Below are 72089 nucleotides of genomic sequence, written 5' to 3' on the forward strand. Positions count from 1 at the left end.
TGTGTTTGTGTGTGTGTGTGTTCAGGAAGAGTGCTGTATAATAATACTGTAATTAGATTTAGAGTGAGGATGCATGTTCATTGCCAAATTACAGTAAGTGAATAAATCATTTGCCATTCACTTATACATGCTGGAAGAAGATCTATGATGCACAGTTAGATAAGTGACGTAGTGTCCAATTACTCCTGTTACTCTGTCCAGCCCAGTGGAGGGGCTCTCGAGCTGTTGGATATTTGACCATTGTATCTTAGTTGACTTTTCGACTCCAGGCAATTATTTCCCTTCTGGCCCATTTAACTAATCTGGCTCGTTCTCCATAGCTTTCATGTTCAAGAAAGAGCAGGAAAGTAATCCTATGCACACAGTTGTCATTGTGTAGTTTTATGCAAATGGACTGTTTCTACATGTGTTCAGGTTTTCCTGTGTCCACATATTTGGGTTCCCCAGGTGAGTGTGTGTGCGTGTGTGTGTGTTATTCAGGGACTATTAATGTAAGTTTGTTATAATTTAGGGAGATTTAGGCTCTGTGACCACCTTCATTGAACACTGAGGCTCCATCCACATATAGGACATTGTTGAAAACATGGTTTTTACCTCTCGAAACATTTTCGAAAAATGTAGCTCCATTCACACGAAAATGCAAAACAGTTTGAAAATGCTAACTTGAGCACACCAGCCTAATGATGATAGTATATCATAAACTGTTATGTCAGATGCCTCAAGAAAAGAGTTAAGAGCATGTGTATTGAGTGAAAGAGAAGATGAAATGTGGATAAACACCAACATGGTAAAAAGGTCTAAAATGAAAAAAATGACAAACACTAGGATTCATATGTGTGGACTGCCAGTGAGGTGCTACTACTTTTTACACTTACACCTGAATACAAAGTGTTTGCTCAGGTTTTATTCAAAATCTCCAAAACCTTACTGGGCATGTGCAGGTCATGTCAGCATTTTCAAAATCACATGTTATTCCCATCCACATGAAAATAATGAATTTTCACAAATAAAAGTATGTGTGTAGTTTCTTACATGTTCACACATGTCCAAAAAAGACATACACATCACACACTTATACACATACTGTACACCTGGTTATATAGAGAACCCATCTGATTGGATGTGGCAACATATTTACATTAGAAATGGTATTATAAATGTCAAAGACAGGGACTGTTGCTTTGGTAGCCACTATTTTTTATCTTGGCATTGGAACTGGAAATATGTTACAGATTAAGTTGTGTCATTTCTCATTTAGAGCTCTAATTATATTACAGGACTATAAGCACAGCAAGTATATGGAATGAAGAGGTCATTTAGACAGCTCTGATAGAGATTTAATCCACTGAGATATCTCCACACTGGCCACATCTATATGATATCTCTATACACGGTGACAGCCTGGGACATTTACAATAGGTTTAATTTAATGAATAGATCATAATTACATTCATTTACTGTTTTGTGGTAATGTATATTCACATAATAATAATAATAATTTAATTTCTTTGCTCTCTTCTCCTATTGTTTGAGATTTGGCTTGCTTTCTACTGTGTTGAAGGGGTGTGATTTCTAGGCCAGAGTGTGATGGGAGGGTGTGTATGTGTGTGTGTGTATGTGTGTGAGTTACAGTGCCCTGGGTGCTCCGCTGCCTGTGGAAACATATGGCTAATCTTTCCCGGTCACCATCACCACTTTTATCTTCTCCCACCCTGGCTTGCCTCTGTTTGATGTCAAATTAGTCCAGGAATAACTAATTCTTTATTCTCCTGAATCTGGCACACTAAAAGAACTTTGTTGTAGTCCTAGGAGGCAAACAATGCTTCAAGGAGTTAAACCAAATGAAAGCCTTTGATCCTGAAAGATATTAGGGAGAAAGCGAGAGTGTGTGAGAGTGAGGGGAGAAAAATAGTCAACTTGCTAAAAATCCGATGCCAAATCAAAATGCAAATGATATTGAAATGTGCAGTGTTTTCCCCTATTTTGTTCCCTTGTTTTTAGTTAAAGATGCACATTTTATTTGTATTAGTCTTAACCTACTAAAGCATGAAAGATTTTCTCTTTAGCACATCATTTCATATTTATATCACTGAGAACGAAAGTGCCATTTATGAGTTGTTACAACAAATTAAAGTGTCAGCATGCTAAATGAGAAATAGGGACAGACAATCCTGAGAGGAGGCGAGAAAAAGGAGGGAGCAGAAATTGATTTGTGTAAGTACTTTTGCTTTTGGACGTTTTAGCATTGTTAATTTTTTTCTCCCTGCTTTTCTTTGGTTAGTATATAATCATAGCTCTCCTTAGAGCAAATAAAGTGAAATTGTCTAGTGCAAGACAGTGCTTAATGACTGCTTTGTTGGGATGTCAGTACAGCTGCTGAAGAGATGGAAGTGTAGCTGACCCGGGCTTTTATGAAGTGACAGTGAACATGTGTAATTGAAAAGAGCTGAAGGTGAAAGCCGGATTGTTAACCAAGCTCTCTCTTCTTTGGAGTCTCATGGGACACAGTGATGGCTCTTCACAGAGATCTGTCAAGTAAAACTGAACTTCTGTTGCACTTTATTGCTAGAATCATATTTTAACCTGCTATGCATATGTTCCAGATCCTCACTGATCAAAAAACAAAAATCTTTTTACTTATTAAGTCAAAAACTCTGCATCCTGAGACTCTTTTTTTGTTTCATAGTTCATAGTTTTAGTTCACAGAGAAATCCCAAAGACTCAGCTGCAGAAGTAGTGATATGTGCCCTTCATAAACCTTTTCAGGAACCTTTTCTTCAACCCTTGTTTATGTTACTGTGTCACACTCATCCTCTTTTTGCGTTTAGATAGACCCATGCTTTGACTTTGAGTGGTTGAGTCTTGGTGTGTGTGTTTGTGTGGGAGTGTATGCGTGAGCTCAGCTGCGACTGGTCAGGCCTGGCCCCAGGGCTTGGCTCACTAGACTGATGAACTGCAGGCTTGTTGCCCTGGGGGCAGTTGGGAATGGGCCACACAGGCCTCCCTTTTTCTCTTTTTTCTTCCTTTCTTACAATTTCTCCACTTCAGTCTCGGCAAAAGCAAATAAAGAGATCTTGAGGAAGTGGCGTAGTGGCAGGCCCCGAAATGTAAAGCGCGCACAATCACTCAGATACAAGTGGCACCGCTAAAAATTGCCTTCATATATCAGCTTATGGTTTACAGGCGCTGGCAGAAAGGACGCCGAAAGGTCAGAGGGAAAAACATATAGATGTGTCAAGCCTGGCGCTCAGGGCGGCAGGACTTCAGGATGAGGGGATGTGATATGGGCTCTAGAGGGACTGAAGAAGTGCTTGATGGAGCAGTATTCTGTCTCTCTCTCTCACTCTCCTTCTCTATATCTCTCTCTCACTCTCTCTTGTGTCTCCAATGAAGGTAAAGGCGTGCAGACGTCAGCACCGGAGACCAGGTACACCAGGATGTAACCTCTCCTGCCGACCCCCAGTGACAAGACAGATCGCTCCATTCATCTGCAGCTGAGCAGCAGCGTGGCGAGGCATTTTTCACCCTAAACTCAGGATGGATCTGCTCGCTGGGAAGAATGTCACTGGCCTGAATGCCCTGATCTGTCATATGCCTACCATCTTTGCCCATATCACACACTGCAGACACACACACACCTTCACTAGTCAGACAGAGAGAAGGAGGAGGTCATCTGCTATATTGAAAATTCAAATGAAAGTGAGAGGTTATGAGGATCCTGAATGGTTCAACAGTAAAAGCATTTTTTGCCATGAATCATCATGAATTCAAATCCAGATGATACAGAATCACATTCGTCCAGGGAAAGAAGTCCAGAACAGCATAATTGGCCCTGCTGTCTGGGTGGAAAACATGGAATTCTTGTCTCCCCTGTCAATCAGCCAGACACTAGCCAATCCTGGGTGTCTATTAGCTCATATACAGATATGTTCAGCAAAGGTTTGTTAAGAGACAGTGACTGGCTTCACTTGTGTCAAAGGAAGCGGGAAGTCAGAACTCGGAAATATGTTATTTTCAACGTCAGTGAGTTCTACCTTCAGTGTGGGGAAAAAAACATTTACGCCTTTTGTTAGCAACAATCTACCACCTAAATCTGATACTGCGATAGAAGAACAACTTTGTTTACTGTTCCTGCTGTGAGCAGCCGTGTTGATCTGACGTCATGTGCAGAGCTCTGGGTTGAGGTGACCCAGAGTTATTATCTCATTTAACTTGTTACTTGAATTGAATGGGTTTTAATCTAAACTTCACCAATTAAAAACAACTTCTGTTGGTGGAAAGTTCAGGATTAATTAAAAACAAACAAACAAACAAACAAACAAACAAAAAAAGCAACAACAACAACAACAATAATAATAATTAGTGCCCAAAAGGCAAATACAATAGTGTACAATAGTGAATAGTTGAATTATATTCATAAACTAAACCTGCATAGAGAGGGTCTGTGGACTTTATTTTTCAGTTGTACAAAAGTTTGAGAACCCCTAGACTAGTAATCTCGCATCGCAGTGTTCTTCAGCTCTGCAGCATGTGACGTTACAAAAAAAACTTTCAGCACCTCTAGTGTTGTGTTGTTCTATCGATGCTGCATGCTGAGAATATTTAGTTGTAAACTGCAGTCACGAGTTCACGAGGAGCATAAAATTTATGGAGGGTAGTTTTACCACCCCCCCAGCTTGCACAAGCGTAGGTGTATTGATCACTGTATACAGATATAATCACTTTCAAATTCATTCTCCATCACTATGGCCTCACGTATTGATTGAGTTTTACTTATGTTTTCTGTATCCATGCCTTGCTGCTGTGCCTGCTGCTGACAGTGTGTGTGTAAAATGTGTGTGGGACGTAAAGCGGGCAATAACGCCATGATGTTTTACGAGGTGTCATCCTTTGTTTCCTCTTCAGTGTTTTATCACTAGTGGTGGGAAAGAGCACTGGCTAAAAGCAGCAGGGAGCTGTGCAGTAGGAAGAGAAGGAGGAGGACAGGAGCAGGCCTCTCTGCCTGCCAGCACTCACCCAAGAATTAAATGATAAAAGCCAGTGGCAAATATTAGCACAAAAGTAATTCAAGATGGGAAATTCTATGCATGATATAAGAACACACAGATGCAGCACACACAGTAGAATGAATGCATTTTGCGGTGTGTATACTCAGTTTGTCTTGGACAGCAGGAACAGTCCATACCACCAGTGAGCTGACCTACATCTCCCAGTCTCTCCCACACTCCTCCACTCAAGTCATAGCCTGATTGGCTCCATCAGAGTTCTGAGCTCCTGTAGTGAACTACACAAGAGATAGATAGATAGATAGATAGATAGATAGATACAATAGTGTTATCTGAGTTATGAAATAACTCCTCCTACCTACTCAATAACTCTCTCTCTCTCTCTCTATCTCTCTATATATATATATATATGCACATATATACATATATATATATATATATATATATATATATATATATATATATATATATATATATATATATATGTGTGTGTGTGTGTGTGTGTGTGTGTGTGTATATGTTTGCTCCAAAAGTTTGCACACACCTCCTTCCCTTCTCCTCACCACTTATCTCAATCTTTCTTCAAAACATGTGACTGGAGTTCAGGAATGCTTCTGTTTGAGTAGAATAGAAGTTCTCAGAGCTCCATCCCCTTATACTTCCACAATCACACCTCCCACTAGACTAGGATCCTGCGGGACCCAACAAAAAAGCAGCAGGAGTGGGCGTTTTTTTTTTTTTTTTTAACGTTCTTGTGGGAAGGAGTGAAAGGTCAGATATTGAGCTCATGGGACAAAAAAAGGACAAAATTCCTTAACATAATAGTGTATATGGCGATCACATGCCGTGATGCATTCACTGATTTCATTTGTTCATTATCAGTAACTGGTTTATTTTGGTCAGGGTCAATGTGGTTTAAATGATAAATTTTTTTTTACATTTTTTTTTTCAGAAGTAGAACCAACTAAGTTTGTCAGAAAATATCACAGGAAGGTACAGGTGCAGGAGCCGGCAGGATTGGTCAGGATTGGAGCGGGTGGGAATGGGATTAAAAACATTCCTGTGCACACCTCTACCTCACATAATCTTATGCTAAAGGCATTGTCTACTACTTGAAAATAGTGAATTTGTGTGTGCAATGCAGTAAAGAGCTTTTACCATTGATTGATTGATTGATTGATTGATTGATTGATTAATGAAGGTTCCAGTCTCTTTATGTATGCGTATGCCTGATATTTTTTCACTTACACATTGTTTTGCTCCTTTTTAACTATTTCTATAACAGTAGTTTATGAAAATGTGCAACCTGCTAATTTATTGAAAATACTTTTTGAAATATAGATCAATGGAAACTTACCCTACTGAAAGTATCAAACCCAAGTCCTGTTGTTGTAATGGCGCCTGATTGAGCTGGGCCTGAATTTTTGTGTCTCAGTTGTCAGGGGTTCCTGCGTGCTTGGTTCCCGGTGGGTCTGCCTCTGTCATTAAACACACTTTGTGCTTGACCTGGTTTGCCATGTGATTGAGGTGGGTCAGCCTTGGGAGAGCAGGGTAGGAGGTTACATGTGTGTGTGGCTCTGAGCATTGTGTGAAGCTGAAATAATGATGATTTAAATCGGAATCCAAAGAGGCGCTCAGGCCACATCTGGTGTGAGGCACAGTGGAGGCGGCTGCAGTGCTCAGACACAGCCTCACTGAATCACTAGCAGATGCCAATTTTCTGCCCTGTTGAGGCCTCCTGGAGGAACACTGCCCTGCCTCACCGCCTTGTACCCTACTCTTAGTCCCAGAATTCCAGCAGAACACACACACACTCGTGACTGCTCCTGCCCATCCCATGGCCACTTCAGAGCACATCTCTGCCCTCAAGTTAGCACCCTGTAGACTTAGTGTGTGTGTGAGCGGCTGAATTTCCTATTCTGTTGATGTGTGTGAAAATATAACAGTGGCCTGATTCCATGTTAGCTAAGAAGCTGAAGTCACACATCAAGCTGTGGTGTGTAATACATGCTGATGTTGACCATACCTTCCTGTCAACAGGACAAGTACACACTCTTTAGTGCAGCAGTGCTAGCTGAAGGCTATTCATAGGCTTGTACTTCAACACTGCCTACTATCCTACATACACACACTGGGCATTTTTCCTCTGCACATTCAGGAGCTAATAGCACTTGCCATTATAGCAGTAGCACTTGGGATTTATTCTCCACCCTCTTGAGAGGCAACTGGAACAATCATAGTAAAGTTTGCAAAAATGAATGCATTGTCAGTACAACACATAACAATGTCACTGTTAAGTTTAATATGGAAGAAACAACTGGGTTAATAATACATATTCATCATCTTATATTGACCCCAACAAAATTACTGATGGAGTGGAGGGCTTGAAGATTTGATCAGCGATAATACCAAAATAAAAAATCCACCATGGGACCAAATTAAACTGATTTAAATTTCAACCCATGATGAAAAATTCAACCTATGCGAAAAAAGGCACTGTGCCATGCAGACACAGTGTTAGATCAACTCTACATGACTATATTAATCTCTCTGAGGTACTTGAGGCTGACTTCACATGCAGATAATACAGTTTCCTTCAGATTATCACATACACTGTAGTTACACAAACACACATGTATTCATAGCAGTCCAGCGGGACGCTGTGCTCTACAGATGTTAATAATTGCCTAATTGGTGGTAAAGCTGAAAATCCTTTGTATATCAGTGGTCTTATTACAACATCATCATCCAATAAACAAAGCTGCGTAATTCCCTTTCATCACCAAGATTAATAACTGTATATGCTGCGGATGATCTGGGAGTGAATGTTTGAAAAATAAACTTTGCAGTGACTTTTGGAACAAGTGTTTGCTATGATGGTGCGGTTAGAATGTGGCTCGGAGGGAGGAAGACAGCGGTTTATTTATTTGGCTTGATTTTCACTCCTAATCTTGCCCTGCTCATGCAAATGGAGCGAGTACGCAAGGTGATGGCGTTATCTTTCTTTACATCAATAAATAAAAGGCTCCAGTGGACCACAGAGCCCTGCTAATTTTCCAAACCAGTGAAGAGGCTTTTTATATGGGGAACACCTCTTCCATTCCACCTCTTCTCTCTCTCCTTCTCTCTCCCTGTGTCTCTATAAGCCCAGCCTCTATCATTTCCATTACTGTTTCATCTCATCTTTTTTGACCACTCAAACCACCCCCTCAGCATCTGGTGTGGGTGTTGACATGGCCATGTGTGTGTATGTGTTTTGGGTCTAGAAGTGGCACAGATTTGCATCGGATTTCTGTGAGGAAAGAGGCCGGAGCATTAAAGTCCAAGCTGTAATCTCCCTGTCTTCTAATCTCCTAGCATTAACATTTTCCTGGATGATAAGAGGCCCAGGTGGCCACCTTGATCAAATAGCTGACTTAAAGGTCAAGAGACAGTTCAGGCTAAGGAGGACACCCACACCCATCCACCCACACCCTTATAGAAGATTCATTGCTCCAAAATGAAGCTTGTCATTGGGATACGAGCTGTAGGGTCACTCTGACAGAGGATGATGAAGCATTGTGGTAGCTGTAGCCATAGCCCAGCTCCACCTCCAAGTCCTGCTCCAGCACCTCCTGTCAGGCACAGACTCTCTCAAACAGGACAGGCTGGACAGTACAGAGACAGAGGTCATTCCTGTAGGGGGACTGAGAGAAACAGAAGGAAAAGAGAAAAATGATTCCAAGACCAGTCCTAGTCTTTTTATAACCATCAAAACTGACATAGCCACAGAGAGAATCTCTCTGGACCTTTTCCCCTGCACAGAGGACCACAGCTTTTAGCATCAGAAATGTGAAAATGTACCTTTTCCTTTGGCCACTGGACTGCTGTATAGTTTTTGGCACCAAAAGAAACTCACAGCAATGTTAAATGCTGATGCATACATCGTCACACACAACATGCAACACCATACACACACAGAATAGTCTGGCTCAATGTTTATCTTTCAACCTCTACAAAAGGTGGCACTCACAGCTCCAGTGTCCCTGAGCTCGGGTTACTAGCCACACGGGTTTCTTTCAGGTTCCCTAGTTTCCTCCAATGTCCCAACAACATGCCAGTATGTGGACTGGCCACGCTAAATTGCCAATAGATGTGAATGAGTGTGTGAATGTATGTGTGCATGGTGCCCTGTGATGGGCTGGTGTTGAATCCAGGGTGTATTCCAACCTCATACTGAGGGCTCCCAGAATAGGGACCAGGATAAAGTGGTTACTGAAGATGAGTGAATGAGTTTCTATGAAAGTTTCTTTTAATTTCTTAACAACCAGCCCAAACAAGCAGAAATACTTTTGTTTTCTAAGCACATGGGGTATTTAGTGGATCTAGTACTCTCTCTCTTTCTCTCTGTCTCTTCTTTGGAGCTTGAGTCTCTTTTCACTTCCAGCTCTCATTTTTTTCGTCCATTTTCACAGAACTTTCCTCAACCTGCTCTAGTGCCAGGACCATCTGAGTGTGAGAGCCACAACAGAGTCGTGTTATCTTGCTGAGGAGCAATGAGGACATGTCAGTGTCCAAAAAAAGTGAGAGACTGAGAACAGACAAACTGCAAACAGCGAAATAACACTCTAACACACACATGCTTTATAGATATATGCCACGACATGAATGTTGTTTAATGCAGTGATGGTGTTACAGCTTTGAGTAACCTCTGTACTTGAACTGCCAGCCACTCCAATAAGGACTTCGGCGGCCCTCGCTTTTATGTGTTTTGCAACTGAAGGCCTACAGAGGCAACCCAAGAATGTGATGAAATGCGCAGATCTCAGGCCAGGCCACATGCATGCAGACATAAACAGAGTGCCTAATGGTGCTCAGGCCCCTGCGCCGGTCTGCTTTCAGCTCGGCCTTAACCACTCGCAGCTGAGCTGGGCTGGCACCAGTCATGTTTATTGGGGGGCTTTAGCCCATCAACTTATTGTCAACAGTTCAAGAGCCTGTCAGCGGACACTCCAGATGTGGCGTGAGAGGCAGAGAGAACAAGAGAAAGAAAGGGTAAAATAAAAAAAAGAAGTAAAAACATGTAAAGCAAAGATAACTCCAGTACAGGAATTTAATGATATGGCTTTATGATTAATTGTTATGCTATTCATCGTTGTTAGGCAAACTCTTAAACTCAGAGACGTTGTTATTTAACTTGGATATAATTGCCTTCCTACCACTGTTTAGTCTGCAGGAATCGTGTAGACACACAAGCTCTCTACTTTATAGTAAGCGTTCCTGTGGACCATTTTTTTGTTGTGGTGGGGGAATGGAGCTATAATGTTTACCAGAGTTTAGATAAGCTCATTTCCATATTAGATGAGATTAGCACAGTTCATTGTCTGGATTATGCTTATTGGGAAGCAGACGATGGATTGAGCTCCACTTTTATAGCGCAAAGACCTAATGCTAATGAGCATACCTATGCAAATGAGCTAAAGCTTCAGCGTGGGTAAAACAATCTTCTCTTTCTTTGTGCAGTGTTTCATGAGTGTGTGTTTTTCATAATGCTGTACACACACACATCCTCAGGACACTCTTAACCCACATCTTCTTCTATGCACAATGAAAGGGCATAAATAGAAAAAAGGAGACATGATGCAGATATAGAGAGGCTTTTTTTTCCACAGCAGCAGAGAATTATTCTCTGGGAGAGCCTTTATATAATCCAGTTGTGGTCCAAGTAAAACACAGCTTAATTTATGAGCTAACATTTTACGGGTTAATGTTTCGCACATATGTTGGTCTCTAAGCAGCGATGTTGCCTTCACTTATACTGTTATCTTTGCAACTGACCCATGGTCCACTAACAGACGAAAGCCAGGAGGGCAAGACCGGTCCACACAGAGAGTTCACACTACTGCTGAGCATGGACTTCCTGCCTTCTGTGTTTGAATCTGCACTCATTTGGCCTCCCCTTGTGAGGAAAAAAATGGAGAATGTGTGTGCATGTGCATGTGTGGTATTATCGCATACGTATATCGGTTGTGTGTCCTAGTGTAAGACAGGCTAAAATAGAGTATATGTGTATGTGAGCCTGTGTGTGGGGGACCACAGCTGTGGCCATTTCTCTGGTGACCCTAAGCCCTCTGTCCCCTAAGCTGGCTTTCGCCTTACAGCTGCTGCTCTGCACCTGAAGGAACACACACACCCACACACACAAACACACCCACACACACACGCACAAACATGCACACGCACACGCACTTGTCTTACTATCTTTATGAGGACCAATATTATTAATTATTTATTCAGATAAATAATGCTATGCCTACAATATATAAATCCAACCCTCATCTTAAACTCAGTAACCCAAAGGAACCCTTTTGTCTCTTTTCATTATTTAAATAAAATGTGGAATCCCTAAACCCCCCCCCCCCCCCCCCCCCCCCCCCCAAGTGAGCTCCCCAATTTGATCACCTGCCAATCAGCTACCAACCAGGGAGGATGGAGGCTAACATGTGTGAGACATGTGAAGCCAGCCAATCCCCCCCCTTTTTTTTTTTTTTTTGAAATGCTGCTCATGCTGAATCACAGGGCAGCATAACATACTCAGAGGAAAGGGCTATCTGCCCTCTTCCGCACAGATACCCACGATTGGCTTGTGTCACTGTGATTGACAGGGGAAAGATTGAATATGCCATCTCTCCCACCCAGAGAGCACAGGCAATTTTTGCTCCCCTGGCTTCTGGCCACGGATGTCTGCAGCATCTTCAGGATTCACTTCTTCTGATGATAGGGCAAACTCTTTTCTGATGAGCTAGTCAGGAGCCCCACAACCTGTGTTTTTTTTTTTCTTAAAAACACACACAAAAAACAAAAGGTTTTCTCTGGAAAAGTTTTTTTTTGTGGGAGATCAAAACTGTCATATATTCCTATGCTTGTTGGGACATTTGGTCCCCATCAGGATATAAACACACACAGCTTAGGATTCGTGTGTGTGTGTGTGTGTGTGTGTGTGTGTGTGTGTGTGTATATATACCATGCCTATGATCACATTCCTTAGCCTCCTTTATTGTATCAGAAATTCCACTGTCCAGAGACAAAAGCAAATGTTGCAACAATTTGAACCAATGCAGCAAATTGTGTCAAGATGAGAATTCTTAGTTCCCTGACAAAACATTCTAATATATATAAAAAAGCACACAAATATGTCTCCTGCCAGTCTGAACTCGACCATCTAATAAATTTAATATAACTTCATGTCACCCGATATAAACACTGAAACACTTTCATATCCATCATATGATTATGCTTTGTCTATGATAAGCTTTTTCTGCATGCTCTTTCACTTGATATTGCAATGTTTATTTGATTTCACAGCTTCCTACTCCAAACAACAGATATCAAGAGAACAAAGGTTATATGTGAGTTGCTAGCCCGATGGCATTTAATGAAACATAGCTTCAGTAAAATGTGTTTTCTGGAACATTCCAAGTTTGTGGTGAAGACCTAATGTGTGGCCTAGTAAGATTTGAAAAACAGTGTGCTCAGATGTAGCAGTATATTGGCCTGAGATTTGCTATTTATATCTCAGCTCTGGACAAAAAAATTCAGTAAAAGAACCAAATTGGCTCAAATGATTAGCTTAAGCTATAGAATAAAAAACTACTATCAAAGAATTTGCATTTCCATAACACACACACAAAAGATCACTTTTTATTTTTGTAATCCTGCATTTCAGTAAACACCATGTTTGGCTCGTAGAATTACAATTATAGTAAACTTATAATAAGCTGAATAAAAAAAGAAAGCAACCTACTTGACATAAAGCAGCAGCAATAAATGCTAGCAATATTAATAAGCAAATAAAAGCTTCTTTGTTAGCTAGAACTTGTCCCAAAGGCAATGTAGGACTACAGAGCCAAGTGCAATAATTAACCAGATAATAAAACACAGTACCACAGAATGAAATGAAAAGTGTACTGTTTCATAAGAAAATCATAGAAGGAAATAAATAGATAGCATAATGAAACCAGTGCCAGTGTGGTGTTTGAAGAAGTTCTGGTGCAATATTTAACCACACCTATATCGTCTCTGTGCACTCAGCTCTCTTTATTCCTTCCTAAACAAGTCAATAATATTAATACTGTACAATCTCTTTATTCATTTAGGGTCAAAAATAATGGAGTCAAAAAATAGTATATGGACAATTACAACATCAAACATCACAATATTGTAAAGGAACAAGGACAAGAGCTGTCTTAAAGTAGGGGTCAAAAGCCATTTGCTTTCATTCATTCATTCATTCATTCATCGTCAGTAACCACTTCATCCTGTTCAAGGTTGTGGTGAATTGGGAACCTGTCCTGGGAGAACACTGGGTGCAAGGCGGGAGGGTTCACCCTGGATGGGACAACATAGCAGGGCACCTTGCAAACACTTTCACACACTCATTCACTCCTATGGGTAATATAGCATCTGCCTACCTGCATGTTTTTAGACACACGATGGGAAGACAATGTGAAACACTGAACAGACAGTAACCCGAGCTCAGGATCGAACCAGGGACCCTCTGTTACCCACTGGGCTGCTCTCATTTGCATACTCATTTGCATAATTTTTTTTTTTTTTTTTTTTTTTTTTTAAGTGTCTTTGAAGCCCCAAAGCCAGTTTTACACTGTATGGTCTTTTAAAATTATTCCACACTATATGATATCCCAGTAAAATCTTGGCCGAAATTCTATAACAGACATGTGATAATGTGTTCTACCCTCTATCCTCTATCCTCGATAATGATAGACCTGCAGTTAAAGAAAATTACTATGTTCTGCTTACGTCATCAATCGGTGTGCACTGCAAAAAAGACATCTTAGCAAGTATTTCCTAAGATTACAATAAAGCAAATACAAGAAACCTATATTATTTCTATTTCTAGACATTTTTTTTTTACTAATTTCAAGCTTGAAATCATCTTATTCTATTGGCAGATAATATTTCTAATTTCTAGCATTTATTTCTAAAAAGAAGTGAAATTATCTGCCAAAGAAAAATTAAAGCTTCAAATGAGTAAGAACCTAAAAACAAGCTGAATAATCTTATACTTGATTGATAATAATCTCATAATAAGAAATATTAGATAAAGTAGTCCATATTCATATTGTTAGATATCATTTTTTGAGTGTGATTAGGGCTCATGAAGAAAATGGAGTTGCATAAACAGAAATATTCCTCAAAGTGAGCTTGAGGTAATAAGGAATAAAGAATTCTTTTAGCATGTGAGATGTTTGTCTGTGAGAGCAAAATGGGGCTGAAAATCATACAGTGTAAATCCAGCTTAATTCGAGTTGCAGGAACTACACCACAGCCAGGCATACGTGATTGTATGTTTTAGCTTGTGTGTTATTTTCATAGGTGTCTATTGTCTCAATACTGAAAAAGATTCCAATTCGTCACACCACTTACGTAAACTTTATTAAATGCTTCATTTTATTCAAAACAATGACCATCTCCACAACAAGCTGTAAAGCAAATTTGTAAAACAGCATCCCTAAGAAACTGCCTCCAAATAATGACACTCAACTGGGTCAACTCTTTAGGGATCTCATCAGTTTGTGACCTTCTTACCAAATGACTCTGGCCTGCTATGGTGATATTAATTACTCTCGTTATGTCTTACGCAGATAACATGGAACAATTCAGTAGAATACCAATGTTATAGCAGGCAAATGTCCCAGTTTACATCAGACACATTAAACCATTAAATTAAAAATACATAGCTGAGCTTAGCATCACACCTGGTCATTTGTGCAATGGTTCTCTGTTCTGTCTCCACCCCACCAGGGGCTGCTAGATAGAAGACCGTATTAGAGAATCAGATTTTCTGTGTAAATTATTTCATTTTATTTTCTGGTTTCAATCTAGATTGATATATTTTTTATCACCACCTCTGGTTTCACGTGAAAGTTTGAACCTTGCTGAGCTAAGATCACAGTAGTTAGGGCCCTTCTTGAAAGTGATGCTAAAAATTACACCCTCTGACATCTCTCCTCCCTTTAATCCACCCGCCGATGTTTCCCTTTTATCATCCATCACACCTTCAAACTCTCCCGGGTCGCATTTTCCACTCACTGGTGATAAACGTACCAAAGAAAAAAAATGTGTATTTTCAGATTGATGAGTGAATAAGCATGTGGTAATGCTTTGAAAAAGGTGAAAAATTGGTGAATTTCTTTCTTCAGATGTGGTATATGGAGCCAGGTTAATCATTTACACACAAAATATAGGGAATTATTGTGAAAATTCATGCAGAGGAGAGCTGCGGCCTGAGACTGGTGCAAACAATAGACCTATTCCTCCTATAAACTCTGGTGCTAGACTGCCACATTAACCCTCCTTGACCCTCTATTCTCACCTGTAATAAGACAGAGGACATGGCTTTTACTTACACACACACACACACACACACACAAACTCCACAACACAGAAGAGCAGTGCAATAGGCCTTAGAGTGCTCATACTCATTAGCCCAGCTTCAGTACCCCATGGAGGTGTGTGTGTGTGTGTGTATATATATGTGTGTGTGTATGTAGGCTGAGCAGTTATTAGTCGACTGGGTGAAATCTCCGGTGGCACACAGTCAGATGAAAGAGAAGAAAAGAGAAAGTAAGATGTGTGACAATGTGGTGGTGTGGAGGCCAGCTGCTCAGGTTCGGTGTGTGTCTGTGTGTGTGTAAGTAAGTGAAGGTGGACTGAGAGGGGCCATCAGTTCACAGCCTGTGAACCCCTCATTAGGCTCTTTCCCACCGAGAGAGAGTAGAGTGAGGAGGGTGGGGGGAGCTGTCAGTACTCATGATCACAGTCCCTGTCTTTATACACACACACGCACCCACACTCACAGACGTCACACTCATTACATGCAACTGCCACATAGTGGCAAGACACATAGTGGCGTGTGCGTAGCTGGCACACATGGAATGGGTCTTTTGAACACGCTCGCTCTCTTTCTCTCTGTCTCTCTCTCTCTCTGGCTGAGTGTCAGTGGCTGTGGGAGTTTGCAGCTGAAGTGAAATCTGATAATCAGGAGTGACAGGCTTGATAGAATAGGAAAAAGCTTAAGCAAGAGCGAGAGAGGGACAGATGGGGTGGGTGGAGAGTTAGAAAGAAAGACAGCGACAGAACTATTTATTGATAAATTCTACATTCCTTATACCTGTGCAGAATTTCACTTATTCAGAGTTAACAAGTTGGTACAGGAACAGAATCATCTCTGTACCACTGCTGTAGCTCTACCATAGAACTTCCAAACGCATCAAATCCATTGTTGTTCTACCAAACACAAACTCACAAGTGTGAAACCAATTTTGATTGATGACATACAAAAGAAACAATTTGGAAAATCTACAAACCCAACCCTGACCCTAACACTAACCTTAACCATTAAGGGTTAACTTTTCATACAGATTGAGTGCAGTTGTAAGATTGTGTTGTATTTAACATACATTCTGAATTCTGAACCTGAACAATTTGTACGGATTTGAACAAGCAAGCGAGGGTGTTGGAATATTTTGTTTTTTATGAATGAATTTGTAAGAAAACATATAGATGCTAAGCCACTTTGAAAAAACAAAAAAAAATCGAAACCTTTCATACAAATTGAGTCGTGCTATGTGAATTTGCAAGTGTGAGACCACACTGGTGCAAGACTACATTAATATGACATTTATGTTTAAATAAATATTTTTATTTCATCATCTATGAAACAAGATTAAATAGAAGGGACTTTTCTTTCTTCATAATACACTCTACATGTAATTTTAAAATGGTTATTTTTAGATATTGTAATATAAGACAAAAGCACAAAAAAACTCATACTAATTAATCTAATATTTGATGTTAATAGTAACTAACATTCCATGTAACATTTTAATCTTTTTATTCATTCATTCATCCTTAGTAATTGCTTTATTCTGGTCAGGGTCATGATTTTATTCATTTAATTTTTTAAACTTATTATTTTAATGTTAATTTTTGTTATTATTTTAAAATTAAATATTTAAAAAATTTGATACATTCATTAAATGACAATGATAACACTGTCATTGTAATTTCATGAAATATATGTTGTGAGAATTTTTTTTAAATGAAGCAAATAGACAAACTGGATATTCAGTTAAAATCATATTACAGATTTCTCAAAGAGAGAGAGAGAGAGAGAAATAAAGGTTTATCTCAGTTTTTTAAATAATACCTTCTTGAATTCTAAGTATCAACTCATTCATTCATTCATTCATTCATCTTCATTAAGCACTTTATCCTGGTCTGGGTTGTGGTGGATCTGGAGCCTATCCTGGGAACATTGGGCACAAGACTGGTTTCATCACGGGCCCACACATATTCGCACACACCTTCGCACCTGAGTTAGAGCAGCCAGTCCACCTACTGCCATGTTTTTGGGAGGTACGAGGAAAACCAGACAACCTGGAGGAAACTCATGCAGACACGTCAGCTAATTAATATTTTGTATTAATATCTGACTGATAAGATAAAACCAGTTCTTGGTAGTACACTCAGATTTTTGCTCCTTACTATATGTTCATCTTTGTTCATAGGAACCACCGCAAGCAGTGAGAGCTCTCAGGATAGAACGAAAGTGTGTACATAAGCACATGTGTCGAGAGCAGCAGGGTCTCTCTTCCGATGTGTGTTTTGCAATAGAGATGTCTGGACCCTCTTTCTGTTATTGATCGCCTAGCGCTTTGAGAACAAAGAGTTAATCCCTGAAAGGCAAAATAGCACAGATTTCGTCTCAGTCATGAAAGTTTAAAATGTCTTCTTTTTTTGTTTGGTCCTGTGAGACATGTTCTCAGTGTAGCTGGTTGTGTGACCTGGGGCACATTGGAGATCCAATACTGAACCCTATTCATCCTACATTGAACCAGTCAATACCTATTATTAGCTACTGTTGGCCTATCCGTTCAGCTCTGGCAGAGAAAAAGTAGGTTCTGAGATTGGCCAGTAGATGAAGGGAAAGTTAAGACCCCATCCAATTCCTCTTCGCTAGGCCTGGAAATACTTCTGCTGAAACTGTGCTTTAATTGCACAACAAGGGTAAATAACACATAAAGCAAACAATTCTCAAAGACTCAAAGTAATGCTTCTATATTCCTCCGGAAGGATGTGTATAATAAGAAAGAACAATGCTAATCATGAATACTAATCATGATGTAATGTTGCTGTGATTACACTCTTCATATTACACTGAATATCATTGTATGGTGTTAATTGGACTATTATTTTCTTATGCTGTATTCCCATAAGAATTCTTCTAATAACTGCTGTATTGTCGATCATGAAACAATGCTACTTAGCGCTTTGTTAGGAAATAGTGTCGTGTATAGTGTAATATATTGAGGTGGCTGGTCTGCTCACTCTTAAGTCCTGTTCCTCTGGGCGGTGTAACACAGTCCAGCCCAGTGTGATGAGTAATGTAGCACCGGCCACTCCAGTGACAGTATTGGGCCACTGCTAAAGCCTGAACAGAGAGGAAAGACCTTGTTTGCTAATAGGTAATAAATTGTAGGTTTAATTATAACAGCAAGGTAATTACAATAAAGAAAACACCCAAACTTCTGAGGGGAAAAAGGCTGGAGAAATTCCCCTTGAAGGAACATAGACACATTGCTACTGTGGGAAAAAAAGCCCTCCCCAACAAGGATTTTACACTGATGGTACTCTTAGTCTGTGATCAAGTGAACTAGCATGATAAAGACTGAAACTAAATCTGCTAAATGCTGTAAATTTGACCTGGTGCAATAAAGACAGATAGAAACTGACCCTGCTGTATATTATATTTACTTATATTTATAATTTTATATTAATACTTATATTTGTATGCTTATCTTTGTAAAGTGCTCAGAAACCTACAGGATCTTAAAGAGGGGGAGAAAAACAGGATAATTTTTGCCACTTCTGTAAGTGTGGAGTCATAATGGTTAGAAAAAGTTATTTGAGTTGCTGTTGACGGCAAAATGATGCCATCCCCAATCCCTTGATGGCACCAATACTAGACTTCAAATCTGCAGAATTTTGATTCTGGAGCTACAATGTCTTTCCTTTTGAGGTCTGTTTTTCTGTGGAATAGCAGGGAGACTACATGGCTACTAAAAGGATTGCCTTTCTTTCTTTCTGATGCACATTTTCTGAAGCTCAGTGTTTATGTGGCCTGCAGATACAGCTAACTTAAAACATCTTTTTAATATCATTATTGATTATGTTATTCATAACATATGTGTATACAGTGTGGTCCAAAAGTCTGAGACCACATTTAAAATCTGGGATTTTTTTTTCCTTTCATTTAAAATTGGAAATAAACAGAAGGTTTTTAGAATTTTGAAATATTTAAAACAAAGAAAGTAAAGGTTTGATATCTTGAATATTTAATATTCAAGATTCTGCACCATTTCTAGGTCTCTGTATAAATGTATGCAAATTTGTGATATTGACCATGTTAACTGCTTTGTACAAAAGGTCAGATTTTCCTCATGCCTAATCTCTTCTATTGAAACATGTATTCAGACGACACTCTGATGGATTTGATCTAAAATGGATCATTTATGGACACAAACTTGTCCATGCCTGTTCAAGTGCACACTGTCATTAAAGCAAAAAAGGGAACATACCAAACACTGGTATTCTCTGTAACTCTGGTAACTCTGAAATTCATGAAAATATTTCAAAGATTCTACTTTTCACTCAAGTTGTTGTCAGTAATATAATTTGTAATGAAAATTGTTGTATTAAATTAGAAAAGAATGCAAAATAGAAACATTTTCACTAGTGGTCTCAGACTTTTGGACCTCATTGTATGTACAGTATATATAAGCACAATGATCAATCTGGTTAAACCGAGCACAGAATTTGTTAAACAATGGTCTAAAATCAAAACTAGTTAATCATTCAGGAACAGACTGTTCATTATTATTGATTCCAACAAAAAGTCAAAATCTTACAACAAAATTGAAATCTTAAAGATTCTCTGTGACACCTTTAGATCTCTCCTGCTGCATACTGTAATATCACTGAGTACAGAGAAACTGGGTAACTGGAGCATTTCCTGGCTGGGATTCACACGTCATGTTCTGAGTATTTACTGTACGCAGACCTTCTGAGCCACTAAAGCACTCTTTGGTAGGACTTTAACGTGAGCTAATCTGATCTCAATACACTCTCTGTGCACCAAAGCTGAACTTTTATGACAAATCAGTTGAAACACATCTATGTGCAAGGCTACAATTACTACTGTATATTGCTCATGTGTCTAAGTGTACACACAAACATGTACATACAGTATGACTGTTTGGGAACTATACAGTCGCTGTAATGTCAAAACTCAGTGTGGAGTCATCAGGCTTATATCCCAGAACCTTTCATCTCACATGCCTTCATGCAGGGCCTAAGTGGCAGCTTATGCTGCATATGCTTTTAAACTTGTCCAGCTTTGGCACTCCCTGAATACAGCTGCTTAGCACAATGTGAGGACAGAGGAATGAAGGGGCTTGCAGGCACCTCTTTTTGTCAGCACCACTCACCTTCAAATGCTTGCCGCTGGTCTCAGGACGCCGACTCTAACCTCTACACAAGCCTGGACCATTCCATTGCTGTGACATGGGCCAACTAATGTGTGTGTGAAAGTGGGCGAACATGCATTCATAGCCTAGTGACTGGGAACTGAGAGGCAACAGGGAGAAGATACATCATACAACCTCACATAGAGGAGATTGAGATATTAATTAAACGGATTACAAAAGTTTCTATACTCACACAAGAAGTGTGCAGTCCTATAAACTCAAAATGTGTTCTTCTCATTCTCTTCTCTTTTCCTTTGGTCCTCCCTGTGGTCTTCGTAAGCCCTGAGACGAGAGGTTTTAAGGGGCAGCGGGTTCATAAGGACTGTGAGGAGAGCCGGGTCCAGAGTTCCTAATCCCATCATCTCAACTCTTTTACAACTCTAGCAACATCATTATCCCAATCAGAGGCTCTACACACAGTCTACACATGCAGGAGATATAGGAAATAGGTTGAGCAAAGTATGCCCTGCAGAGAAGCATATTCTTTATGTGCATTTTTAGGATAATAAATATTGGCGAAACTGTTTTTATTAAATGTATTCACCTCACTTTATCCTTGAGAAACATATCAAGATCCAACCTCATAAATTGGTTATCCCACTAGGGACACTAAAAAGTCAACAGAATCAATAGAAATAGCATTAAAACATGAAAGATTCAAATTCATTGACTCAAATCCAGCAATAAAAGACAAATAAACATAAATATAGAAGCCAGTTCATGCAGCTTGATAGCAGCATGTCATTGTAGGCCGAAAAGTTCTCTGAAGCAAAGAAGCAAGCACATCACTGAGTGATTTACTGTAAATTGTCACGCTTGTGGTCTATACCTGTAATATTGACCCATCATCTTTTATTGCTCGGAACATCTCTCAGTGGTTTTGGCCATACATCTATATAAGTAGTGTCCTGCCATGGTCTCAGGCTGTTTACACAGTGTAATAGAAGTTTGTCACTATGATGCACATTATTTGTTGAAAGATATTACCCATGATGCAGCTTCTCCCAGCATGTGACAGGAAGTAATAGGGCATTTTTGATAAACAAAGACATCAGAGTGCACATGTCCTTTGCTGACAGTGACGGAATGGGGAGAGATGTACAGTGACAAGCACCAGCACATACAGTAGGTGCTGAGATACACGTGCATGTGCATACACACACACACACACACACACACACACAAAAACACACACAGAGTGGTGTCCATACACATGCTGATTGAGCCGTTGTGACATGGACGATGCAACAGACTGTCACTTCAACTTCACCTGTAAGCAGGACACTGGCCACGATGAAACACACACCATGGGTCTTTCAACATACTGCCCTGGGAGAACATCACACTCTCATATGGAGCTGAGGTGATAGAGCCTGTCAGAGCAGTTACAGAGCTAATAGCGCTAACAGCCAAGCAGTTCAGCTGGGACACCACAATGGAAACAGAGCATTTACCCCCAACTCCTACACTATACACACTTTATATAAGCCACTATACACTAGGTGTAGCGCACACTATCCCCGTTAGTAAAGACAATGAAACAATATCTAAATGACAACATCCAAAATGAAATATGCATTTCTTTCAGGTGATGCTTTCACAATACTGTAGCACTGGGTCCTTCTCAAAATATGGTGACTCTCTGACCAGCAAATCATTGGATGAATTATTTTTTTCGTATTCCGTCTAGGAAATTGCAACTTTAATGAAATTTTCTTTAAATGTATAACCAATATTCGTGATCTTTAATGTGGTGCCATTATTTGCACCGGAGTAAGACCCTGGACACCAGTGACAGTAACACCAGTGACAGTAGCACCAGTAACAAATTTCCATTAAACACGTATTTTCCAAGATGGCTTCAACAGCATCTCAAAGCACACATCATTTATCATGGCCACATCAATCAATTATCCTATTAAATCCTTTTTTCCCCCAGTAAAAATAATTTTCCAAAGACACATCTAAATTATGCACAAGAAGAAGAAAAACTTAACAAGTGTGAAACTCTTCTGGTGCTGGTTGAAATGACCACTCATTCTTCTGAACTTTGTCCCTGGAAGCACTTGTCCACAACTTTATATGATTTCAAAAGTTTTAAAATAGCTATTCTTTTAAAATATTCTTTTAAAATTATTTATATTATTAAAATTTTATTTTATTATGCTAATTTACATATTTGATAGACATCATATATATATATATATATATATATATATATATATATATATATATATATATATATATATATATATATATATATATATATAAATCTCATACAACTGCTATTTTCCCAGCACCTGGCATTTCAAGAGAAATAAACAGTGCACAGCAGTTAAGATTCAAGCCAATTTTATTGCTTAGACACCATTAAAGTTATACTATGATGTCTGTTATATGTGGCTTCTTGAAAACTTTAGGCTATGTCAAAAATTGTCACCATTCTGAGAATGACTTCGTAACTTTCACTGTACTGATTGTATACCATAATTATCAAAATCTTACTGTCTGGTGTTTCCCAGAGGAAGATGGGTTTCCTTTGCAGTCTGGTTCCTTTCAAGGTTCCTTCTGTATCATAAATCTATTTGCTAGCCCACTGGGCAAGTTAAAGCTCTAATGTGCTTGCCCAGTCACATGTTTTGGTTTAGGGGATGACTTGGCCATAGTCATTATCCTTTTCTAAGTAAGTTTAGCATATTATTAGCATATTGTGTTTGCCCCTTCAACAAAAAGTCAGCAAGTCATTGGTCATATGTGTGAGCTGTGGTGTTTTCTCTTCACATCGCACATACAAGATGCTATTCATTACACTTCAGGCTAGCATATATTTTCATGATATATTTAAAGCAATAGTTTTGCTGCAGTAGTTTTGCTCATTGTTGTCAGCATTTCCACATACCTGTGTATTGCTGATTCTGAAAAGATTGTCTGTCATCCGTGCACACTAATAAATCCTCCTAAAAAATGCTTGTGATGCAGCAGGCAGTGTTCAGAACATTCAGACTAGTGCACACTTTAGATACAAATTCAAGCACAGCGAAGCACATTTTGTTTAAATATACATACTAAAAGTCAATAGCGTATAGGGTTTTTTCTGGTTGTTGAACAAGAGAAAGAAAAACATGAGTGGACTCTAGCCTTCTGAGCCAACTTGTCCATCAGGCGACTATGAATAAAAGAACTTGTACTGCGTTACTACATGCTATTATCCACAATTGTTGCTGTACTGAAATTTGAGAATTATGTGCTCTGACAGAGTGTGTGTATATATATATATATATATATATATATATATATATATAAGCACTTTCGTTGAATGTCCAGACATGGGAAATTACATTATTACAACTTGCAAATAACCAAATTACCTGTGCTGTGTCTAAATTTATTCCCTATGCATTATCTGGTACACTATTTGGGTGTTAGCTATTTTGTAGTGTTGTCTGAATTCTCTATTTCACTATATTATTACCCAGGGTGCACTATAAATCCGGTGTGCAACCTATGCACACTACTTCTGCACTGAACTACCACAATGCAGAGTAATTTTTCTGAAATCAGCATGGATACCCAAGCACCCAACCTTGTATATAAATAAATATAAGTAAAAATGGTTAATGACCATTTAATAGAGAGCTTTTATTACTTTAGTATTTTGTAGTTTTAGTTTGCCAGGTCATTTTAAATGTTTGGATGGCTTATGTGATGGCAGGTCATGATGATATGATTCTAGAGCACTCACTAGTATGTGTTGTCTCAATTCAGTCTGTATAGTGCGCTGTATAATAAAAAGTAAACAAATGAATGAGGAAACTCTTTAAGACACTGCAAAGCTGCTTCTGGACCATATGAATTGAATTGAAATATTACACATGGTCAGCCAAGGAAAGATTACTGCATTACATAAAAATATAATTTAATCAAAATATCTTTGAGGTTTGCAGGATTCATTCAAATGGTCTAACAAAAGCCTGGTGAGTTTCCTTTTTAAATGAAAGTTAAGAAAAAAGCTTAGTTCACTGGATGATAGCATTCTGTTGTTCCAGTTTTGTGATCTCCATAGGCAGAGCTCTTACTGTGGAACCTTGGCCTGCTTATTTAATGTAGATTTATAGCTGGCCATGTGGAGATCAATAGGAGAACAATGTGGAAAGATAGAGGAGAACAAGGACTCTCATAGAGGTTTTGGACAGTAATGGCAGCCTCCTGCTATGTACAAAGGACAATGGGGAAAAAATGGCTTGTGACAAAGCGGGACATTCTTCTGAAGTGGTTTCACAATTAGAGGAAAAAGAAGAGAAATAAGAATATTTTAGCTTAGAGAAAGGACATCATGAATTTTGGGAATGAGCTATTTTAAATATCAAGAAACATTATCATTCTGTTTCAACAGCCAGTCATGATGCTTGCTTGAAAAAGAAAGAAAAAGAAAAACACTGCAAATAGCATCTTGTTAACTGATACACTATTTTAGTATAATATTTTATTTATTTGTCTGTCTATCTATCTATCTATCTATCTATCTATCTATCCAACCCAAAGTATTTTCTAGTTGTATTATTTCCTATTTGATATAATTTATATTTAATTATCATCTTTCCAATTTTAGAATCAGTTGTAGAATAATTCCAAGTTATTTCTATGTACACTCAAAGTCAAACCCAGATTTTTAGTAGAAAATATTTTAAGTATTTAACATTAACTAAAAACAGAAATGAGGAAGGCCTAAACAGAAAACTAGGGAAAGCGATCAAGGGAGTTAAAAGAGGAGATAGTCTGAGCCAGAACACACAGAACTCTTTTGTCACCTGGGGATGCGTATTTGCCCATTAGATGTTGACCTGATTTAGAAGCGCAGCTGTGTAGGAACGCAATGTCAGACCCTTCCAGCATCCCCAGGCTTCTCTCTCTCTCTCTCTCTCTCTCTCTATTTCTATCTCTCTCTCTCTCTCTCTCTCTCTCCTTTCTCTCTCCCTTAGTGGATTAGTGGATAGGCTGCTGTAGATGCTGCAAGACTCTTGTCTCTCTCACTCTGGAGTTGTGGTGTTGTCAGAAAGATGTTTGTCTGACGTGCTTAGCATCAGGGTATGAGAGAACGGTTCTATGTCCTAGTTGAGCTTCATTAGGACTGGTCCGCCTCTTCACATCTTCAGGCACACACTGTGCCACTTGACATTAGGCTTATTAATACACCCCCAGCTGCATCACCTCTTTATTTACGGCCAATCATGAACTAGACTAGCCCATGGCCACGGAGGGACAAATCCGTTTTAGCACACAACACAAGTCGAAACACGTCCACAAACATTCTCTGGCGGAGAAAGTGGACTGAATGCCACAGCCCCTTTCTTTCAAGCTTATTTTTTCTCCTCTGTATTGCCCTCTCAGGTCCCAGAGTTTCACAGTCAGAAAGCTACTTCACTTTCTCATCCTGGCGCTTATACTACAAGGCCAGCAGCCAACCGTGTTTATGCAGAAAAGTTGGCACACACTTCTCTAGGAATCCTTCCCCGTAAACTTTCTCCACGCACCCCCTTTTCTCTTTGTTTCTTCCCTTACTCTTTCTTCATACCCTTGACCTCTGTAGCTTCTTTGGAAGTCCTTAGAGGAAGAGTTCAGGCGTCTAATGCTGGAACTAGCACTGCTAAAATATTTAGACACATAACGTTAAACAGATGTTGATATGAAGGTCCATGATGACTTTGCTCTCAGCCCACAATGTAAATGTCTGTATATATGTGTTTGTGTACGCTAGGAGGCCCTTCCCCTTCTCAGGCTGCTGCCACTCTCAAGCACTCATTTAATCAACCGCAAGCAGCATTCAGAGCCTTTCAACACCTTCTTACAGTGAGCCCACACAAATCCCGGACTAACTTTCACACACATGGTGGGACATGCATGCATGCAGCAGGGCTGTGAGGGCTGCAGAGAGCGTAACTTTAGCCTTACAGTGAGAGCCACCTCACCACATCAAGCCGTGCAGTCAGTGGGCACTGCCACGTCCAATCCAGCTGCTCTCATGTGACAGGAGGCAGGAAAAAACAGCCATGATCAGGCAAGCCAAAGCGAGAGCTTGATTTAATAGCGAGACTCAGCGGATTTGATTTCTTTCCACAGGCCCGCGGGAAGCAGCAGCATAGAGTGATGGAAGCTGAGAAGAGACAGACAGACTTGGGGAAGCCAGTGGTGCTGAACTTTGTGGAAAGTGTCAGTCTTGTGACAATCTCAGTCTCGGATGGCACTATAATCCATTCAAAAGTGTCTCATGCACGGGAGAGTGAAATGAATGGCCACAGCACAGTAGCATGCTCTTATTTTATTTCTCTTCTGTCAGATTTCTCTTTAGATTTTCTCTTTGAGTGTGTTTTTTTGAAGCTTTTTTGTAATAAAACAGCATCTGTTATCACACTGTTAATGTCACCAATGATATGTCTTGCTCCAGAAATGGCGATTGCATGTTCAGATTATTTCAGGGTCATACCCTCCTTTCTGATATTTAAGGAGAGTTTAATTTCAAATCTGGAAACCATTGGCTACAGGGTACAATGTAGCAAACCACCTGAACCTCATAACCTTTACCACATTCACACACGTTTATATCCAAAGTGAGTACTACACAAGCCCATGCCTATTTGAAACATTCCTATTCACATACACAAGCACATGCAGAGAAATTCATGGCAGCTGTAAAACATTCACATGAGGCAACAGTAATTATAATCTATCAGTTTAATTTAAGTGTTAGTTTAGTCCATTACACTGTGCAGGTATGATGATGCATAGAGATAAAAGATGTGCTTGGGGATCATTTAGGGGGTTCTGTAGAAGAGAAGGGGGCTATGTCTAAGAGATAGGAACTGAAATGTGTTCCTATAGAGTGAAGGGAGAGACAGGCAGGGGGCAGACAGCACTGCAAACAGTGGGGCAAAAGCCCCTAGGCCCTAGATCATGTGGCCTCTTCAGATGAATTACTTATAAGGGAATATGTGCAGATTGAGGCCTTTTCCAGACTCTGATCTTCCTGCCAGTTTAGCCAAAGTCCTCTCCTCCTCTTAGCCTGATTTTTTTTTATCTGGCGTGACTCTGAGCCACGAGCCATCCACAACACAACACAAAGAAAGACAGAGAGAGAAGGAGAGAGGGAGAGAGAGAGAGAGAGAGAGAAACTTTCACAACTCTGACACTAGCTCTGGCCAGGCTCAATCTCTGACATGTGTAGATCTGTAGCAAGCAAAGTTGTAGCCTACTTTTAAATACACACACACACACACAGACCAGAGTGTGCTTTCCCGCTGTACTGGCAACTCTTTCTGGGCAAAGACAAAGTTGATATGGGCTGGCCAGCATTGTGATGTTCAGCCAAGGAAAATCGAATGTGCAGAACCCACCGAATCATGTTGCGTGGGAAATCAGTGCCTGTGGTTGGTGACAGTAGAACCAGGGTCTGGCACAGGTACAGCTGAGGCTGATGGAGAGACTGCTCACCCTGCTTAGGTAAACAGGACTGTGTTTGATTTTTACCGCATGCACCAGACCGCTTCTTATGAACAGCAAAGACCAATGGCACAGATGGCTTTGAAAAAAAATTCCACCCATAAGTATTAAGCTCTTCCAATGAAATCCAGATTGGGACCTTTGGAGTGCGGCTGAAAAACAGAACAGAGGGGTGAGGTGGGGATAGATAAAAAAAAAAGTCAGATAGGAGCTTTAAAAGGAGTTCACCTTGGGTCAGACATTGTATATACACTAGGGTTGGGTCCACTGCCAATACGTTAAAAAAAGATTTATTATTCAAAATTATTTTATTTACTTGATACATAATGTATTATTTGTTTGATACATTTTGCGTGACAAATATATGAATATCCTTTTTGCACATCACTTGCATCATTTAAAACAACCGTGATGTTATGTATTTAATTCAGAAAGTAATACATGCAAGCTTTTTTATGCAATACTCAACAGATTTTTACTTACATAATCTGGTTTGTGAAATATAGTAGTAGTAGTAATAGTAGTAGTAGTGGTGGTTGTAATAATAATAATAATCATCATCATCATGTGCAGCAGGTATTATGACCATTTTTCTCTTCGTCAGTGCATGTATACGTGAGCGAAAGCGTGATGTGAGGCCACACCCCATCTAGTGTGCGAAGTATTTTTGGTTTTGGTTCCTGGGCTACAGTGACCTTGAATTGGATAACTGATTATGGTCACAATGAATAATATTAATTTCAATCTATGCACTCAAAGCTATTTTACAAAATCGACATATAAACAGCGGGCAGCACGGTGGCCCAGTGGGTCGTGTTGCCACTTCACACCTCCAGGGTCCTTGGTTTGATCCTGAGCTTGGGTGTAGAGTTTTGCATCATGTTCTCCTCATTTTCATGTTGATTTCCTCTGGGTTCCCCCCTTTTCTCCGTCCTCTTAAAAACATGCAGGTAGGTGGATTGGCTACCCTAGATTGCCCCTAGGTGTGAATGAGTTTGTGAATATGTGTGTGAATGGCATTGATGACCCTAACCAGGACAGAGCAGTTACTGAAGACGAATGAATATGTGAACACTTCTTGCTAGTGGACTCAGACATTTATACTCAGTCCTTATTTTCATGTAAATACTATAAAAGTAGCATTTAACAGAGACAAAAAGGTGTTAACCCTATACACACATACAGCTGTTACAGCACTGTATAGCACAATGATACTGTGATTATGTAAACAGTTGCACTGGCAGCATGGTGTGTGTACACATCGGTGAGACAGAGTGTGAGAGGGTGATACAGGGTTCTCTGTGAGTCTATCCACACTGCAGCAATGTGTGATATACCTGTGGCCTGCAGCCCTGTGAATCCAGTCACACTGCTGCTAACACACACTGGCAGCATGAGGCTCTGGGCCTCTTCAGCACCCTGCACAAATCCAAAGTGAAACAATCGTTCTGCACAACTTCTGCTTCTGTCCTGTTGAGAAATGTAATTTAAGGCTAGAGAACGTGACCCTCGGGTCACTCTCCCTCTCAACATCACTCTCTCACTCACACACTGTGCCAGAGTTGCAGCTGTGTCTACTGAAAATAATGGGGTTAAAAAATAATCGCTCACACAGAGAGACCACCACTCCCGTCTCTGTGAGAGAGCAAGAGAGAGAGACAGAGAGAAAGAGAGGGAGAGAGAGAGAGACAGAGAGAAGTGTGTCAGTGGTCAAATGAAGTGATTTCCTCTAGATACTACAGAGAGTAGAAAAAGGGCATAAGAGAAGAAATAGATACATAAAGATAAGGAAGAGAAAAAAATCTGAGCACGATTAGTTGCCCTAGATTTTTAAATTTATCTCCTGTTTTGGGCATTAAGTAAAATAACCAAAGTAATATAATCAACTGTCCCCATTACTGAAAGTTCCCATGTAGGGCAATTGAACAAAGTGGCGTCCTCAAAGTGTGAAGGAGCTGAAATGAGGTCATTCCTGGGAGCCATCGGTAATGAACCTTGTCACACGGGAAAGCACATGCATGTGTATGAGTGCTAAAGCGAGTAGATTGTGATGACCTGGGAGCGAATCTACGCAAATCTACAGCACACAATGGCATAGCTCATGAAAATATGGAGACATGTGTAACGTAAGGTGTATGCACCAGCACATCTTTCACAACACTAAGCTTGTTTTTTATTCAGTTTCTCCCAAAAGCTTTGGCATCCATCCTGCCAGATCAATTTTGCTAACAGCTGAAGTGGTTACAAGAATACTTTTGACATGTGTCTCATTTATTTGAAACTCTTTTACACCCGAAATGTTTTTTTTTTTTTTTTTAAACAGGCATTACAGTCCAATAATACAAGGATAAGACAAAGAGAACATGTTACTAAAGCTGTCCTGTTAGTTTTTGCAGTTTTATAAATTTCTGTGCACGTCGCAATAATTAAGTAAGAGCGTAAAAAAGAAATCATTTCAAAACTAATGATGATAATAATAAAAATCTTTATTTGTATAGCACCTTTCACACATGGAATGGAGCTTCACATGGGTTAAAAAGACAAATCAGGAGAAAAATGCACCAATATATATTAAGATGGTCTTATGAATTTGTGGCATACCTCGGTATTTGTGTGTATAGTGGAAACATAATCACAAACTCTCCACAAATGTAGTACCATTTCAGAAAGGATGAATTATATGAAATTAGAACTTCATTTATAAATACCTTTGACTAAAGAATTCATGAAAGTTGTTTACAGAAATGTTTTTTTCCCCTAAGCGTTTATTAACTGCCTTATAACTGCTCTTAGAGTTCTGAATAAGCAGGATGTTTCTCAGTATGAGGAAATGTCACTAATTTTTTTTTTATCCATGGTAATTATGCATATGCTGTAGATGTGGAAGATGAGGTTTGGTTTTTCTAAAAAACACTTGGCTATGTCTTTAAGAAAGAGACTATGAGATCTTCCCTATTCTTTATTGTCTTTCTGCTGTAAAGTTTTCCCTTAAGGTTGTGCCACAGATGATTTTGCAGCTGCGTGTTGTGACACTTTATCAAGGCTGAATCTCTCTGGATTAAGTAAAAGTGCTGGGATAAGGCAAAGAGAATTTTTCTTTCCCAATGAGTAATCCACACACTGGGTTTAATACACTTAAAAATAAGTGCAGAGACAGTGGCTAGACAAAGAGTCTGTGTGTATGTTACATAGGGTCAGCTGCAGAACAGCGATAGATGCTCACATGGCTCATCTCTGGAACAGATGAGGGAGTGCAATGAAGCTTAATTAGATTTCCCTGCACATCCCGGACACACTCTGCCCCTTGGAGCCTCACCGGTCTGGAGAGCAATGAGAAATTCTCGCCCTAATCAAGTTAACTTGCACCATTTTGGCAAATAAACAATACTTATCTGGACATAGATCATATGGCTTGTGAAGGCAGACACATTGACCTCTTACTCTGATCAATAGCATGATCTACCTCCACATATGTTTCTCTGCAGTGGGAAAGGGAAAGAGAAACACAGATAAAAAAATGTAAGCTCCCGATAAAGAGCCTACACACAGGACAGTAATGACATTTATGAGAAAATTCAGACAGCCTTAGAGCGCTATTTAAAAATTTGGACTGTATCAATTCAGTCACAAAACAACCAAGACCCAAAGGCCAAAGCCCAGTTCTAATGGCTACAGCAAAAGTAAAAAAAAAAATGGAATTACACATTAAAATGTGTAAATGTGTGGTGAGGTCTGTCAGGATAATAATGCTTTTAAAATGAACGGATTAAAGGGATAGGCTGGAATAACACAAAGTAGGCCTAGCAGGTCAAGAGGTCATGGCCATTGCAGCTAACACAAAGTGTGTGTGTGTGTGTGTGTGTGTGTGGGGGGGGGTATGTGTGTGTGTCAGAGAGAGACAGAGAGACTGAGAGATAGAGAGAGTGTAACATGAAAGTTTCATTAGCATCACCCAGGAAGAGCAATTCCCTAGGTTGACCCTTTGAGCTGGCCAGGACACTGGCAAGAGAACATCTGCACACACTCTGTATCGAGGACTGAAAAATACCAGTTACCACATCTGACCTGGCCTTGATCCATATCCAGATCGTTAGCATTCACTGTCCAGTGCTCACACCGTTACCACTCACTCTGTCCATTTCTTTGTCCCGCCACAGAAAAGTTCATGTAAAAAAACCCTGATATTATGAAATATCCATCTTATTAACTTACATCCATGCTCACATACATACAGCTCATTACATATTTAAAAAATCTGAGAATGAGACATCTGTGAGTAATCTGGTTATCCAATGACATGATCTATAAATGGTTAAAAAAAAAAAACATTATCCAAATGTAATTTTAGATATGATTTTATTAATTCCCATAAGTGTATATCTCTCGTTCTCTTTTTCTGTGTGTGAGTTGGCAGTCTTAAACTCAGTAATGATGGTGATCTGGAAACAAGCTTTCTAAGCAGTGGACTCAGACGTCTTTAAGGAAGCCTGCTAATTACTCCACGCTGCAAATCAATAGCTCTCTAAGAAAATATATTTAAAAAGCTGCCATTAGCCGTCCCCCTCTGTCGCTTTTTCCCTCCCTCGTTTTTGCTGTAGCACATGGAGCACGAGTGGTGCCCCTCTGCCGGCATTTTAATTGTGGCAGCAATCAGTGAGATTCACAGGAACTCATTAATATGCAAATTTACAGCATCGTTTTGCTGCCACTCATTTCTGTTTTTTTTTTTTTTTTTTGAGGAATTTCACATAAATTACCATCAGAGCTTTTCCTAATTGCTTATATAAAGAACTACCATAAATCCACACTGTGTGCTATATTAAGTGTACCCCCCAATTTATGCTAAATCATTAATGTGTCAGGCTACTAACGTTTTCCACTTCATTAATAAAAAAGTTATTGATTTATTTTTAATATTTAATATATACACACACAGTATATGTACTGTATGGTGTACTCTATGATGCACTGTACAATGCTCTTCTTTCTGTAATTGCAATTCAATACCATCCAGGGGAAGACAAAAGCAGTTTTTATGTGGAAACACTAGGAGGAGATTAAGGCTTATTTTTCTCATTGTCTGGGAGAAGGGAGGGACTAAATTAGACTTGTCACCTGTGTGCTCACCACATTAACACTACATAAAACTTGCAGCGCTGCACACAGCCCATTGCAGTTTATAGACAGATAATGGGAGGGTGAAAGAATATGCTTTTATTAAATCATTGTTTTAATCCTTCACTCTGGAGGATTACTACTGTGTTGAGGTGTTTTGAAATGTCTCACTTTCTGCTGGCTCTGATATACAACATTTAATATGTGAAAGACTGCTTTAAGTGTCGCTATAGTTTGGTTCCAGCCTCCTCCACAGCTTACCAATAAATACTTTTGGATTGTTGTAGTTGGCAACATTAGAATACAGGCATATGGATGGACCGTCTGTGGATGTGTTTCATGTAAAGTATACTTAGATATGCTCTTAGAAAAATCAGCATAAAGTTTTCGGCATTTAAACAGTATGTACGTATATTAGAGAGTTCAAGAACAGCTGACTTCTGTGTTTTGAGACGGAAAGGGGTTGATTAAGACTTACCAATCATTCCAGTGGGAAGATTCATCTTATCCCCATGCCTACGTCTCAAAATTAAACTTGCTTCACAAGCAAAGTGTAAAAGGTGGTGGTGAACGGAAGGTGAAGCATGTGTCCCAGTGCTCAGTGCTCGCAGAACTAAACTGCTCTCACATGCATCGGGTTCTCTGCATGCTGAAGTCACTGAATACCTTTGTGTGCATGCTACTCACGGCACTTTGCACTTATTTTTAATGCATTTTTGATTACTGCTGTGCATGCTCAGGGTGGCTGTCAGTGCTCTCTATTGAAGATACTGCGTAAAAATCATAAACGTGTCTTAGTGAGGTGTTGTGTCACCATGAGCCAACAGAACAGCATCAGTGTGCCTTGGAAAATCCTACAAGTTTCTGGAATTGTACTTCCAAAAAAATGGATATATTCCCTCAATTGGTGTTTCGATGATGATGGTGGAAAGTGCTGTCTGTTGCTCCAAATTCTCCCATAGGTGTTCAACTGAGTTGAGATCTGGTGACTGTGAAGGCCATAGCTCCTCATAATACCAATATCTCGTGCCCTGTGAATGGGGGCATTATCATCATGAAAGAGCCTACTCCCATCAGGAAAGAAATGTTTCATCATAGAATAAAGGTGATGAGCAGGGATAGACAATGTATTTAGAAATGATACTTAAATGAAAGTATTGATAATGTATCAAAGTATTAATTAAATTTATTAGTATCCAATAAATGTGCTCAAGTCAATGTAAAAAGGTTTGTTACTTTTAAATGAACTCAGGCATTAAAAAGTAAAAAGTAAATGGCTTTAATTGATTAAATTAACTAATAGCATGTTTTATGTATTACTTATCTAAAACTGTTAGAAATTGATTTTTGTTTTAAAGCAACTACACCATTTTTCCTGAAAAAAATTATATTAGCAAAGAAAACAGGCTAACTTAATTAACTATAGCCAGTTAAGATTAGCAAATTAGTGAAACGTACCTCAAAATGCTATTTAAAATTAGATTAAGAGTACATATCTTCTAGGGTGGCAAAGTGGACATTTTTTTTTATAAATCTTTGCTTACTCCAGCATATTGAAACATTTTACTGAAGTAGTGCCAGGGGTGCTCATCCTCAAATTCCACACTGCAGTCCAATGGATTATCCATCTTCAGACATATTCGGATAGCTATAGTGCTAATTACATTGTGTAGCATGAGAAGGTCACGGCAGGGGACAAATTGTCATGATTCTTGACAGTTTTGTTCTACATTAATAAACCTGATTGGATGCTAAACTGAAATGATTGGATGTTAAATAAGGGGACAAGTGAACACGACCCTTGCCAGCAAAATGTAAACAACAAAGGAACTCCATTTTGTCACCCATCTAAAGGTGTTTAGAAATTCACAACCTGGATGGACCTGTTTTGTTTAAGAGGTAATTGACAGTATGATGTATGAAATCAACTACAAGGCAGCATTTCTCTGTTCTGTGGCCACGTTTTTCTCTGTCTCACCTTCCAACATTCAGTAGGCCATCAAAATTAACCTTTGAAAGGCGAGGTAATCGAAGTGTCCAACAAGGATTCATGACTTGACTGGTCACAATAGTTGTCCTATGAACACAATATGTGCTGTGAATAATGACAGAATGTCAATGACAATATTGCATTACAGTACACAACAGGAGGGAAACTGAGTCGTTGAATAGTTTTGGGTCAGGAATATTGCTTGCAACACCTAGTAGTGTGAAATGGGCACAATGTCCCAGGACTCTTTTTACATGCATTTATACCTTACACTTTATGAATGGATTCTGTCCATTCATATTGTATTATACTGGATTATTTGGTGCATATTCTTGTATATTCATAGTGATATTATTTACGTCTTCTATTTCAGCTATACCCTGTTACTTGCTGGTATCCTTGCAAGTAATTGCTTTCCTGGTATCTGCCTGCATTATTAGTGTGCAATGGTGTTTACTGTAAATTGATAAAGGACATTATATAGGCACATTGTGCAGGCGGAATGGAGTTCTTTGCCCAAACAATAAAATGTGGCATAGTTTACAGTCACATGATCTGCTTATTCTGAACAAGGGGAGGAAGATAACACCACCCCATCTGCCTACTGGCAGTCTAACCTGTGCATGTCCAAACTTTCTCACTGTATGTATGTGCTGAATTCAGAATACATAGATGTGTTTAAAAGTATGTGCTTCGACACTGACATGGTCACTGCATCCTGAATATTCAAATAAAGGTTGGTGAGCGGGATGATGTGTATGTGTCAATGTTTGTGTGTGTGTGTGTGTGTGTGTGTGTGTATATATGTGTGGGACAGAGACCAGTGGGAGTGAGGGACCTCACTGGAGCGAAGCCTATGAATCCTGGCAGCATGATCGCAAAGTCAAACTGCTGCTCACACATATTTGGGGAGATATTTAATTAAAAGTGGATTACAAGACTGTTGGATAAACAAAGATCAGATTAACAAATAACTGTACGCAATTTTCCCATTTGCCAATGCAAATTTGACTTTGTGGCTAGATCCATGACACAGAAGAGAAGATTTATGACACTTCCAGAATATTAAGTCTTGGTCTGGAAATAGGTTTAGGTGGCAAGGTTTCATAAATCCTCCACCTACCAAAATAACCTTCATCCACCCTGTTGCATCCATTCATCAGTAGTAGATAACTAAATGTTTCGCTCTACATGCAGGCAACTATGCTGTTTGACTGTCTACTGGTCACATGCAGCTTTGTGCAAAACACAACTTCTGCTAGTGTGCTTTAGCTCTAAGAGGTGAGGCACCCAGGTGGAAAACACTTTGTGCCCACAATCATGAACCTCCCTGACCTGCGGCAGTGCGCATGCCTATGTTTGGACCATTCTAATTGGAATTTAAATTGAGTTGTACCAGGCTGCAGTGGTTCACTGAGGCCTAGAGAATAACAAGAAGGTTTTTTTTACTAAGTTATACTCTTTTTTATGTAGAGTTTCCTTTTTCTTTCTCTTTCTCCTGTTCTTTACTTTCGACACCAGACGACCTTGTTGTGATAGACTGCTGGACTTTGTGACTGGGCACCGAGAGGTAGCTGGCTCTGAGACAGAGAGGAGAAGAAGAAATGGATTTATTGACTTGTGACTTTGACTCAGGCTGATGTATCAGAGCCTGTATTATAGAGGATGATTAGGTTGCAGGATGTCAGGGACAACTTAATATAAATGAACCCCAAACATCGCTCTCTCCCCCACTCCCAACCAGCCGTGGCAGATCCAGAGAGATAGCACAGTCCAAATCAAACATATGAGCATGCTGACGGGATGAGGGAGAGAGGCAGAAGGCTGAGATTGAGGGATCAGACACCCAAAGCCTTGAATCATCAGCATCTCTGGAGAGTCTAGTCCGACTGGGAGGGAGACAATCTCAACCACAGACAGACAGAGAGAGAAAGAGAGAGACAGTGTGAGAGAGAGCGTGTTGAAATAAAATTTGTGAGGGCCAGTATGGGAGAAAGTCCCATAGAAATAACGCCAGATCCAGAAAAAAGAGTGAGAAATATTTGATTTTTAAACATCCTTTATTGCTTTATTACATTTCATGTTGAAGTTCAAAGTCAAGGTATCCTCATGACTCAACCTGGATTTTTATTTCCAGCTGCACTATTGATTGTTAAATGTGTTTCCACATTCTAAAGATTTCTCAGTGAAAAAGAACACAAAAAACATCAAGTTAATTTTAACCAACCAAAATGTACACAAGGTTTAATAACCGGTAATACACCATATGGCCAAAGGTTTGGTGTGACAATGCTCCTGTCCACAAAGCAAGCTCCATGAAGACATGGTTTGCCAAGGCAGAAGTAGAAGAACTCGAGTGTCCTGCACAGAGCCCTGAGCTCAACCCCACTATACACCTTTGTGATGAACTGGAATGCCGACTGCACCCGAGACCTCCTCACCCAACATCAGCGCCTGACCTCACTAATGCTCTTGTAGCTGAATGGACAAATCCCCACAGCCATGTTCCAAAATCTAGTGGACAGCCTTCCCAGAAGAGTGGAGGTTATTATAACAGCAAAGGGGGACTAAATCTGTAATGGGACTTTCAACAAGCATGTGTGGGTCTGATGGTTAGGTGTTCACAAACTTTTGGCCACATAGTGTATAAATATATAGCAATACAAAAAAAGTTAAGCACCCACTGCAAACCACAGCACTAGTTTAAAAAAATTATATATAATATATGTATAGAACCCTAGATATTTAGATAGATAGATATTTAGCTAAACCTCTTTTGCTACTGTAACATTAACTTGCCAACACTGTAACATTTTAATTTAACAGTGAAGTCAGCTAAGGTTAGCTAACAGTTCATGCAATTAAGAGGTTTCAGTAGAAGTGCTGCTAGGGCTGGGTAACACTAACATTACTGAAGTTCTATAACGATAAATGAACCCATTGTGGAACAGAAGGTGGTACAGAAAAGTTAAAAAGTTTTGAGGCTAAATGAATGTATCACATAAGGCACCACATCAACACAATGAATATCATCCATTATCAGGGCTAATTTTGATGATGACTTGAGCTAATCTGGATATAATGATTTTCAGCCATGAAAGAAAAACTAACGCAAGCTCGTTTGATTAACAGCACTCCATGTCTCTGTTTCATGTGATATTTTGTATGTTTGGTACACATTCTATCTGAAACTAATTTGACAAATCTGAAGCGGAAATTAGCTGGCTTGCTAGTGGTGGGCATAATCCAGCTTCCAGCTGCTGTCTACTGTTTAACGCTTAATCCAAAACTTCTTAGTTAGCTTCTAAATTCTCAGTAAAGTTTTCTAAATATGGTAGTTGAGGTTACAGTGATGCCTCTGGACTAAAACCTCCAGTGCGGTGTTGTTACTGAACTTGTCACGTTTTCTCTCCTCAAGTTCTCATGCCTGTAGTCACAGTTTACAGTTATCATAGTGAGTTTAAAAGATAAGGATAGGCAAATACAAAGATAACAAAGAATTTTTTTGTTTGGTGAAATTGTTTTGGCCAGTGATGTGGTTGTGTCACACTGTTTCCAACCGACAGAGAAGAAAATAAGAATATAAGATATGGCAGTTATCAGAAATGCTAATGTTATTTTAGCACTCTGTCCATAAAGAAGTTTATCTAATTTCCTGTTTTAAGAATAATCTTCACTGGGACACAGCTCTAGCATTCTTCTGAACTCAGTGTTCATTTTGTCCCGTCAGCTAAACTTGCTCATTTTTATCAACATGTCCCCAAAATGGCCAGCTGCTTGTGAAGGAAATGTTTCACTTTTCACTTTGCTGTGAATGTACATCGGTGTACATGTGAATGTACTGAATGAAATGTGAACGTATGTCAACCCAAATCTGTGTCAATTTGACAATCAAATTGTCCTTATATATGCTTAGGCCTGTTGGAATAAGCCTTTATAAAAGGTGATGTAACTTAATGTCAGTTGTCGTGAAGATATTATGCATGTGTCATGTAGCCCTATGAACACTTCCTTTAGATATAATGTTACTGAAATATTTATATGAGAATCAAGAGCCACTGTACTTTTCCCAGAATTTTACAGACTAGTGCAACATTACTCTGATTTATCTTTATCTTTTTGCCTTCTCCTGCTTTCACCTGGCCTCTGAAAAAGAGAGAATGGGAAATGCACCAAGAGAAAAACAAGATGATGGATACATGAAGGAAACAGAGCAAGTGGACAGGCCAGGGAAAACAAGGCAGTCTATGGAGTTTGTTTGCTAAATAATGCAGTTGAGATGCATGAGGATGAGAACAGCCTGCCTGATCTTAACATCCTTCTGTGTTTCTGCGGCTTGCTCCTCTCAAGCAAAAATACATTACTCATCTCCACAAAGTCTCTCTTCTCATGTGTATGAAGAACTTGCCAGGGTGGGTACATTGTTTTGAGTGGTGATCGGCGCTTGACATGAGGGGCTGCATGAAAATTGCAGAGGGGAGGGAAAAAAAAAACAAATGCAAACAGGGAAGCATGTTAGGGATGAAATCCCTCTAGCCATTACTTGGTCATTTCCAAGGGAATGCATAATTTAAAGAGTGGGAAAGTCAAAGAAGGGTTCCAAATGGGAGAGAGAAAGAAAGGGAGAGAGATCAAAAGAAAGACAGAGAGAGACTTCAGCCTGTCTGCTCTCTTTCCCCTGGAAGACCTCCAGCAGGTTGACAGAGAGGCATTCTGAGTGTTGTGGGTCTCTGGGTCTCAGCTTTGTGAGGAGGAGATTGAGGTTCTCCAGTCTGTCATGTTTAGTAAAATCAGCCAAGCTTGAGCCTGGAACTTAGGCCTGGTGCTGGAGGCTTGGCACAGATGGACAGGACAGTAATGTGTATTGTCATTAATGCAGACCCAGTGATTGGGGTTAGACATGCTTTGCCAAACATTTTCACAGGCCTGGTAGATATGTACAGCCACATGGTACTTTATCTTTGATAACTGTTTTAGTGCCTGTAAGGCCTCTGATGCAGCTATAATTAGACACACATGCACGCACATGATTTATATAAAATATATAAGCATGCATACACAAATATATATGGGTATAGTATATACAGTATATGGGATTAATGATCATTGTTAATAAAAAATACCAATGTTAATTTACTAGTTAACCCATATTACATACATTTCAAGATTACATGAATTTTTCCAACTACAAGTAATCCGTTTAAACAAAAATATATACAGCACATGGATGAAGATCAGAATTTTGCCCACTTCCAACTGACCAGTTAAAGTAATACTATTTAACTGAAAATTTTAAGCAAATTTCCATTTACACCAACTGTAATTAATGAGCCAGGATGTGTTTGGTTTATTATATTTGCATCTGTAGTTTAGCAGTGGAGCTACAAACAAACATTGCTAACAAGTAACTGAAGTATGTCTCACCAAATTTTTTTTTTTAAATTTTTTAACACACCTGTTTCAACTATAATCAGCTAACAAATCTTTCTGAGATGAAGTGTGTGTTAGAGTAGGGAAATATTTAAATGTGCAGGACCACGGTTGGGAAACTATGCTGTAAATATATACATGCTTGCTGTAGAACATACCCAATCTATGATAACCTTACTATATATCTTATACCATATAACATTATTAGGGCAGCTGTGTTGAACAAATGAAATAAGTTTTTCCTTATTATTCTGCACAACATGAGAAGGCGGGGTTGTTTGTATCCCCCCTCAGCCACCTATATATTCATTCATTCATCTTCAGAATCTGCTTCAACCTGGACAGGGTCACGGTAGGTCCAGAGTCTATCCTGGGACCCTGGTTGTGAGGCAGGAATACACACATCACAGAGCCCAATGCACACACAAATTTGTGGAGTCTTTCACATTTAGCAGAAATTTAGCATAGCCAGTTCACTTACTGGTATGTTTCTTGGAGTCAAAGGAAACCTGGAGGAAGCCCGGAGGTAACCCATGCTCAGTATCGATCCAGTGACCCTGGATCTGTGTTGCAGCTCATGTCTTGGTTTGATTAAAATTTGGTTTAAGTGTAAAACTGTGCACATATGATTTTTCTTTAAGTTTTATAAGGTACATTATTTTAAGGTTTATAAGGTACAGTTATGCCTTTCGTCTGAAGCATACCAACATTCAAATGCACATGGGTATCACCAACTGACTCGTTGATTCAGAAATAGCAGAGTGTGCTGGAAAGAGGTGTTGGGGGAACTACAAAAAAATTCTGTGTTTGTGATGGTGGACAATATTTCATCCTCCAAAGCAATTCAAACACTCTGACATGCTTTGTCCCATATATATCACACAGGTGTGCATGCATATCAATTCACAAGGGAAAACAGTGCCTCTATCTGACAAGAGAGGGTGGCTGGAAATACCTATACTCCATCCCACCCAAATACAAGCATGCCTTCATAATGTGCATCATAGGAAATGTATCACAGCTGTCAATCACAGCCTATTTAGTCCCAGTCTGTAGGAGTTAGTGTACCACTCAGGCCTTGAGAATACAAATAAAGCTAAACCCCATTCTCAGCCTAATCCTTCTGCTCCAGTCTCTCCTAAATCTCTTAGCCCTGCTCCTGTATTGACATATCCTCCTTCAGTACTGCAATCATTACTAGCTGAATCACTCAGACACACACATACACTCACACACAGACACACACACCAGTGCAGCAATGTTTATGAGAGCAGTGACTTCCACTCCATATATCAGCATCCATTAAAGAGAGCAGCAGAAAAAAGGCTTCACTGCCATGGTAGGCCAATGGGGTGTGTATTTCTGTGTGTAAGTGTGTATGTGTCTGTTGAGGAGGATGTAGCTTGTCTGTCCAACATTTAGTTTCTTGCACAGTGTGAAATTTGTCCATGGAACCGTTAAGTCATTAAAAAATTAAGAAGTTTAATGAGGGCGATATTTTACATCTTTTTATGAATGCCTTCTCTTCTCTTCTCTTCTCTTCTCTTCTCTTCTCCATCACTGAGGAAGCATCACCCCTCGGCATCTGTGACTCCAATTTAAGAGGAGCAAGTGGAGGTCTAACACACTGTCAGCCTGCACCCCCTTCCAGACCCTCCCTCCTTTCCTCCCTCTGCTTCTGCAAACAGGGGCAATTACACACTGAACTGCCACCTTGTTTACACCTTAAACTGCCACCAATTACAGCAGTGTGACACCCGCACCAACATGCGCAACCTTACTCTGCTCTGTCTCGCTCTCCCTGAGCTGGCCGTCTGCTGGGGAGGGAGCAGAGAGCAGCTGCTAATGGAGGGGAAGCTGGCTTTGACTCTCACTCTGGCTAGAGGGATGACAGGATAGAGGGAGGTGTACCAAAACACATGCTCAGACTTTATGAGAAAATTTGGAGGCAGAGGAAGAATGCAAATTGCTCTGAACTCTACAGAGCTCATTGTATTAAAGTAATGGACATTTCAAAGATATTTTGTTTCTCGGCCAAGAATGCATCACCTTCTGCTTTCAGAAAGAGATTTTAAAATGCAAATAAAGGTAGTTAGCTTGTTGAAGTCAGTGTAGAAACAACATGACCTCAAGAAACACGACTGGCACTATTCAGAGCTGCACTACAAACACAGTGCCATCACAGACAACATGCTTCTCAGTTGTGAGAACAAGAGTGTGAAAAAAAAAAACAACTAAAGAGGGTACGGGCATGAGAGAAAGTAATAACATGGAAGAGTGTGTGTATATGTGGGCATGTTTGTGTGTGGGCGTGTGTGCCATGTGTGCGTGAGCTAGTGTGTTAATGAACTGACCTGCTCAGCCCACCTGCTCTCCCCAGCTGCCTGGCCCAAGATGGAGGCAGCTTTCTGCAAATATCTGGACAACAGTCTACAGGGCTTTCTCTTCCTTTCCCTTACTCATTTACACTTTCATTCCATCTTCACTATCTCACATGTCTTTTCTTGTATCCCCTGACCCTCTCAGCATAGTCTAGGCCCTGAAATCAACTGAATGTCAGAGTCATAAATCTATGAAAAGCAACTCCAGTAACTTATATTCCTGCTGTTACACCCCCTTTGACACACTCGTCTCGCATCACTGGACATCGTGATGTAATCATGCACAAAGCAGTCATAAAAAAGATGATCTCCCAGAGAGTACTTTCTTGCCAGTCATCAATACATCAACAACAGGTTTAAGTGTGCTAGGGGGTAATGCAATGCTACTATCTATATCTATATCTCTATCTGAATCTGATTAGTCCTTCAAATATTTATATTTGTATATGTATTCATATTTCTACCCAAAGTGGGCATGGCTTAAAATGGAAGATTATTATTATTATTATTATTATTATTATTATTATTATTAAATATGGTCTGTACTATCATGGCCCCGGAAACACTGGAAGATATTGGGAAAAACGAGGTAGAAATGCCAGTGCTGTCAGTATGGTCTATGAATTCTGGCTCACAGTTTCTCAACCTCAGCTATGTCACTTGAGAGATGTGTGTGGGACTGTCTTTTAATCCTGCACAGTTATTATTGTTGTTTACACAGGCTTGTGATGTTTTCTAAGAAATTCCATTGGTTCTATTTCCCAAAATATAAACAAACTAGTAGCCTAATGTAAAACACCACGACACTGACCATGCAGTTACTAAGGATGAATAAATGCTAAATTAATCGCGCAGCGACTCACATACACGTTAGTGAATGTGGTCTTTCTTTGTCCCACGATCTTCATATCTGACTGCTCACTTGCACCCACAAGCTTCATATCTGACTGCTCACTTGTGCCCACAAGCTTCATATCTGACTGCTCACTTCTGCCCACAACCGTCATATCTGACTTCTCGTTCGTGCCCACAAGCTTCATATCTGACTGCACGTCTGCCTGAAAATATCCCAGTTCCGATGTACACCTTTATTGTCAGCCAGATGCCCTGCGTGGGCAAACAGTTTTTTTGTTTTTCTACTACTCATATCTATATTTGTATGTTTAGAACACATTATATGTTCTGTATTAGTATTCAGGTAAATCTCATGGTAAAAAAGTATCTGATGGTGGAAAATCTCCATGTTATTAACTGTCTCAAACAGCGGGAGTCACTTAATAACCTGCCATAATTTTAATTATGTTACAGTGTTATAACATCATCACGAGTTAAAGTATTTTAGTGAAAAATTAGTGGATAATTAAGGGAATAATTAGAATGCTACACAATCTACAGTATATTTATCCATCAGGTTATGTATTTATTGTTGTTGGGGGGTGGGGGGCTTTTAGGGTTCAACCAAATGCTACCCTGGACAAACACAAGCAATTTTGTCTATCAGGATGCTTGCACACATTCAGGATAGATGACTGCAATGACTGAGTTTGACAGTATGTCAATTAAATAAGTAGCTTAAGTAGTCATTAGTTCATGGTGATATTATCCCACATGATGTAAGTCTAACGTCATCTCGGAGATACACAGGTGGAAGCACGTTAGTCTAGAATCAATATAAGTTATGATGTGATATGATCAAAATAAGAGCTACATTTTTTTTTTTTACATTTTTCTATAATTTCAATGATGTTACTCTTTAAACAAAAATGTCAAGAATTTAATTTTCATTATTATTATAGTTATACCTGCATCATCCTATGATGATTACTAACCTAGACACTTATGTGTATAAAATGTTGTTTGCATGTATTTTAACAATATGGATATGAGTTGAAACAATAAAGTGAAACTTGTTAGCAAAGGAAACTCATTACTAATGACTGAAGTGTTACTTTGTTGTTCTGCAGTAGTTAATGATGATGTGGAACAGTATTGTAAAGTGAAACACATGGAAACTCATTAGTTATGACTGAAGTGTTACTGTGTTGTTCTTTAGTAGTTAATGATAATGTGGAACAGTATTATACATTGTAATTCATTACTAATTTTAATTTACTTTTTTTTTGCAAACAAATTTGAAAGTATGTTAATGGAGTATTTGTTACTGATTGCTACATTACAGCCTTGTACTTTTATAGGATATTGTTGTCCATTTCTCTCTTTAGACCTTGACTGGCTAAATAAAAACAACACTCCAACCCTGTGCTCCTCTGAGGAGACCTAAATAACATATAAATATTTATATTTAATATACTGAGGTATTGGAAAAGGTTGGGGTATATTAGGTAGTAGATCTCCAGGAGGAAGGAAAGGCTTTGCTATTGAGAATTAATGTCTATATGATCAATGATTAATCAGTAGTTATTATAAAAGAGCCATAGTTGTAAGACTCAATAATTACTGCTTAAGACTCGGTTTATTACTCCATAGATAATAATGAACTCCTACTAACATACTTACTGAATCATTAACTAGTAGGGCTTAGTATTTTGTAGGAACAGGACAGGTGTTAATGAAGAACTACTCATTCATTCCTGCTTAATTCCTGCATAGTTACTTATGAGTTACAGTATTGTAAAGTGTTACATATAGACATTCTAAACACTGTCTAAGGGACAGATTAGTAGCATGTAGCATGTAGCATTAACATGAGTGAAGTAAAATCAGAACACTTTACACAGATCTTAGTGTCATGGCGATGTAGGTGACTCAGGAGGTCACACTGTGTACGAGTGTCCACCTCCCATGATATAATTCCTAACCTGCACTATCCCATCATTACTTTGACACTTGCAGTTAAAGGCCAATCAATATGAGTGTTTCTTCAGCTCTTCACACACACCGTGATCATCTGGAAAGTGTTCTGTCTCATCTGTGTGTACTAAGATAAGTAGCTATAAGACTGTATAAGCTGACAGTGGACAAACATGTTGACATGGGGGAAGGAAGATAGGGACATATAGTGTTGTGTGGAGGGCTAAAGACAAAGTTTTTATGTTCCTAAGATGTGGAAAACAATTTTTAATAGTCACAAGGCCTCAAAAAATCTTTTTATTTAGCATACTTAAATACCGTTTAAATAAGTTAAATAGGTTTTGCAAAATTGTTTAGTTACTAATTATCACTTTATATTTTTTAGTTTTACTTTCCCAAATCCTACTCAGTTATATAAATAGTTTTCCTGAGTTTATTTTAATTGCTTTTCTTGTTTCATTTGCATATAAATCCCTCAGTACTGCATTCTAGATGTATAGAAGCTGCACTATAGATGAAGTGATTTTACTCCATATTCTTCTGTAGCTTAGTGTCACATGTGTCACAGATGAATAGACATATGCCAATATCTCATTGCAGCTTTCTAGAGTAATGACCACGCCACAGTGCAAGGAAACACCCCAGACATCCAGGGGAGCATGGCTGGGACAAATGCATCACTTCCTCTTTGTTAAATCTTAATGTGTACTGGCCCAATTCCACACTACTGCGCCAGTGCCAAGTGCCTCTTTCACCCACTCTCTTCCTGCCTGATGTATTCAGGCCCTTAGTCTTAGTCTAATAAGTGACACAGGAGGGGCAGTGTGTGTGTGTGTGTGTGTGTGTGTGTGCGTGTGTGTGTGCACGCAAATTCTATTTATGCAAGGCAGGTGAAAAGTTGGAAAATTGGTCCGTTCCATCATGCCGGACATGGAGGCAGCGGTGACACCCTGATCAGGTGTGCATGCATAATCGCCACCAAAAATAATCACTGTTTTGAATAATCCACCCCCCAAATTCTTGCAGCTTCGAATTCTTCCAGGGAGGTATCTCATAAATCTTTACAATGAATGTAAATCACAGATGGAAGGGCTGCAACACCAGGCCTCTTAGGAACCCTGTTAGATTTCTCTCTCTCTCTCTCTCTCTCTCTCTCTCACTCTCCCCCCTCTGTCTTTTTCTCTGCTCTGCTTTCTTGAAAATTTACACAGATGATGCATGAGGGCGCTGGTGGCGGGAGCCAGCAAAAAGCAGTGTTTTAACATCCATCTAGGAGGTGATTTTAACTCTCCAGTTGGTCCAGTGCTTTCTGTAAATGCTGTGCTGTGTTTTACACTCACCTCAGAGAATCAGCTCATGGCTTCACCTTCCTCACAGTAACACACTTTCAATGCAGTGCTGTAGTTTTACTGTTATATCACCATAGAAACACACTGTTGTGTTACATATTTACCACAGTCATATTTACCACAATCAATACTAAAATTAACTATAAAGACATTGCCTACTAATGGAGTATCTGTAGGTACAAAAATATTTTTTAAAAAGGGAACAGAAGTGGTGCTGTTTTTTGTTTTGTTGTTTTAATTCCAGGCTTGTGTGGTGTAATTTTTGGGGAGGAGAGAAGGAGAGAGAGGAACTGGTGGGGAGGGTTCAGAGACAGCAGCGTGTTGGCTAGGTACATGAAGAGAGTGTGTGTGTGTGTGTGTGTATGTGTGTGTGTGTGTGTGCTGCAGAGAGTTTTCTCTGGGTGATTGAGCGACCCTGCCATGGTGCCATTGTAATGAGCATCCACTAGAGTGAGGAAACTTCTAGCTGGGAAAGTTACAGAATTATTTAGAGTGGGCTCTGTGAAAATTACAATATGCACAATCCACCTTCTCGTTAAAGGATGAAAAATAATAAAATTCTTTGTGACAGCCTTCCAGCACTTGTAATGTATAACGATTTTTTTTTTTACTCTGTGAATGATTTTTTTTTTCCAGACTCTGGATACATCTGTTTTGCATGAGATGCATAAAATGACAGGACTTAGACAGCTAGTGCATCTAGTGACAAAGATTACTGTCAGCCACCTCCTTGAGTTAATTCATCATTGGAAATGGTCCGTTCCCTTCCTCTGTCTCTTAGCAACAGCCTATCCCCTGGTGCTGCCTTTGCCACATGTGTATGTGTAATATAGTGCTCTTCAGAATACCTTTTACATAAAAATAAGCGGATAATTTCAACTTTACATTTTTATTGCATTAACATAAAATATTGGGCATATTACATTGGAAATTCATATCTAAAGAATTTGATTCTACCAGCTATTATGCAGTGCAAGGCACTGTGGTTATACTTGTTAATACGGGTGTATGAATAAGGAAATATTTGCTTTGGATATTAGTTTTTTGGTGGTGGAGAGACGGGATGGAGAAACTTTGCAATAAAGCAGAAGGGAGGGGAACTAACCTCTTAACATGCAAATCACCTGGCTCACCTTCTCTGATGAATGGCTGTGGTGGCCTGTTTAAAAAATAGTCCTTTCACACAATGCTTGCCTGTAAAGGATTAGGTCCTAACAAGTTTACAAGAAAACAAACACAATGTATGGGGAGTGTTCTGTTGACTTTGTTTGGGGGTGGGGGGTGGGGGGTGTCAATATTTTGATACAAGTCCGCTATACTTTCATAGACATATGATAGTTCACAGATTATCAGGGTGTCCAATATGAAGGACTAACTGGTGAATAGGGATAGATAAATCTTGGTAAAACATCACATCATATTAATGAGAAAGGAGTAAAACTATAAATGCAGAGAAAGCGTTAAAAAGATTATGGGGACCAAACATGTACAGAAGCCAGCAGCTCTCTCTCTTTCTCTCTCTCTCTCTTTCTGTATGTGTGTGTGTGTGTGTGTGTGTGCGTGTGTGTGTGTGTGTGGAGTGACACTGCAGTGTTACAGCTTTATCTGCCATGAAAAGGTGAAGCCATGAGTGATCTCCCCAATTTAAAAGCACTCAACCCTTACAACCAGTGAAATGAATACTTTGCATATATTCATGAAACAATTTAAGAATATTATTATATAAAACATTGCTTTAACTTAGCTGCAACAGATCATGAACAATAGCACAACAGTAGAAACATATTTTTGATCAATTTTATACATTTATACACCGAGAGTTTAAAGTAAATGAAAACACAACGAATAACAAATCCCTGCCTTAGAATCCATATTTCGATGTGGTGTCTAATTTTAGTCATCTAATTTTCTCCTACTGAATTTTTGACAAAAACATATCTAGATTCATAGACAGAGATCAGAGTTCAGCTCAGTGCAGAATGCTTGTGTATGACAGTGTCAAGGCAGGTCAGAGAAGCAGAGACAATGCGTGAAATTAAGATCACTGGACTGAAGTACAAGACAAGCATGTGGCAGGAAAATAAACATATACGGCACAACACAAGATGTCATTGTTCTTACATGACTGTTGGCATCTCAACTGTGTGAAGCAAAACCCCCTTCCTACAAACACACACAGAACACAGACACACAAAAATCTTACTTTTCTTAAAAAAAACAAAACAAAACCAGAAATTATTAAAGAAAAAAAATACTTGAATTGTGGAGGAGACTACTGACAAAATTATTCACTATCCTTTTTTGTAGCCTCAGTCAAAAATCCACTAATTATTTCAGTTATATTTTGGCAGCAGAATAGCGAGAGGGAGACAAACAATACCAAATTGTAACAGCACTCTCCAACGGAATAATTTACCTCCAATTCAGCTCGGCAAGCAGCCGGCTCAGCGTCTTAATTAAGCGCTTGGCCAGAGAAGAATCTGAGTCGAATAATGATCTGTGCATGTGGATAAACAGCAGCTATTGACTCTGTAATAGGTAGGTTTCATGGGATTTGTGGTTCAATAGTAATGAGATGAAGTGAGTAGAGCCTTCTGCACACAATGAACTAAGTACTGTCCAGACAGTGGCTTTCAAATGCAATAGCTACTCATCAATACTTTCACACAGGTTTCGTGAGAGGCGAGAAATTTATCAACACCTTAAAAAGGAACATAGGATGCAGGAACACGGTTAAATAAAACGCAGTGATCGATGAGATGTCATGTGTTGCTTTTTTATTTCCTGGACAAAATAAAGTTAAAAAAAAAAAAAACGCTTATGGCTTAGAGAAATATCAGGAAAGTCATTTGCATTAGAGAGAGTGATTTTTAAAGTGCTTTCATCTGTTGTGTAAGCAGGGTTACTTTCAGTGATGTGGGCCACCGTCAGCAGATCGTTTTGGGCAAAGACCCCTCATTAGCAAGGTGACGGCAAAAACAAACAGTATACCTAACCGAGTCTGTGTTTTGTTCCATTTACATAGTTCAAGCCAATCTGCGCCATTTCCCAACATAAGAGCCGGATGCTTTAAAAAGCCAGTTCTCCACTGGCCGTGCCCTCGCCAGTCAACAGCCGCGCATCAATCAGCTACTGAGCTAATTTTGCAGGTCTCTCTCGGATTCTGCTGAGTGCTACATGCAGGTGGGCTAATGCTTTTTTGTAGGCCACCACTCAATTAGAGTGCCACATGCTACAAAACAGCAAACAAATACGCTAGTGCAAAAAAAAAAAAAAAAAAAAAATCATGTATTCTACCTGAGTATGCTGCTCACAGGCTAGGCAACATTAACTCTAAGAAGCTAAAAGTGTGAGTTGAATGCACTGTTGAACGCACTCTTGTGTGAGATGGATCAAGCAGCCAGAATGAAATGAGCCAGAATGAAACGTATGTTGAAGGAAGCGTACAGCTGTAAATACAGCTTACTTACGCTAGGCCTTCTGTTTCCTGCTGTGTGAAGGAGAGTGTGTGAGCATGGCATGGAGGCCTGGTGGTTGGTACTGTGGTATTAGCAGGCTTAGTTAACATTAGGGGCATAAGGCAGCGAGAGGAAGTTGTGGCAGCTTTCCTCGTGTCATTACTCTGAGATGGCTCTAATGGCCGTCCCGCTGGAGAGCCACTTCAGAGGCGACGCTTGCACAAGCGTGCTTCACTTGCACGCTAAGCGCCCCCACGTTCCCGCAGCCTGAGAGCTGCATGCCGTGTGCTGTATGTAAATTCCCCTCATTTATGGCATTATCTGAAGGAGGATATTGTCACTCCACGGTAATGTGCGTGTACATGCTGCCGTCGTCACATGCATGCATAAGAGAGATACCCACTAACACACAATAACATGAGCACAGATGAGAGTGAAGCATGGGAAGAGAGGAGTGGAAGAGAGAAATAAAACAGGGTGACTAATAGAGACACAAGGAGGAGAAAGGGAGGAGGAGAGTGAACCAAAGAGAGGCGCTGTTTTTTTTCTGAGCTGAATAAAGAAATGTCTCTATTGAAAAATAGCCAGGTGGGTAAATTTAACTAGCTCAGCCATTTGCAGAGTGGACGAAGGTGAGGAGAGACGGAGCAGACGGAGATGGAGAGGTGCAGGAAAGGATAGTGTCAAAACAAGACTAAGGGATGAAGAAAGAATTTAAGGAACATAAATAACAGGAGTATAGATGTGTTTAATATAGGCATAAATATGTAGTAAATATGCTTACAATAAAAAGTGACCTGATTTATGGCATAATAAATGATTAAATGAGATACACCAAATCTTTTCTTAGAGTATACGTAAGTATTACCAAATCTGAGACAATGTCCTTTGATGCTTTAGATCCATGGTTCACAATGTGGGGTCTGGGAACTCCCAGGGGTCCATGAAGCTTAACCAAGGAGTCTGTGATACTCACCAATATCAAAGTTGGTCAAAGTTGTAAAATAATGTAAATTTAAATGTAAATATAATACTAGTAAAATAAATCTGTATTAAAATAAATCTATTATTATTATTATTATTATTATAAAATGTTATATGTTACAGAGCAGCTTTCTCATTAGAGTGACATACTGTAGTTGCTACAGACACTACATTACTGCTAAATTGCATGCTTATAGATTATAGATTTAATGCTGACAGAAGCAGAATCAGTTCATCATCCATTATTATCTCCTTCAGTTACAGTGCTTCCCTGTTAATGTGCCTATATATGCAAATGTAGAAGAAAACATATCATTCAGTAGTTTAAAAAAAGGCTTTATGCAGCCTTTTCTCAGTTTTGGCAATAATTTGGACATGTGGCTTATTGGTTTAATTGGTAGGATGTGTTATTGAGAGGTCAGATGGATGTTTGTAAAAGGTGATGACAGACTGACATTACACATGCTATCTCTCATCTTACTAAGAAATCTTGTAGGGTATTTTGGTATGATTGCTGTGTGTGCATTTTTATAGTACTTTAGGCATTTGGGATGCATACAGTGATTACATTTATCTGGATTCAATATGGCTTTAACTATATATGTCTAGAATATAAATACATGAACATTAGCGTTTTGGGGCGACTGAAATTGCTTTGTCATGAATAAATTAATAAAGAGAGTCTGAAAAGCAAACTGTGCTTGACAGACTCCAACCTCTCTGTTTCCCTGTCACTGGTTCTCATCTGGACCTAGTAAGCTTCATTCATGCACAGATCTTTCATTCATTAAAGACAACCATGGCCCTTTGTAGACCTGCAATAAACAGGAGCAGAGAGAAATATTAGAGCGTGTTTATTTATGAATCCGTTAATAATGAGGCACTTGATGAAAATAGCTTTCTCAGCAGTGCACATGCCGAACAAACATTGTGCATTTGGAAGAGATAGCTAGTTAACCTGTGCGACACAGACAAAGCTACAGACACACTAGCAATCAGATTGCTAGCAATTAGTTGAGCTTCTTCTATAAGGTGTCCCTATACAAGACTGTTGCATGGTCTACACCTAAAGTCAGGACATCATCAGTTCTTCTTAAATCATTTCCATTATTCTGTGTTTGTGTTTATGGAATAAGTTAATCTTACAGAGTTGTTCTCAAATATGATTGGTCAGAAGGTGTTGATTAATTTTCAGTAACAGGATAGCTGTAGTGCCGGCATTATTAAGATGAGAGGTTTATATTAATGCACAAATTGTAATATATTATTGTTTCTGTAGTGATGATGGACGGAGCCGTCGACACAACGGATCTTGTCACAGATGAGTTCGTCTGTGCGAGTATAGACCTATCCTTGATGCGCAGATATGGCCACAAACAGTACTCGGCTGGCAGGTTGTCTTCATGCCTGTCTTACATTGCACCCGTTTGTCCTGAATGGTACACACACGTTTAGACTCAAATATATGCATGCAATTTTTGCACATTGAATGCCATGAATATCTGTCAGCCACAAGCTTCTCGAGGTCCTTTGGAGCCATGTCAAAACCTTCATATTTGCTTTCAGCACATCTTTGTAACACTTGCACTGGCCACCGAGAGATTGAGCACTGTGTTCCAGCTGACTGTAGAAACACATCTTAAGTATGCGGTTATCATTCATCTGAACTACATGCCCGGTCCAGCGGAAGAAAGTGATCATCAAAAAACCTTCAATGCCAGTTGTGTCACATATTCTGAGGACCTCTGTATTTGGTATTTTGTCCTGCCATCTAATGTGCGCTGTACGCCCTAGGCAATGCATATAATAGTGATCATATGCTTGTAGATGTGTCGACAATATGGGATCCATGCTTTGGAGCCATAAAGCAGGGTAGTCAAGACCACTGTCTTGTATACTGCAATTTTTGTTCTAACCAAATGCCAGGATCATCCCAGAGACGTTTACAAAGCCTGCCAAAAGCCAGACTTGCCTTAGCCAGGCATGCACTTACATCATCATCGACATTTGCATTTGCGGATACAATGCTGCCAAAGTAGCAGAACTTGTCTATGGCTTTGAGTTTGATGTCTCCTACTGTGATAACTGGAGGTTTATCATCCAGGCTGTCTAACTGAAACAGCACTTCAGTCTTCTTCAACCTGACTGTGAGCCCAAATCTGTTTGCTTTTATTGAACAGCAGCTGGGCATCGGCTTGAGTGTGAGCTAGAAGAGCACAGTCATCTGCATACAGAAGTTCTCAAACAACTGCCAAAAATATCTTTGATTGAGCTTGAAACCGGCACAAGTTGAATACATTACCAGAGCGGATCTGGAGTAGGATTCCCAGTACACCCTCTTGGAAATCAACCAGTAGCATCATTGAGAAGAAAATGCTGAAGAGTAATGGAGCAAGGACACAGCCTTGCTTTGTGCTGTTTGAGATGTCGAACACTTCTGACAGCTCGACTTCCTTCATGAAAGGACTGGATTATCTTGGTAAACTTGTCTGGGCATCCTATCAGCCAGAATCAGCCAGCATCCTAGAAGTCCTGTGGCACAGATTCTTTGTCCCAGATCTTCATGAACAGCTCAACCAGACACATTTGTAATTGGGAGCTGCTATTCTTGAGAACCTCACCAGGAATTCCAGAAGCCTTCTGAGATGGCATTTGGTTAAGGGCACATTGTACCTCTGTTGCTGTGGGCACATTATTCAGATGCTCAGCAATCGGCCACTGAGGTATCTCCAACAGGACCTGGTCATCAAACTCGGACTGCTGGTTCAGGACTGCTTGGAAGTGCTCAGCCCAGCAGTCAAGGATCTTCACTCGATCTGTTAACAGAACTTCATCCATGGACCTGACAGGTGCCTCACTGCCCACACAGGGTCCGTATACACATTGCAGGCCTTCATAGAAAGACTTCATGTCCTGACAATATGCAGCTGATTGAAGTTCCAAAGCCTTAGACAGCCACCAGTAATTTTTCATCTTGCGCAGATTCACTTGTGCATCTTGCTTCACTCATATGTAGACTGATTACTTAGCCGAGTCTTGTCGTTGTCAGTCTTGTATGTGGATTTCTTTATGCAAGTCCACCTTTTTTCAGCACAAAATGGTGGTTCGCTCCTCTATGGGTTCTAAACTCTCCCCTAGTGCTTCCTGCACACATTGTCTGCCCTCCTCTGTGTGGAGCTTGGATACATCCAGCTTCCTTCATCTTACTGCATGGTGACGTTGAGGTGGGCACAAGTCTAGAACCAATATGCTGTGCAATAAAAGGTGGTCAGACCAACAGCTGGTGCCATGCATGGCATTTGAGTTCTCGTTCCCAACAGAATGCTGTCCAAGAACCTTCAGTCATAAGTTGGAGTCGCGCCATACACGAGCACTGAAGTCTCCAAGCAGAAAGACCCAATGCTTGTAGGGCACGGACCATCAAAAAAGGCTTCTTTGTCTTCATTTGATGCGGTCAGCGTGGGTGCGTAGGCACTAATAAATACTGGATTATGATTGTGCTTCAGCTTCAGTTGCACAGTCATCAATCTTGGTGAGATCCCTCATGGTCGCACCTCCAATTGTGGCAGTAATGCATTTCTGATGGCAAATCCGACATCTACTTGACTGGGTTGCCCCTCAGGCTGTCCAATACAAAAAAACATGCAGCCTGCTCCGACCTCAGTCAGCTCGCTCTCTCCAGAGATTCTGGTTTTGCTCAAGGCAGCAATGTCAATGTCGTATCGTGCTAGCTCGCGTCCAATTATTGAAGTTTGACTGTCCCTGAAAAGGGCTGCTCTGTGACCTGAGCAGGATATGAATGCTGCTGTCTTTCCACTTCAGCAACAGGTGACCATCACACCCAGGCCGCCTATGTGCAGGTCCGTGGCTAGATGCTGCCAGTGGTATCCTCCCCTGCACTCGGCCATTGCTGCAGGACTTGAACATCTGTGATATACCGTCACTGAGGAGTTGACCCGTCCCACACTCTCTTCCTTCACTGACCATTGTCTGCAGGCTCAGCAACTGAGATGTGCAAACTGTTGAGTGAAGGCGCAGCAAGTTGGCTGGATGTGATGCTGAATAGCAATCAGGCTGCCCTCTGAAGTGACTTGCGGCTACTGTGCTGCATAGCTATCCTCGCTCTTGTCATGACATGTAGATCCTTGGCCAAGAACACCTCAGCAGTCTTCGCCAGAGCAAACGTTAGCTGACCTTTCAGAGTTCTGACTAGGCCTGCCCACCTCATGAAGCACGCTTGGTGATACTTCAATGCAAGCATTTTCATCACTGATGGAGTAGCCTAGCAGGCAGTCCCCTGCTAGGTCATTTCACGCCCCTCATCACGGTGAGGTGTGGGTCAGACTACGAGAGGCGTGTTTCTATAGTAACAGCTCATTCATAGGCACTTGTATGGTGGACATTCCACATACTCTAATGCTAAGAATAAACATATTTATAAGAATAGAATAAATACAAAGTGTTAATATTTGGCAAAGAAAAACAAAGAATTGTTGAAGCTTATGATATGGAGACATTCATTTTTAATTTGTGGAAGGAGTCTCCAGTGTCATAGATTTATAACAGTCCATAGGTTTTCCACCAAGTGAAAGTCTTCAGCACAGAGGACTTTGCACTTTTTATGGTTTCTCAGTGACATGACAACAATGTGATTTTGTCTTATTAACTTCAAGAGAGAAAAAAAAGAGGTTATTGAGGGAACATTTGCTAGTGACTGCTTTAACATAAGTGATAACAGGAGCCTTACTGATGTTCCATAACATTAAATGTAATTAAAAATGGTTAAAATGCATGACATGTCTTTCATTAATCCAGTAAAAATTTTAGCCCACAAGTTTTTTTTTATTTTTATTTTTTTTTTAATTCTTTACATATTACAGATAGCAGTGAGTGGAAATGGAAGTGCTTCTTCTGGAGGTGAATCCTATCCTGATCATATTATTGATTGAAATAATGCAAGGCACTTAATTCTGAAATCTTATATGCATTTAAAACAAGACCCCAGTGAAGCATTATCTTTATGCATGTTATTGGCTTGTGTGAAAGCTCTGAGCTGCTTCACACTCAAATTCACTGGTGTCATCATAAGCTGTCATTTTGAGCATAAGTAAACAAGTTTTTTTTACTTCTAGTTCAGTACAATTGAATAGCTTTTCATCAATGGCAAGCTGTTTGGCAAGACATGGCTCTGGGTCAGAAGTGAGTGGAAGACATTTTAGACAAGGGGTTGGGGTTATATCTCATTTTCAGGAGCCAAGTCACTTAGTTTTGGGGTGAACTGAATAATAGAGCTGCCACAAAAGTCTGTTTTTAATCAAAACAATGACTATATTGTTGTTATGTGGCTTAACAATATTTGCCAAGTAACCTGTAATGTATATTAAACTACACCCAAATAGCCTTGTACAGCAGCACTATAATTGTAGATGGGGATTCTATAGAGAGGGATGGCTTATTTTGGACAAAGGGAAATATCTATCTATCTATCTATCTATCCATCTCTATCTCTCTCTACACATATATATATATATATATATATATATATATATATATATATATATATATATATATATATATATATATATGACCCAAAGTATGTGGACACCTGACCGTCACCTACATATGTGTTTGTTGAACATCTCATTCCAGATTTATTTCCCCTTTTCTGTTATAATAACCTTCACTCTTCTGGGAAGGCTGTAGGGAGCATGGCTGTAGGGATTTGTGTTCATTCAGCTACAAGAGCATTAGTGAGGTCAGGCACTGATGTTGGGTGAGGAGGTCTGGGTGTTCAGTGGGTTTGAGGTCAGGGCTCTGTGCAGGACACTCGAGTATGACCACTCCAACCTTAATACACCATAATACTCCATATTCATGGAACTCGCTTTGTGCACAGGGGCATTGTCATGCTGGTACAGGTTTCAGCCTACCTTAGTTCCAGTGGAAAAAAAAAAAAAAAAAAATATATATATATATATATATATATATATATATATATATATATATATATATATACAGAGAGAGAGAGAGAGAGAGAGTGAGAGAGAGAGAGAAAGAGAGAGTCCTGAGAACTACAGGCTTTTCTGAACTGAAATATTTTGAAATAAGTTTCCGTTTGCACGTATTACGAGAAGTCACATTATAGCATTTTAAAATCTGGTTACCACCAAAAGTGAAATGGGAGAAAATCACATTTAAAGAATTCATCCCAATTCCACTGTGCCCAATTCGCCCATCTACGGCACCTCTACATTTATAACCTAATCTACATGCAAAAACAGCATTAATGCCAAATGTTAAAGAATTATACATTTAGAGTGGGAAATGAGTTATTACTTTGATCATCAGCATCATCATGACATTTAAACACAAGCCTCACTTGTGTTGTCTCACTGATGACTGTCTACTCTTACATCGGTGGGGAAATAATTTCTGACTCATTCAGTGAGTTCTGTTCTGTTGACTAAATTTGTTGTTATTAATGTTTTTTTTTCAAGTAATTCAAACATTTTAAAACTTTTTCTGCCATCATCTGTACAGAGTGTGTAAGCGCTCTTCTCTGTTTTGACAATGTCAGTGCATTGCAAACACGTTGACACCCAGTATGTGATTACGAACTGAATTGATTAGGCTCATGACCATTTCAGTATGGTGTGTAACTAGCCAAAGCTTGATCAAATCAAAAGAAAAGCACACTTAGCTAGCAAGGTTTTAGATATTTTTAGGCAGTCTGACTGAATTTATTGCTGCATTGGGTAAACTGTGTTTTCTTTCCAAATGTAACTTTTTAAGACAGAAAGCCAAGGCAAAGTTAGACAGAAGCCTAAATAATGACATTTCCACCTAATTTTGGTAAAATATGTTTATGTTTTATTAAAGTAGAGATGTTGAAGTATATTAGTGGCAGAAAAACTTATTTTGATCAAAACCCGATTTTTGGTCTTTTCAGAAATTCAGCCACAGCAACACCGCATCATATGTGCAGCGTGTGTGTGTGTGTTTTCACTAAGTCTGTAAAGACATAGTATCACTGGAGCACAAATAGCCTTGACACTCACAACAAATGAGCAGCCTTTATCTTAGCACCACCACTCTTCTGCCCAAATCTGTGAATATGAACTCGCTGTTCTGTACTGGTCAAGCAGGCCTTGGTGAATTCAGTCAGACGTGGGTCTCTTTCTGTGCCATCTCTAAAGCAGCAGGCAGATTGCTAGTTGAGCTTGTCCGACTAGATGAAAGATGGCAGAGGAGTGACACTGGGGGACGATAGCCCTGGTGACACATGCACTACTCTCCTCTCACTCATTCCTTTTCTGCAATGCTCCCTGGCTCCACTCATTTACATAATACACTTCTGACACCTTTACTTTATTCATCAATCACCAGGCTTCTCTCCCAGTCTACCTTTTGTCTGAGCATGTCTCTGCTCCATCAGGACCTGCACAAAAGATTAATTTCACAGGTTTTTTTTCCCCATCTCCTCTTCCCCTCCTCTATATTCCTCTGCTTTTTCCCACCTCCCTTCTCCTTCCTTTCATTTCAAAGATACAAAGCTCAAGAAATGACAGAAGGAAGATAATGAAAACAACAATGCGAGCAATTTTTACTCCTGCAGGTCGCATCACTGGATTTTCCTCTCCTCCTTTCCCTCCTCCTTCCTCGTTTCTGCGGAGGCGCTGCCATCTGTCTAGGGTTCACACTGCCACCTCATGCTTTAATCTGCATCCACGCAGCTTTGGGCCCACCACCTCACTGAATTCATCTACGTCTGTCTCTACCACCCCAACACTAATCTTGTGCTTTCCTACATACTTTGGAATTACTTAGCATGCTTAATGTTTTTTTTTAACCTGGACTCTCTTCTTTTTTTAGTGTTCATTGTGTACTTGTTTGTAGATACCTGCTTTTCAACGGTGCGCGGTTTTGCTTGCGACATGTGTCAGCATTAAACGCTCACTGAAACTGTCTTCCTTGTGCAAACAGCAACAACTGTGACAAGAATAAGGAAAAAATGCTGATAAACATATACGCTCTCTCAGTGAAAATGGATTCCCAGTGGTCTACCATCATCAATACGACAACAGCCAGTCAGGGTGTGTTTCCTGGTTTTCACATTTAGGGACAAATACAAGGCAGAGGTTACATCTTTCAGGGAGACAAAGTAGCTGTATGGTTGTACTATTTTAAACAGTCCACATGGTTTGTAGGTCTAGCAGCTTGAAGGACTGGGGCACTAGATGCCTCGGGCCAGGACATAGACATAAGCAATACAGTGAAAGTATTCTACTCATTCCACCATAACAACTCAGCAACTCAACTGCTCTAGATAGTTTACAGTCACACTAGAAATTTCTTGTTTACATCTCCTGGAGATATTGGCTGGACATGTGCCGGTGCAGGCCCTCCCATTTATATTTGCATTACATTTAGCAGATGCTCTTATCCAGAGCGACTTATAAAAAGTGTAAACAGTTAAAGGCTCTGTGATACCAATCATCTCATAAATCTGCAAAAGATTCATAACCTAAAAGACAAGAGACAAATGCTAGTTTGTACAAATGGTCTACTGTAAGTGGCGACACAAAGTCAGTTTCAAACCTGGATGTATAAACAATACAAAATCAGTAACAAATGAATAAAAGAAGAATTTAGATAGATAGATAGATAGATAGATAGATAGATAGATAGATAGAAATAATACCCATTACTGAAAAATCACAATTTTATATGTGATCATCATAGATAGACATGTGAGTAATATTTGAAAAATGTGAAAGTTTTTAAATTACAAAATAATTGTCTGAAAATAACTCACTCACATTCAGTAGCCCCTTTATCCTGCTCAGGGACACAGTGGATGTTGTAACACTGGGTGTGAGGTGAAAAAACACCCTGGATGGGACACCACCCAGGACAGCATGCACACATACATTCACACATTCATTCATACCTAGGGGCAATTTACAATATCCAGTCCACCTACTGGCATGTTTTGGGAGGTCAGAAAAAAACAGGAAACCTGGAAAAAACCCATGCAGACACAGAGATAACATGCAAAACTCTGCAGAGACTGTTCAGGATTAAACCAGAGACCCTGGAGACATAAGGTGGCAACGGTATCTGATGTAGCACTGTGCTTTAATATGTATTACACGTCAAAAGTCCAATAAATGTGACATACTGTATATGTGAAACATATGTGAATGTGTATAAAATTTACATGTGAAGTTCCTGTGAACAAGGAATCCAAGGTAAATGTTATCTATTAAACTGTTTGAAAGTCTTTGTGGAATAGAGACATTGGGCCAGTGAGGGTGGCAGTGGTACATATCGTTAGTTGTACAGCAGAAGGGGAGATAAAATGGCACCCTATGTAGCAGCTACTATGATACCTATGCAAAGGAACGGCCATGTTCATAAAAAAATTATGCTGGTTGAGGCAGCTTTGCTGATGCAATTCGGCTTTCCTAAGTTCATTTTAGAGTACTAAATCAAGTAAACACAAAGTTTTGTACATTTGGAGTTTGCTGTCAATCTACATTGCTTACTAATCTGTCTGAGTTAACTTGCAAAACACAATACCATTGAATCCACTGACAGAGGACCATAGAATTCAAAGTTGGGTCAAGATGCGTTATATAACATATCACACATGCTAAAATTAAAGCTTTATCCATTTTTTAATTCTGCACATCAATGTGAAGACGTATTTCTTCAGAAGCCAACAGTAGTGTTAATGGTTGTTAAGGCAGTTTGGCTGCACAGACCTTGAAAAATTGAAAGCATACAGAATGAAGACAGATATGAAAACTATTCTGCATATGAGTAGGAAATACAACAAGAACTTGTAATATGTGCTGACAATAATAGACACACACCGCAGTACTCAACAAACACCATTAATATGTAATTGAGAGAAGTTTCATTCTGGGAAACTATTGTTTATTGTCCTCTGTTTGTCCTCACTCGTGCTTTTTCGATCTCTCTCTCTTATTTCAGTGCATCACATTCCCTTTCACTGTTTCCCTTTCGCCTCCTCTCCATTTCTCTTTATATCCATCCACTTTCTCTCTCTCACTCCCCACCACTTGCTATCTCCTCTGATCCTATCCCCCACTCTCTCACTTTCTTTACCTGCCCTGTTCACACACTTTCCTTCCTCTACTCCTGTCCCCCACTCTGTCACTCCTCTTTCTCTCTCTCTCTCTCTCTTTTTCTGAAAATGACTGCTCACCTCCCACTGCAGGTGGTGTAGGGGAGGCGGCAAGGGAAGTGAGTGGTTTGATTTATCGGAGGCTGTCAGCCCCTGGGAGGATTGGAGGCTATGGGAGGGTGGCGTCTCCTCCTTGGCCCCTTGGCTGGCTATGAGGCAGACCCCATCTCTCATTAGGAGAGCAGAGCAGCTCCACTTGAAAGTGACATTCACACTCCCGTCTCCAACTCACAAAATGCAAAGAGATGACAGCCCCTCACCACTTAAAAGCCAGGGTCCCTCTTTTCAGGCCCGGGAAAACATCAATTTATTACATTAGGTTTGGCAGATATCCATACGATACCTATACGGCTCAAACAACCCACCCACCCCGTCACTCTATGCTTCACACACACACACACATTTCTCGCGCTTGTCCTGTCGTTCCCTTCATCACCTCGTTCTGCAGCCCACCCACTCGTTCTCCTTCCACACCTCCTTACTGCTGTCACCCTCTCCCCTACCAAACACCTTGTTTGCTTGGTGGGATTTTAATTCACAATTAGTGCACAGATGCTTGCAAGGCAAAAGGGACAAAAGTTTTTTTTTTTTTTTTTTTTTTTGGGGCGGGGGGTGGTTTGTCAAAGCAGGTGCAGCTTGCTACGGCGAACAGATCAGCCCTAACATCTGAAATATTGAACAACCCTTAAGACCCATGCTACTATTTTGAGAAATTCTTCCTTGGTTACTCCTTGTACAATTCTGTTTACATAATATACTATATATTTTGTCTTTCTTATATAAAATTGAGCTTTAGCACGTAGAACGATAGTTGAATGCCCCTCTGTTATCTTCGATTCTATTGCTATCATTTCAAATATTTGTGCGTAGAGACTTGAAGAATTTCAAGATGTTGAAGAATAAAGGTCTCAACACTATGAAAACAATGATACAGTCTAATAATTTAAGTTTAAATTTATATGTTTTTACATTTATGATTAGTATCAGCAAGGCTGTCAAATGCTGACAATACTGCCAAAAATTGTAAATATTTTTATATTTTATATGTATATGATAGAAGTCATGTTCTGAACACATGGATACATTCAAACTTTAGCATTTGACATTTTTCAGAAGTATAATGGGTCCAGCACACTGAAGCATGCATTCTCTGGCTTAGCCGCTGCTACTGACTAATTAGCCAGTAATAATTACCATTTTTCAAGCAAATGGAAATCAGTCTCCATTATTCAACACAATAGCAAAGCAATATTATCTAGCAATAGTGAATGTAGTGAGAGGAGAGTGGGGGGGAGATCATATCCTTACCAAAGCTGTCAAACCAAGAGCAAAGAGAAGAGGGGACGAACAAGTGAAAGAAAGTGAAGTAGGACCTGGAATGATGGACATGGGAAAATGAAAGAAAGAAATCAATCAATTAAGCCCATTTTACAGAAATGAGCGGGCAAAGCATGCAGCGGAGGAAGTCGGGCGGAAGAGGAGGTGACGGACGCATGCTGGAGAAAGCAAAAGAAGTCATTTTCTTTTCTTGTCTTCCATGCTTCGTCCTCTCCATCTCTCTTTAAAGATCGGCAGCATGTCGGGAGGGGATGGGGAGCGATATGCAAAACGGGCCCTCCATAACCAAAGTAGCCTGCAAAATGAGGTGTCAGCATGTGAAGCTCATTGATGTATGAATGCGAAAAATCAAAAGCGGCAGCAGACAGACAGGGCTAAAGGTGAGACAGGCACGATGTGAGCAGCTGTACGTCTACGTCAAGGTGTTGGCATACTAGCCCTCTCTTTCTCTCTCTCTCTCTCCTTCACCTCTTTATTTATTTATTTATTTATCTCTATTTCTCCTTCTTCTTTAGTGGAGGGGCCAAAGCCTAACAAGGTACACAGGCCACAGGACGATGAAAGAATTCTATTCATGGAAATGATCATGCTCCCTGAGGAATACCAACTAATTTGTTATAAGGACAATACTGTTTCTCCTCCCAGTAGGTCTCATCCACAATGTTAAAGAATATCACTCTTTATTGTGTGCAAATTCCAATTTTGCTCTGTGCACAAAGCTATTATGGAAGTATTATTCTCGGATCTTACCATTTCTAGTGTGTGGTGATGAAGTGGTGAAAAGTGATTTGCTTGAATGTTGTCATGGATAAAACTATTGGAAGGGACATCTCATATATATATATACATATACAGTATATGATCAAAAGAACAAGGTGATTCCATCTTCATCTCCAAAAATGCATGAAAGTCATATGCAAAAGCTGCTACAAAATATTTAACTTGAATTTTGACCTGTTTTGGAATGGACAGTGTTTTTATGACTGGAAGAGTGTAGAGTTAGCCATGTTATGATAGATGTACATACATATATAAAAAGCATGCTCAATTTCCTTTTCATACTTATTTAAAAAGAATATTGGTAAGTGTAGGGCTAGGGTGGTATGAAAATTTCAGAGTATCATAACCACATCATAGTGTAAGCACTCCATCTCAGTCTGGGGTAAAATAAACATACAAACTTGGCCAACTTGTCCTTCTAACCAAGTGACTGAATCTGTCTTTAGTCATCTATCATCATATAGCAAGCTAATTATACAGATGAAGGACATTCAAGCAAAATGATATTTTCCTACATTAAAGGCATTTTCTTGCATTACTAGCTAGCTAGCTAGCTTTGTTTGGGTTTTTTCTAATGTAGAAACTTAACTAGCTAGTTTTGTTTGGGAAAAACATCACCAGATAGCTAATGTTGTTGGATGTTGGTGATCTCCTACTATTTAAAATGATCAAATAATATCAAATGATCAATAAAATGGTCCAACTGATTTACTCCTAATAAAACAGACTAGCAAACAGTAGTGGCTATGAGTCTTTAGCAGTATATCCTACACAATAGAAGAGAAGGAATCATACTGATTAGCAAGATATTCTAATGCAATTATAACAGCATTTTGAAATAAGCATTCAAACACATTAGCTCACTAGCTAGCAAAGGTAACAGGAACAGCAAAAAGCAAGCTTTGGAAGCTTAATTGTCAGGCAAATCTATCTAAGTGAGTAAGTGAGTGAAATTCTTTCTTTCTTTCTTTCTTTCACTTTTTGCTGGCTTGTATACTGATGCCCTTGAACTATTTGCATGTATAAATGTGTCATGTATTTAAGATCTTGTGTTCTTTGGCTACTGTTGTGCCCAAATTTCTTCTTGGCAATCAATAAAGTGTATGCATATGTATTTATGTATGTACGTATGCATCTATCTATCTATCTATCTATCTATCTATCTATCTATCTATCTGTCTGTCTAGCTACCTGACAGTTCAATTAAATGTTTTTGTAACATGCTGTACTTGTTGCACTGACCACACATTTTTACGCATTGCTTTGAGGATCCTAACAGTCGCCATGTATAAGCCTCCATCATTCAACTCCAGCTGGAGAATAAATGTGATCATCACACTGGGAACTTTATTGATGATCAAACCTGGCAGTCAGTGAAACAGCACATGATGCTACTTTTATTGAACTGTGAAAAAAGAAAAATCGAAACGAAAAAAAAAAAAAAATTAACTATAACTACCTATCTGGAGCAAATGGTGAGACAGCAAAAATTAGAAAGAGATAGTGATGTTAGGAGTGGTTAGTGCTAACACTGCTGCACAGAGACAGATTAAGGTTACTCTGATCTGTACTACAAGCAGTATTTCCACTATGGATTACATCCTATAACACAGTGTTAAGCAGGATACAATATATAAAAATGCGTGTATGAATTTCCTCTTTTTCTTTATTTGGACGTGACACAACCATCTTTATTAATGCACTTGCTACATGACTGCACATTAACACATGTGGCATGGTGACACAGAGACACAAAAGCTGCAGTCAAACTCATCTATATGCTTTCAGAAAATGTTGTGCGTGTTCAGTAATTTGCTCCTTTGTCATGCCGGCTGACGCAGTAGACATTTGCATGCCCCCTCCCTCTAGAGTGGGTGGATAAAGGATGACTCCTGTAATGCACTCAGTATTTGTGGCAGGGGCTGATTGATAAAGTGGAGCTCGCTGTTGTGCAACGCTCATGTCTGGCCAGAGGGCCACAAACAGAGAGAAAGTGAGAGAGAAGGTAGAGGAAAAGGCAGTATCAATGATAATAAAATAGATTTAGACAAGACAAATTGAGATGACGGAAAGGTGACAAATGTAAAGCAAAATGGAGAGTAAAAGAAAGCGGAGCGAGGAAAGGAGAAAGAGAGGGAATAATAGAGAAAGAGGCGAGTGAGTAATCCATGGCTGGGAGAGAGTGGGGGTAGACGGGGGAGTCGGTACAGGCTGCAGTGCTGAAATGAGTTCTTAAGGTATGCTCCTGGGTGCAGGACTTGTAAAGCAGATGTCATTCTAATAATGTGGAGCTGGTGAACATGCTGGGCCTAAACCCGCCAGGATGAAGCCTCAAGCCCTCGTGCTAGCGACTAATGCCATTTTATGAGGCGCCATCTTATAAAGACAATGCCCGCCTGATGCCACATGCTTAAGCTCGTCAGCTGCAGGCACCACCAAGCATTTGCTGGAGGGATTTTATTTCATTATTTCATAAGCCTCAATTTTGAAATTTGATTCAACCTCCGTCACTAAAAGCTGCAGTTTTCCCTCTTTTCCCAGGTCAGGAACACCTTCAGGGCCTTCTGTCGTCCAGCTGTGATCTCGTCTGTGAACACGCACACACATACACACGCACATGTACAACTTCTCTAAAGTTTTGAGCAACACTTATTAGAAGTTTTTTGTGAATACTGTATGGCTCTTTTAAAGTCTCAGGACCTGATTTGTTTTTCAGTAATTTCTGAGTAATTGCACAAAATCTGCATTGACTTGGACAACATGTTGATGTGAAAAGAGAACATGTAATATTAGCAGATTTATATAGTCCAGGTAACCTGGCATTAATTACAGTGTGAGGAGGCAAGGCTATATGAGTGCAGTGATGCTTTACGAGTTGTCTCGAGCAGTGGGAGTGCTTGTGTTTTTTCCGTCCCACTCTCCAGCTCTCACCCATTACCTGACAGCTCTGGGCTCCGGAGTATAGCTTAATAAAAGTTAATCATGAGAAACTTGCTCATTAATTACATTTCTGGTGGCGGCCTAGCACAATCCCTCATATTCTGTACTCAATCCATTCTTTCTTTCTGTCTTACTTTGAAATGGACACACACACACACACACACACACACACATTCACAGTGAGATGTTTCCATGGCCTCAAGAAAAACTGCAGTTGAAGACCTGGGTGGCAGTGGGGTTGCTTGGCCCACAGACGTTCACACACAGTGGTGGCTCTGTCCAAATCACAGCAGGGTTTGGTACTGGGATCCAGACATGAAAGCGTAAAAGATGTGCTCCCGGCACTACTGCATGGCATAGCGTGCAGTGGGACACTTGCAATTAAGCACACACAGTTACTGTATGTGACCCATGTGCCTAATGCCTTGCATTATTTTACCTTGTAAATCATCTGAAATGAAAAAGCTGTCTATGTGTTTGTGCACCTATTTATTTTAACTTGCCAAAAGGTCTTTCATTACACTGGACCTGTCTTGGACAGGTTAATCTCTGGTGACCTATGAGACAAATTAAGAATGAGATGGATATGAATGTAAACAGTCTGGGCAGTATAATGGTAGGATGCTTAAATATGAATTATTACAGGGCTTCAGCTTTCCAGCACACCATCATTTACTTAGCATCACTTTATTTGAAACACTCATGGTTTTATTTGATTATATTTTAATAGCTCTGTTCCTCCAAATGCTTACAAAGGTGTATGTATATAACTCTAATCACACATTTTAAAGAAACAAAACATGGACATTAATATATTCCTTGGTTTTGTAATGGCTTCAAAAACTCAATTTCTTACCTGGATTTATTGTTACGGTATCTGTATTAGGGAATTCCAGCCTCACAGCTTCAGGGTCCTCAGTTCGATTCTGACCTTGGGTTATTTACTGTCTTTTTGGAGGTTTGCAGATTCTCTCCATGTCTGCGTGGGTTTCCTTTGGGTTCTCCGGTTTCCTCCCACCTCCCAAAACATGCCAGGAGGTGGATCGTAGGAGTGTAATGATCTGACAGTTTAAGTGTATGCATTATTATTGAAAAATGACAAACAACTGATGTGTAAAAATAATTAATATTTTTAAACTGATGTGGAAATAACTTAATAGGTGCAATAGCAAGGTGATTTGCTTGTAACTAATACTTTTAAAATAGTACTTCTCTACATTATCATCATTGACGAATTAATGGTAGGCCTACCCAAGATTCTGAACAAAGTTAGTCACATATCAATCGGAGGTTACTGAATTAAATCATATTAAAGCAGGTTCAGACATATCGTCAAATATTAAATCAGTACCTTATGAATTGAAATGGTATTATATCACGTTTACACCACTAGTGGATTGGTTCTGCTAAATTGGCACTAGGAGTGTGTGAATGTGTGTGGCGGATAGACTCCAGATTCATAGTAACCATGATCAGGATAAAGCAGTTACTGTGACAAAGAATGAATAAATGAATGAATGAATGTGCAGTATACTAAGTCTGGAACTAGAGGGTAGTTTAGAGTAAACTTTGGCTGAGTCAAGAGATCCAAATTTGCTAATCTATTTTTGTCACATTTTTTAATCTTCCATATATTTTAAGATCTTTGTTAACCCCAGGAGCCATTTATGATATTTTGTGAAGGTTTGCATGTCTGTATCACTGTGTGTGTGTGTGTGTGTGTGTAAGGCCTCTTATGGGAGTGAGATGCTAATTGGAAGCGAGTTGGTGTCTCTGCTGCATTTTCAGGTGTGAAGAGTATGCAGCACCCGTGGAAATAGCACATGTTCACAGGGGGCACAGAGAGTAGGTGTTAGTGAGAAAAACTGCCCCGGTGACACATTATGGCATCAACAGCTACTCCATAGCTGTCATTCTGACCATTACACCTAGTGATAAAGACAAAAACAATGTGCTTGAGTTTTCTTGGGGTACTGACAGGACAAGGTGCTAAACTCAATGAATACCAAGCCCTTATTATGGATAAATAATTATCCTGATGTGAAATATTACAGCTATTAATAACAACTGTGGTCATGATTTTAATGCAGCTTTCTCTCTCACACTGAAGAATTGTGAACCCAGTATTTCTGGCCAAAAGTGTTATTATGATGTGCTAGATTTTACACTATAAAGCATCAATGGTTATTTTATTAAAAATGATTTAATAAGGAGACTTACAAAAAAAACAGCCTATGAATTTAATGTATTCAGGAAACAGTGATAAATATTGGACACAATCAAGAAGTTGTAATGTAAATCCTGCAAATAGAAGAGAAATTAAAATGCAAGCTTAGCAATAAAAAAATATGATGTACTATAATACATAATGCTAATTTTAGCCATCATGATCGCTGTGATGATATCTGCAACTGAACCAAATCTCACTTTAGGACAGAATGGAGTGGATGTGATTGATTGTGGGAAGGATGGCATTTAAAACGAGGGCACAGGAGGGAAGCTGGGTGGTAGCGATGCAATAGCCAGCTACTTTGGCCATATCCCTGCTGCTCTCTTATTCATGAATGAAACTTGTATTTTGAAATCATCTCACATCTTCCAAATAGGCTGGACTGGAATTTTCAGAGGATACAATTACTTGGAAATTGCAGCTCTGCTAAACATAATCTGATATAATGGGGTATTGGTAATGAAGCTGAAATGATTAAACATATTTAACTATTTAGTGCTTGCAATCCTGATTTTATAACCACTTAGCACCTGGGAATGATGGCAGTTTATAACGTTTTGCATTTGAAATGATGTCCATAAAGCAGCCCATGGGATTAGTGTTAATTATTGGTTATTACTAATGCATTTCTGTACTGTGACCTCAGAACTTTTGCTTTTTTAGTAAACCTGGATGGGCTTTCAGCTGTGCGCTTGTCCCCATCAACGAAGTAATAATTGTTTTAAAAAATCAGCAGTGACACCAGTTATGAGGTGATATCATGACATGGATAAAAAATCATACATGCTACTAATCTTGACCAAAAATATTTAATCTACACATGTATGTATGTATGTATGTAACCCATATTTAGCTGGAGGAGGATGTTTCCCATAAACACTGACCTGAACAGATTAAAAATCTCTGCCCAGACAGTGTAAGAAAGCACACAAAACAAGGGACACTGACAAAAAGAGATCCTTGTGATGCCTCTCAAATGTAAGCCGTAGACAAAGGTCTGGCAACTGTCTGAACTTATTTACATCTCTATTAATCGGGAGGCTCTTTAGGGCACAGGGCTGGAGAGGGGGGGGGGGTCCCTTCTGAATATAGCACTCCTGAAACACTGGAGCAAAAGGGTTTTGTTGAGGCTCAAAAGGACACTGTGCTTTTAGCGTGAGATGGTGGGAGAGGGCAGCGGGGGGTCACAGCTTAATATTCCAGACATCTTTAAAAGGAGAGAACAAGAGAAAACATGAAGGAGATAAAGAAAGGACATGCAATAATAATAAATATGCAGGTCTGCGAAGGTGTTTCTAAATGGTAAACAATGTACTGAAGACTATTTTATGGTTAATGAGCAGGTGTACTGTGCTGACATAGCCACTCTTCCCTCTCGACAGAGGCAGAGAGCTTTTCCCTCTCTACCATCTCCCTACAGAGGCTGGCCAGTCCATGTCTGGAGCATCTATACTGTTTGTTGACTTGCCATATGACACAACACAGGGAAACCTAGGTAGGAAACACAAGCTGAAACTGGAACACAGGAGCATATTGTTAGACTAATATATCAGGCCATGTAGGCCTGATATTTAATTAAGACGAATGGAGAAAATGAGACCTTTCCTTTTATGGCTGTTTCCTATACTCATGCACACTTCTATAGTAAGTTCATATCGCCATTTTAATCATTAACCACCGTGTTCTCCACATTTTATATATTATAAGCTCTAGACAGTTTTTACATTGTGACCCTTTTCTAATTTTTAACCTTTTTTAAAAAAATATTTTCTATCTCCATTTCATATCTCACTTCTCTCACCCCTTCTCTCACCCTCCCATCCCTCACTCTATCTCTCCCTTGTCCTCACCATGCAGATCTGTATATTCACAAATGAGAGCTATTCATCCTTGCCCGCAATGGCATTCTTCAGCTGTCCTCGCCGCTGCCTCAGCCTCTCCGCTCCGGCCTTTGTGCTCAGCGCGAAGCCCCTTCATCCACACTGTTCATCATCTTGATGGTGGAGCTTTATCTTGCTTTAGTGCAGCTGCTTTCAGCCTATCAAAAGTGCTGAGGGATACAAGGAGAATGGAGAGAGAGAAAAAGAGAGACTGAGAGGGAGAGAAAGAGAGACAGAGAGAGTGCAGGAGATAGCGGGGAATGGCCAGTGCCCACTAGAAGGGATAATTTGTACTTTCTCAATAAATAAGGAGGACAGGCTAATTACTGGCTTAACAAGGGCAGACCGTGGATCCTCATGTCAAAAGGACAGGCATAATTATCAACCATCAAAGTGCATTCATATGGCAGCACAAAGGAGAGAGGTGGATGGAGAGAGAGGCAGAGTGAAAGAGGCAAGGGAGGGGGACTTGTGGCAAATGGATCTGGCTAATAAACATTGGTGAGTGCAGCATTATGGCTGTAGCTGAAGATGCAGGCACATTAGAACTCTCTGACATGGCGAGACTGGGTCCAAAAAGACAAGAGGCATGCTCCGGAAGAGGAGGAGAAAGGGGAGAAAGAGAGGAGGATGGTAATTAAAAGCCTGGCTGGCGGCGGGCTGAGGCATGGGCTGGGTGAAAGAGGACTCTGCTAGTGGTCTTAAAGGTGACCCTTTAAGAAAGCTGAGGGCATTCTATTTGAGATGCCCTCTTTTGTAGAACGAGCCACAATAGCTCGAGATCACCAAGACTGGAGGTCAGCAGAGGTCAGAGAAGTTGGGCTGGAGCGCCTTTGAATGCTCTGTCAGACACACCGAGGACAGAGTAACACCAGGTGGGTTGTGACCAATTTAATTTGGATGAATTGAGCATGAAGAGTGCCCATATTTAAAAGGGGAACCAATCAATAGCCACCGTTCTTTGTGTAAAACAATGAGGGAGAATTCCTGGCCCTCTCTGTAAAGCGTGAGAGAGACTGTAGGGGCTGATGAAGGAAATGAGGTCTTGCAGAGGAGAGTGGGGTGGAGGAAAAGGGGCAGTGGATGAGAATGAGGCTCAG

The sequence above is a fragment of the Pangasianodon hypophthalmus genome, chromosome 3, assembly GCF_027358585.1.
Source record: "Pangasianodon hypophthalmus isolate fPanHyp1 chromosome 3, fPanHyp1.pri, whole genome shotgun sequence".
Lineage (NCBI taxonomy): Eukaryota > Metazoa > Chordata > Actinopteri > Siluriformes > Pangasiidae > Pangasianodon > Pangasianodon hypophthalmus.